The 72,089-nt window shown below is 45.8% G+C and overlaps 1 protein-coding gene across 1 annotated transcript; it reads right to left on the bottom strand.

The window, feature by feature from the left end:
- Positions 1-3,495: 3,495 nt before the first annotated feature.
- Positions 3,496-18,365, bottom strand: LOC126543792 (uncharacterized). The gene is made up of 6 exons (XM_050190915.3): positions 18,210-18,365; positions 15,786-15,921; positions 14,935-15,032; positions 13,435-13,560; positions 12,799-13,085; positions 3,496-3,854 (listed from the first exon to the last, which is right to left on the bottom strand). Exons 2-6 carry the CDS (start codon positions 15,916-15,918, stop codon positions 3,614-3,616), a joined length of 885 nt encoding a protein of 294 aa, XP_050046872.3. The 5' UTR covers positions 15,919-15,921; positions 18,210-18,365; the 3' UTR covers positions 3,496-3,613.
- Between the last annotated feature and the right edge of the window lie 53,724 nt (positions 18,366-72,089).

Below are 72,089 nucleotides of genomic sequence, written 5' to 3' on the forward strand. Positions count from 1 at the left end.
GAACGTTGACGCATGCGCAGCTTGGACAGCCACACTAGTCGGCGTAAGCTGTCGAACAGGGCAGTAGGAAAATCTTCTTTGCCGTTGATCAGCCGGGGGATGCGACTGCTACAAAACAGAAGGCATGTTAGCTTGCGAGCGCACACCCCGTCAGACTGCGACAGGATGGCTGTCCGCTGCCACTTTTGTATGCGGTCCAGTCCCTGATAGCGTACCTCGTGTCGCTGCCGGGCAGACCATAGAGTAACATAGTAAACGTAAAGAGCGGAAACTCCCATAGGCGCCTGCGGCCGACTTTGGCTTTCAGCGCATCTAGCGGAATCGGTGAAACGCACCAGCCTCCAAGATGGTCGCGCACGCTGCCGAATCTCGGAGGCTCCACTTTTAAAAAAAATCTTATATTACTAATTTACAGGGCAAGCAATTGGTGCTGAAGCCGAAATCCTATCCAGCATGTCTGTTAGCCACTGCAGCGATCGCCATGTTGAGCTAAGCCATTGGCCTCGTACTGGAGGCCCAGTTTAGAGCTAGAAACGTAGATATCAAAACTGCAAGAACAATATCGGTGGTTTACGCAGATATGCTTACGAGTTGCCCTTAGATATTTCATGGTTTTTAAGACAAACCCTTGCTTACGACTGGATTGAGTTGGCCGTACACGAGCACTGTTATATTTCCCCAATCCAGTCATACTTGATTGTCCGTTTGACCGACGAGATTGCTGGTTCGTCTGAATATGTTGCGGCACTTCCACATTTGTAACGGGCGACAACACAAACGATAGCCTGCTCAGCAACTTATGTCATGATTCATTGACCTCCTTATGTGGATGCAATCAGCCCTCGCTGCCATATGGTTTTCCCGCCCCCCTTTTCTGTTTAGTGGAGACAAGCTTTCGTAGTGAACGCAGCACCTAGATTGTGCTTCTGTCAAAGCCACATAACAGTTATTTTGGCACATAAAACCCCAGTTTCATTTTTTAGCATTCTGATAACGATATCATTGCAATTGTAAATGTTAAAGCTACAAAACTACGCATAACGAAAATATTTTGTTGATGCACGCTAAGAGAGCGGTTGTGACTATATACTTTCTGACCGATCACTTTGTGCCATGATCTCCCAAAAAGTATTAGTTGTAAAAGCGCCGTATTTATGTTCTTTTACTAGCGTGTTAAGCCCCCAACTCCTGAAATGCATGCATCCCAGTGCACTGTTTGATCGAGAATATGCTCTGGGATGACGTATTTTAACATAAATGAGGTTATTTGCATAACAGCTGCATTTCATTATTTTAGCATGTTTAAGCTGGAATGTCAAAAGTTGTTCTTCCTGGCTTCATTTTACAAATCACAAGTGTCACTAGCACAAAAGTGTGATTGTCAGTTGGTGTGATGATTTGAAAAAGTGGCCGCAATTGCAGATGTCACACATATTGCACTACCTGCTCACAAACAAGGCATGTATCTTGCGAGAAGTCCACGCGTTGAGGAGAACGCAGTCTTACACTACGCTAAAGGTGGGCGAGTAGGGAAAGTGCTGTTCCATTAAATTGATGACAGGCTTGTGCTCCTCAAATGTTGAGTACAGACGTCGCAATCAATTAAAACGTACCACGATGCATGGGAGCATTGCCAGCATAGTGAAGAAGTCTAGAACAGCGGATGTACGTGCATGGGTAGAAGTGGAACAGTGGGCAGTAATGTCGTTGCACTTCTTTAAAAATTGCACTTGGACGTATCAAAAGCCCCGATAGGAGAATGTTGCCGTGACAAATCAGCAACCTGGTACCGTGTAACAGAGATGAACCTTGAACCAGCCGCTCTGACAGATAAAAATTTCAAGGTACAGATGAGCACCACTGATAATTACACTCACAAGGCAATTCCCATGTTTGCCACAACTTCTGGGCTGTGATACTTACATCCAGGAGTTCTGCAGAAACTGTCCATTCCAAGAGATCGTCAGTGGTGCTGGTGAAAAACTTGTTTCGCATTTGCACGTATCGAAAAGTCATGAGAGAAGGCAGCAAACAAGTTTACTTATAGTACTATCAGTAAAACACAAGAATATGATGACTGCACGTGTTCAAGGTGTTTTGCTTCTTTTCTAGCGTTTAGAGCAAAAATGTTTAGGCAGGAAAAGAAGGAAGGTACGAGGCACACAAGTGCTCACGTTCAATAATGACATATTGGCCGTCGGATCACTGGTTCAAGTTTCAAAAACCATCATACAAGGCATGCACAATGTAAGACGTAGCGGGAAAATGACAGCAGTGTCTTCTTTGATGAAAAGAGCGCAAGCGACCCCTAACAAATTTCGGGCTAAGCTTATGGACGTGTACAGCTTGGACTAATAATCCAGTCGTTGCACCTTTGCACATATGCACAGCGAATGCATGCAACCACATTCGCTACAAGATTAGCCAGCCACTTTGCCCCCTTTAGTGCTGTAAGAGTGCTCTTAAGCCCATCAACCAGTTAATGCCCTGCCTGAACAATTTTAGACAATAAGATTTATAGCGATATAGTGTGAAATGGAAACAGAAAGGGGGATGGGACAAGGTTCTTGTCTTTTCCCTCTTTGTATTTCCATTTTGCGCTAAGTTGCCTAAATCATCTGGTCCGAAATTGTTCAGTATGAACTGAGAATCCCAAGAAGTAGTACTGTAGGCTGTCTTTGTTCCGTCTACTAAATTGAATTATGGGGTTTTACGTGCCAAAACCACTTTCTGGTTATGAGGCACGCCGTAGTGGAGGACTCCGGAAATTTTCACCACCTGGTGTTCTTTAACGGGCGGCTAAATCTAAGCAAACGGGTGTTTTCGCATTTCGCCCCCATCGAAATGCGGCCGCCGTGGCCGGGATGTGTTCTTCCGTCTACTGTTTGCGACACCAAAGTGACAAACAACATGGCAAACAACATGTTTGTTGCAAGCCACAAAGCTTGCTGTAGCCTTGCCTTATATGAGCAACTGGGTCGCTGATTTCGCATACGTTTCCGAAGTAGTTAGGGGACAAAGAAAAACACCTTAACATTTGCAAGTCCTGTTGGTGAAAGTCTTGTGCAGAGACTGCATAACCGCATGTTAAAGGAATTCAGGTGGTTCAAATACTCAGCTGTCCTCCATGGGGCGCCTCGTACCATGCATGTTGCTTTGGGACAAAACGTTGCGTATTTTAACTTGATAATTGATTGCATTGTGTGGCTCAGTCTGTTACCAACTTGGTAATTGTAAAAATAATTGTTTTAAGGAGCATCGCAACAACAATGAAAACATAAATTTACTCATATACATAGACCACAAGAGTTTGCTTATTTCTTATAATTCTGTCATGGTCGGGAAATGTCTGGGTGTTGCTTACATGCCAGAGCTTGAACGAAACCGGGGTAAACGAACAAGGACGAACGACCAATTTTGTAACTTCCTAACTACTGTTTCGAGTAACACTGCGCTTCACGTGTTTCGGCTGACTGCTGCCTTTAGTCATAGCAATTTTCGAATGAAAATCTATAGCAGCTACACCAGAGACATTTACACTTCTTTCTCCTAAAGCAATGGTTATGAGCCAAGCAAACTATATTCAACGCTTGACAGCAAGCTTTTTTAATTACTAAAGAGGCTTCCACAATTGAAGCAACAGTTCCACGACAAATACGGCCACGCTAAATGCAAGGGAGCATAGCAGAATCAGAAAGGCGGCTTGCACGTCCACCAGGTTCAACACCTCGTACCGCCCAGCAGCTGCTTCGCTACCGCTTCCTGCTAGTTGGTCGAGGAAGCAGGTGGCCGGCTTGCGAAATATCTCGTGGTGATGCATGAATGGCACCGCACCTTCCAGAAGCCAGCGGATCCTGCGCACGGTTGACAATGCACCACAGAACATCAGAGTGCCCCGCCTAGTATTTGTTGCTGATGTTTGTTGTCCTTGTGCCAGGATTATTATGTAATTCTCGCTCGGCTCGACACAGGCCTACAGCAGTCAAGTTTTCTTGAGCGATGTGGAATAAGATTATGTTTTCTAGGTGTTAATACATTCCCGGATGTACGCGAAAAGCAGTGAACAACGTGAAATGTATAGTGAGCCAAGTTTATACAGTAGCAAACGCACATGACCGCTTGGATTATATTTGACAACCGACAAAGATGCTCACCACTGTCTTTATGACTTGATGATTGCTTCTTTTTCTTATTTTTCGCTGCCACAACTACGTGGCAATAATAGTTGTAAAAGCTTCGTGTGTTATGCCTAAAATTATGTGTCGGCCGAAATAAACTAACGCGGTAGCAAGCTCTGCACGCATGAACAACCCAACGAATGCACCAGGCATACTCATTTTGATTTTTTTCATTTGCTAACAAATAGAATTTGGACAGAGCCGCATTTTACGTGGAAGCAATTCTGCGAATCCTCTTGCTATTTTTGATGCATTCTGCGTCTTTTACTCGTGTTTGAGTATACTAGCGCATAGCGCAATTCCATGCGCAAGACGTGCATTGGTGTAAAGCTGACACAATCAGATAGGGGAGCGACAATTTGCTAAAATGTTTCAGGAAAGTACCACGTGCACATCGCCACTTCTCTATAAGCCTTACTCGTCTGAGATCAGTTTGTTGTAGAAGCTTCGAGAATGCGTGCAGAAGGTGAATATTAAAATAGAACAATAATTCCCGTTGGAATTATTCAGTGTAGCGAAAAGAATAAAAAGAACGAGGAATAAATAGCCGACTTCTAACAATATTTAAATGTTGCAGTCAATAGACTTGATGGCCCATAGGTCTGGCTCAACTGGGAAGCTTTAGCAAATCTCGCTTTTTTTTATCAACAGCACAGAAACAAAGCACGCAAAGAACACAACCACAGCTGTCCCTTACTGATGCTCACAAAGTGATGTGCATGCAATAAGAACACCCCCCTCATTTTGCTCCCCCCTCTATGTATATACCCCCCCCCCCCTCAGGGCATAGAGTCTGGAGAACCTGTGGACTCTGGGGAAACTGTGACCAGCTTTTCATTTTACTATGCTCACGTTTCGTCGAAAGCAAGGATTTCGACATCCCCAACAAAGTTGGAGTTGTTAACGACCATAGCAATATTTAGGACAAACATATTTTCCCGACATTTCTCTGCCAGCTTAGTGGGAGTGCATTGCACGATTCGCGAAGCTTTTTCCAACAAAACAGTACTGTCGGCAACGTTTAAGGATACCTTCTTGTTTGTGCTGAAGCTTCTGCAGCGGTCGCGCATTAAATTACTCTTCGAATCCGTTGATTGATGGATTTCGGTTAACACCTAGATTGGCCTGATTCCCGCGCTTGTACCAGGAAACGAAGTATGCACGACAAGCTTGTGAATCATTTGTGACTGGGAATGTTTATTGGCCGGCTGACGTAGGACCTCGGTAAATATAAACTTCTAGATAACGTTACCACCTGAACGAAGCAAGTCTATAAATTGGTGGAATTTTAGTTTAGCCAACGAAAACAAAAACAAAGACTCGCGTTAATCGAAGCACATAACTTCGCACAACTCTCTACACAGCACGGCAGCCCCCCCCCCCCCCCCACACACACAAACGCACACACATTAAACAAGCTTCAAATTGTTCCACCTGAAAAAGAACGATGTTTTATACTTTTAGCGCAGCTGTTAGGCACGCGTTCCTGCTGCGAGCATTGGGGTCAGCGTAACCGAAAGAAGGAGCAAAACAAAGGGTGAAAGAGCGAACGCAGAGTGCAGCCACCCGTAAATGTCGGCGATAGAGAAGAGAGCATGAGCTATAAAGGGTAGCAGGAGGATGTAACGAAACCATGAGGCGGAAAGCGTAGTTGGAGGCTATGGCGAAAGTATGAGAAGTGTAGTGCCGCACAAGACGGGCTTTGCGGCGCCGATGGCTACGAGACGGCGCCAGAATAGCGCGCGTCGTCAGGGAGGTCTGCACGGTGGCTACATTGAATCAAGCCCAAGCGTCACAGATGCGCTGGCTCTCGTGATCTCTGGATTAGAGAGGCTGTTGCGCCAACTTAGCTATGTTTGCAGCGTGCCACACAAGATAGATTGTACGCGCCAGCCAATCTATCGCAAAATGAAAACACGTGTAACAAATTTCGCACTATGGAGTATAGTAATCGTCGAACTTTCACAGCGACGCTGTAATATGCCTAGGTGAAACCTAGGCGAAACTATTGCACATTCTAAATGTCTACTGCTCACCCAAGTTGCCGAATGCATCATTCTCCGACCTTTTTAACCCTGCGCTAAGAGTTGCGGGTCGGGACCCCCTCTTCAGTGTTGCCGATTTCAACGCCCCCAGCCGAGTCTGGGGGTACCGCCGTGAAGAGAAACGGGGACGCAAGTTGGCGGAGCTTGCGTCAAGGTTGGGCCTCACTCTTCACAAAGACCCCGTCCACCCAACCCGTATAGGCAATTCTGTGACTCAGGATACGCGTTCGGATTTGACTTTTAACCACAGCATTCAGTATGCAGACTCGGTCAACACCGAGGAAACCCTCGGTCGCGACCACTGCATCCTAAACCCTACAGTTCGGACCAAGTCATTAGCAAAACCCCCAACACAGGCCCGACTCCCAGATCGGTCCAAGTTTAGGCAAAATTACAACACAGTGACATCTATACTCAAGCAAGGCTACCAGTCATGGTCCCAACAATTGGTTTCTAGGCTTGGCTCCACCGAAACCAAAATTCAGCTTTCCGAGGCGGCATCGGACGTGGATAACCACCTCCTCCAACTCCGGGAAGCGTGGCATTGCCTCGTCCGCCGGTGGCTCCGACAAAAGCATAACCGCAAACTTAAGGCTCGGATTGCCGAGCTCACCCAGCAGGTGGCCGAGTATGCGGCCCAGCTCGCAGTCGCCAACTGGGTGGATTGTTGCAACACGGCGGCGCGGCAGGTCTCCAGCAGGAATACCTGGCGGCTCTTCCACGCCCTTCTCGACCCAACGCAGACGCGCACAGAAACTCATAAACAACTACAACGTGCCATATACAGTTTTCGCGACAACACAACTCAGCTAGCGCACAATTTACCGGACCAATGCTTCTGCACTACCCAGGACCCCCGCGGACCGGCGTACCATTATGCAGGTTCGGAGAACGCTGCGCTGGATCAGTCGTTCCAGCTCCACGATCTGCGGGCAGCCCTGGCGAAAATGATACGCGGCCCAGGCTGGAGTCGGGCCAAAATTACAGTCAAATTACTCAATAGCTTACCTGACCCGGCCTACATGTCCTTATTGGATTACATCACTTCAATCTGGCTTGGGGACGCGCCACTCCCGAACGATTGGAAAACCACTCTGGTCACTTTCATTCCCAAAGCTGGCAAGCCCATCAACACGGACAACGTTCGCCCCATCTCTCTCACCTCGTGTGTGGGCAAACTAATGGAGACGATGGTGCGTGACAGGCAGTCCGAGTTCATGGAAAATCAACAAATTTTCGCAGACTCCATGTTCGGATTTCGCCCTCACAGGTCCGCACAGGATGTTCTGCTACAACTCAATCGGGACATCTTTGACCCAGTCAAGTGCCCCTACAAAGATAAGATCGTATTTTCCTTAGACTTGAAAAGGGCCCTCGACAACGATACACATGAGGTAATACTCACTCATCTTTCACAAACCGGCTGCGGACGCAACGCGTTAAGATACATTTGGCATTTTTTGACAAATGGTGACCCCTATATTAAAATCTAGGACACTGAACACGACCCCTTCTGACTTGGAACCAGAGGAACACCACAGGGTGCAGTGCTGTCTCCTCTCCTATTCAATCGCGCTATGATGCACCTGCCGGCCCAATTAGGTGATGTCGCTTGTGTGCAGCATGCGCTGCATACCGACGACTTCACCATGTGGGCCACGCTCACTCGGAGATATTGAGGCCAACACCCAACAAGCGGCGACCATAGTGGACCGTTATGCTCGACACTGGGGCCTGCAATGCTCCCCTAAACGTCTGAATTTGTACCCATACGCCCCTCATCAAAGTGTACCGCCAAAATTGAGCTCTTTCTGGAGACAGAACCAATTCCTGAACAGACAGAATTCCGGGTACTAGGGCTTTTCATTGAACAACATAGACGTTCGAACACTAGCCTGGCCAAGCTCCGTAAGGTGGGGGACCAGGTGGGCCGCATGGTTTTCCGGGCTTCCAACACACGTGGGGGTTGCGGTGCAAAGACGCCTTACGGCTGGCGCATGCATTCGTGACCAGTCGAATCTTATATTACACTCTTTACCTCCGCGTTCGGAAGCAAGACGATGATGCACTCGAAGTTATCCACTGCAAAATTATTACGAGAGCCCTCGATCTCTCCGTGAACACCTCCAACCAGCGTCTCCTGGGTCTACGCATCGTGAACACGTTCCGGGAGCTGCGAGAGGCTCACTTAACTAACCAATACACACGCCTCTCTAAGACACTGTCTGGTCGCCGCCTCCTTGCCCGACTACACATCCAACACACAACCCTTATGGAAGAGCGAGTACAACTCCCTCTCGAGTGGAGATGCGCGCTCCACGTACACCCTCTTCCTAACAACATGACACGTGAGGACCATAATGGTCGGCGCCTGGCGCGGGCAGAAGCCTTGGGCCGCCATTATGGGTCAAAACCCGGTACGTCGACGCCTCCGGCCCCCACCATGGAGGATGGTAAAAGGCCGAAGTCGTCCACCTGTCCAAAACAGTTAACGGGCTTACATTTCGCGCCTGCCACATAGCTCATGCGGAGGAGGTCGCCATTTTACTGGCTGCTACCCACTCTGATTCCAAAACAATTATCTCCGACTCGCGAGGGGCCTGTCGAAACGTCGAGCAAGGCTCCATACTTAGCCTACCGAGAAGGCTCACAGACTGGCGCGCGCTCATCCCTTTACCGCGCTAGCCAGAGCCTCCGATAATCCTTATCCTCTCCTAGCTACCACACCTCAAGTAGCAGACCCAATGGCAGACAAGCATGCGACCAAACAACGACGTGCCGCCTACCTCGCAGCAGTGGGCAATCCACTCTCTATACCGTCACTTCCACCGAAGGTATTCACTCGGCGAGAGTCAGTCCTGCTTCGGAGAATCCAGACAAGCACCCTCCTTACTCCTCACTTGTTGAACCGTTTCCAGAAGGGTGGCACACCAGCACCCGTAAGTGGGTTCTGTTTCATGTGCACATGTCGTGCTGATCTAAACCACCTTTGTTGGGAGTGCCCCCTCTACATCCCACCAAGGCTTCGTGCCCTGGCCACCATACAGCGGGTACCCTGGCCTTCTTCTCTCCGGACTTGGGCTTGCCCGGATACCACGTCTCGGGACCATGCCATCGAGCTCTGGCGAGCACTGCTGCTGTTCCTTCAGGACCCTGCACCACAACCAGTCGGCGATCGGCTCCGCGACAGCCGCAAGCGTCATGTGGTCCCCACTTAGCTGCCTCCAGGACGTTCATTAATAAAACGGAGGCAGCCTTACCCTTCCCCTTTTGAAATAACACCCCTCCTCTTTCCACCGCAGCGTCTTCGGCGCATTTTAATGTGGAATAAACGTGGTTTCATTCATTCATTTAGCCTACCGAATACTTCAATGTTGCACTTACACCGGGGACCGCGCTCACCGGAACACAGTATGGGCTCCTGCTCATATGAGTCTCGAGGGGAATGAGGCAGCCGATGCCGCCACCCGCGCGCTTTCTCTCCGGGCTTCCTTTCTCGACCCCCTAGATCAGGATCTCGAATTCAACCCTGCGTATTCTTTTAAAGACATTGTGCTGCATTATCAATCTGGACACAGCCATTTCCCTCGCCTGAGTAAAGGAATATTTAAGACGCAGGAGCGGCTTCTACTCCGTCTCTGTACGAACACTCTGCTGTGCCCGGCAGCACTCAAACATTTTGATCGTTCTTTCACGGGCCTGCCAGAAGTCTCCAGATATCTAGCACATGGTGTGAGGCTGATAATCTAACCCAGCTATTGCCCCTCACCCCAACCCCTCTTGGGAGGACTGGGAGGCGACCTTGCTCGGCTCCTATGACCTGCAGGCCCAAAGGCCGAGCGCACCCGGGCAGCGGCCGACGCCACTGGGATCCAGTACTAGGGATTCCACCTAGTACCTTAAGGGCCGGGCCCTTAAGTACCGGCCCATGCGTACCTCCATGTGCTTTTCTTCTGAGAAAAATAAAAGTTTTCACCACCACCATTCCCATTATGGCGACAGAAGAGAAGTGAAATTCTGCTAAGGAAGGATGAACGGCAACGGTGCCAGCTGTGGAAGGAGACAACGACGATGAACGCGCGAGCAGCGGCACTAGCGCACTTGCGTGGCTGGCAGCGACAATTTTTACAGCGAAGCTGTAGATGCCTAGGTGAAACGCTCGCGGTCTGACCACAGAGACCCTCCGGAGGAAGGTGTGGCGCGCCACTGGCAACGCTGATAGTGTCGTCGTTTCTCTCTCGCAACAGGACACGCGCGCAGCAGTCTCTCTGCGACTTCGCAATGGAACGACCAGGCATCATCCGCTCTCCCGGGGAGCAGCTGGCCTACGAGCAACGGCGCCGAGAGCAGGAACGGGAGAGATCTCATCGGAGTCGCGCCCACGCCTACGAAGGTCAGGCCCGCGATGTGGAGAGAGAGAGAGAGAGAGAGAAACATTTATTTCGATGTGGAGAGCAACCGGCAAAGTCGGGCCGATCCGCCGACTCGTACGGCTGAGGGAGTTCGCGAAGCAAAGCTTAGACGGCAATATTACGTCGCCGAAGCCGCGGCTGAGCGAGATCGCCAGCGGCAACGTCGGGTCGAGGATCCAGTAGCTCGGACCCGCGAGGAAGAGCAGCGAATACTTCGACATAGACATAAACGCCGGGACCGCACATTTCAGCGTCGCTAGTTTACCAGCTGTACGTGGTGCCTGGGCGGTGTATTTTTTTGCGACACTTGCCTTCTGTGACGAAAACATTTTTCACAAAGCGACGGCACATACTCCAGGCAGAAAAAAATTGATGCCATAGTAATCGCAGCATGTACATCGTACAACCAATAATTTTGACAAGCAGGATTATTCGCACACATATGAGGCACCACCTCAGGACCTTCGGACTTAAAGGAGGGGTGCGACTCTGGCACCTTTCAGCCGCGGTTCAATAATTTCGACTCCACGTTCACGAGCGCCCGCCACCTCCGCCAACAACTCCTGCACAAAGAGCGATGCTTTTGCTTTTATGCATCACAGGCGCCTTCCAGAAATGCGATATAGAAAAGCCTTATCAATGCCGTAGTCAACGACCTTATCAAAAGCACACGACATACCAAGCCAACCAGTTAAGCTGTCAAAGCTAGAATTACGGTTTTTTAGTGTGCGTTCTTCGCATTCAACAGTTCCCTTTGACATGTTATATAGTGAAGCGGTCTTAGGTGATTTCTTTGACTCCTGTCACAAATAGTTTTCACGTAGAATCAAAAAGCTTTCAATAGTACTCACTTCACCCTGAGTGTTCCTTCAGGGGAAGGCGGGAATGACAATAGCTTGCGTATAAATTTCCTATCACTCGGCTATCGGTGTGTAGACGCCCTCGGTTATAGTCGATACGAAGCGAGGTTTAAAGTGTGTATTGAGCGAACATTTTTATTTACTAAACTGAGAAGCCACATGCAAGCACACTGACATGCACACATGCCGAATAAAGTTAATCACACTTTTCTTTGTTTACTTTTTCATGACTTCGAGAATGTTGTCACGTATTTTCTGCTGTATTATTTCAGTTTTCTTTTCGCCAGATGAACTTGTTAGTAGTCCTGCTTGATGTGAGCTGCCGGTCTACTGAGGCGCTCAGGTAATTTTTTGAATGCTAAGCCATGTATAAGTTCGCGTTTTTTTAATACTAGCCGGTAGCTTCACTTTTTATGAAAAAAATGCAGTGTTAAGAAGGTGTAACAACTATAAAACGGGAACCCTCTACATCCTTCTCAACATACAGAGCTCGTTTAACATTAAACATAATCTTCCGGTTGCTGTAGGTTTCATTTACAACATTTTACTGTGCGTGCTCGTCTACCTGCACAGAACTGCCTAGAAGGCTGGCGTATCCAAATTTTCCACGCACTCAAGCGCACAATAGGCGCACTAAAATTGCCACAATAAAAATAACCGCAGGGAGGATGGCAGGCCAGCTAGAAACATTATTTTAGAAAACAAAACGTTAACGGTTTGGGCCAGAGGGGTCGACTTCGCACAGCTCTCCTTTCGTCAGCTGCATTTTCCCTTGGTCGGCCAGCTTCTGAAAAGCCAAGACCCTGTGAGTCTTGGCTTTTCATTGGGAAAGTCCAATATATTTTCTGTACCTGGACAACTGCTGTTTCGAGATACCTGTACAATGTATCGGATTGTATCTGTATTTATGTTATTGATGTAAAAAAAGAACATTTGTTGATGTTTAAGTTTTACCGTGTTTCAAATTGCGGCTATTGTATCGTATACATTTTTGTTAATGATTAATGTGCTTCTGTGACCGCAGCTGCCAAGGGTGGCGAGGCCCAGTCTTGCATGTTCAGTGCGTTTTGTCGCGTCCCCCAAGGCATTTCTCTAAGAAATGTGTTGAATAAATGAATGAAGAAAGAAAGAAAGAAAGAAGGAAAGAAAGAAAGAAAGAAAGAAAGAAAGAAAGAAAGAAAGAAAGAAAGAAAGAAAGAAAAAATATGTGTCTCCAAGCCTCCTTGGCATCACATATTCCAACGACTTCTGACGTAACTACATTTTTTTTTGGATAGTGGCCGCTGTTCGTAAAGGCTCCTACCTGCGGTCCATAGCGGCTACCAGCTTGGGATCCAGGCGCTTGTTCATGTACCAGCGGAAGTCTGCGGTTTCGAGGCGTTGCGACGACATGTGGAAGTAGGCCGGCTGCAGCGCTTCGCAGTGAGGCGCCACGTACACCCGGTTGCCCGTGGCGTCCATGATAATGATTGCGTCACCAGCCACAACCTGACGCAGTGTGCGTCGAGAGTAGATGTCGGTGAGAGGTACCTCACTGCGCATGCGCATGATGCGGTCGTGTAGCGCACGGTAGGATTCCAAGCCCGAAAGCTGCAACCAGAACGCAGGAACACTTTAAAATGAAATGAGGAGGTCTTACGTGTCGAAACTACGATCTGATTATGAGGCACGCCGTAGTGAGGGATTCCGGGAGTTTCGACCACCTGGGGTTCTTTAACGTGAACTTAAATCCAAGTACACGGGTGTTTTCGCATTTCGCCCCCATCGAAATACGGACGCCGTGGTGAGGATTTGATCCCGCGACCTCTGCTTAGGAGCCCAACACCATAGCCACTAAGCGACCACGGCAGGTTGCAGAAAAACTGTTACGGCTGAACTATTTAGCCTTCAAGGACGACAAAGCAGTCACCGCATTTTGTGTTGACCGCGGATGCCCCACCTTCAGCATGTTCATGAGAGGAGTTGCTGTGAGAGTCACCGGCCGTATGGCTGGTCGCCTTTCCAACATCTGCTCAAGAGTGTCGATGCGGGGAGCTGGAGAACGGATTAGCAACGCCGCCTTAACCTGTGGTAAACGGAAGAAAAAAATAACATATTTTCTGATAAAGATTTCCCAGTGGAGGGTATCGCTTGTGAATTCACATGAGTACGAAGGCCTGTTAGAGCATTCGGAGCGGGATACATATCGACGTACACTACACCTCTGGCACAGCAAAACATTCGGGCACAATCCATGTCGCAGTGAATGTAGACCTTAGTGCGATTGGCATTGAAACAATGAACTGACACAGCATATGGCAAACGCCGAAACGTGTATTAAAAATTATGGGATTTTACGTGCCAAAACCACTTTCTGATTATGAGGCACGCCGAAGTGGAGGACTCCGGAAATTTCGACCACCTGGGGTTCTTTAACGTGCACCTAAATCTAGAAACGTGTATGCAGCCGGGAGCCTCTAGCGCTTCCTTGTGCACACGCTGTGCCTTCTAGAGGCCCCGCCGAAATGTTCACACGTGCCGCGGCTTCGATTGCACCGAGCACCGCCACAACTCAAAGGATATTTTGTATCCGAAGAGACAACACACTCGATTTGTCACACGCCCAGTACATAATCTGAACGACCTTCATTGAAAAGCGGAACACGCCTGGTGGTACATACCCAGTGTTACACAACCAGTCACTTAATTTGGGCCAACGATCGGTTTCAAACCCTGTTCTACCAGTGCCTCAGCCTGCTGCGCTATTTAATTGAACATGGACTACATACTCAATGACCCAAATAGGCTGAAAAAACGGTTAGGTACAGAGATACGCATACATGCAGAGAGATAGATAGATAGGCAGACAGACTCCCAGAAAGTTCGTGAAGAACCCTGAAAATACTAATCATACCTAAGCTATCAGATAATCCAGTTCAGGCGTGTTAAAGAGAGAGGCCCAAAACGCTGCCATAACGTGGGGTGACAGGCAGTGCAGATCTTTAGTGGAAGTAGGCGCAACAGTTGAATGCGTGATACGTGACATACAAAAAGCCGCATAGCTTTGCCAATACTTCGTGTCATTTATATACGTGTTATAGATCAGTGAAATTCAGTTTCGAAAAGGCGCTCAATATAACCATTGAATATAACTTAAAGCCAACTACAGTGACAAATCCTACGGCATGTACTCACTCTCGTCATCTATTTGTGACAAACGCCCCCATGCATTCTGTTTTCTTTTGCTTTCATTTCGTGCCACTTATGTGCTCTGTGCTATTTTGAATGTGCTCTTGCCGCCACTGTGCACAGAGAGCGAAGAACAAAACACACAGAAAGAAACGCGAAATCAGATAGCGCACTGTAAAGCAGTTATTTTTTTTCTTACTGCATGTTTTATTTCCCCCTAATTCAGAGTAGCTGTGCTTGGGCGCAATATTGTCACGCAGTTGCTGCTCACCTGACCAGTGAGGTACTGGCCGATGATGAATGTGCCAATCATCCAGGATGCGAACAGGATTCGAGAAGCAGTGGAGTTCAGGTGCCGGGTGCTTGTCGCTGGGCACGTGTACATGTTGGATAGAACGAAATACAAGGCGTGTTTGCAACAACGTCCAAGGCTGCTGAAATGACTGCATTCCAGGCGTGCGCAGCATTTTCGCATTCAAATCCCTATATTGTCACATGGTAGTGACGGTGAAAAAAGCGAACGGTGAATGGCGAGACTAGTATTTTATTGGGCGAGCTTGGGCCCACAAAAGCAAGTTACACACAAAGGAGAGCATTAGCGCGAACATGATCGGCGGTCGTCGAAATCTGCTCAGGGGGTCAAGAGCGTCGGCTTTTACATATCAGCCGTCGAATGTTCCGGAGTAATCGCTCGGACCCACAGGTCTTCCACAAAGTTCTACATTATTCGCACCGCGCATACATGCAATGAGATCACACAAGGTTCAGTCGCAGACAGCGGGTGGAACCATCGATAACATTCCAGAAACTTCCTATACATGCAGGCGCGTCCTGCGCTGGGCGATAACATTTGTTAGGCGGTGCAACGTGGTCGCCCGATAAAGATAAATAAGTACACGTGTCAATATAAAGATCACGCTGTGGGTTTCAAATATTATTGCCTGAATATCATAGTCTTAAGCATGCAGAGAAGCAGTGTCAAGTATTCGATACTGAATCGGGCTTCGGTCTTCATATTTGCAAAGGTCATATCATATGATATGGCAGTTTGATTTTACAATCCTTTTTTTTTTCATTTACAATACGCTCAAGGTGCGGGTGTTCATGATGCAGGAAACTCACATTTCAAGAACAGTGACTCAGCGTACATCCAGAAGAGCATGTACATTCTTGTCGTCCATTTAATCCGTGTAGTGCGCAGTGCCAAGGGTGACAGGATCACCAATACCAGCATACACGCGAACAGCAACGTCATCGTCTGCATTCATTTGTTATAAAGTACAACAAGAATAGTTAGTCAAAATGTATCTTGCAAAGTAGCACCAGCAAAGTTCAATACGAATAACGCATGTAGGTGATACTTAGGAATACCAAAGTAAAGATTGGTTACTGTTGTTTAGTACCATAGTACATTGTCGATGTAGACAGAAACCTTTTCGCCACTCATATTTGATAATGGCAACTTACCGCAAACACTGTGTCATCACTGTTGCTCGACAGCCACTTCTATTGCATCGGTCTGGTAATGCGTTAAAGGAAGGTTATTGCGCTTGTTCTACACTAGAACAATTCTTTCGGTTTTATGTGAGTCCTATACCGCATGCATGAACGGCACAATAGGTGTACTTAAACGCATCAGCCGACGGACCTTTGCGTATAGTTATCCGGCAGCAGGGAGGACGCACTGCTTCTTGTCATCTTCCCTTGTTAGACCTACGTCATGTTCGCCATGCCAGGCAAACTGCTTTGGAAGAAAATAAAAACGAAAGAAGAAATAATTAGCGAATTGGTATGCCGCCCAGATACCCATCACAGCAACCGGAAATTTCGCCGCATCGCTAACAGAACTGACTTGCGATCGTTTTGTATATTTCTTATATTATAACCACTGATTCCTGCTTGTCTGGGTTCGGGTGCCCAATATTTGCTGAATAGAGCTTTATAAGACAGTTATTTTATGCATATAATCTACATTCTAGTCAAACATTTCATATCTAACCTATTCGATACAAACACCCATTGCAGGCTTTGTCAGAAAAGCAAGCCCTCAGTCGCCTTGCCACTTATTGCCATGAAGGTGAGCTACAATACGTATATTCCCCATTCCGTTGGCGCAGTGCTCCAGCTGTACAGCATTCATTACTGTAAGCAGACTGAACAATATGAAAGTAGGAGTGTGTATACACCGACATGGTGTATAAACAGTATACCCATGACGCCTGCTGCAGAAATGATGGTCCCCACCTCCCTCATCTCCTCCCCCCCTTACCCAGTGCCTAGGTGGAGAAGAGTTGCACTCCTGTGCTTCAATTATAGGTTGTGTAAAGCGTAAAGTTTTGAATCACATTTTTTAATTCGACATCGCCATAATTGCTAAATGATGTAGCATAGACGCATTTCCACTAATCACCTGAGCAGATCGGTAGCGGGACGTCATACATTATTGGTATATTTGCGAGAAGCACACGTTGTCACATCATCGTAACGACGGGCACCGAATAGAATTCCTTTTGCTTGTTCTGAAAGCGCGCGTTTAACGTGATGGTATAATCTGCCGCAGCTGTTGCAGCAGCGATGGCGACTAGAATCTGTGCGGTCTGCACCGATTCCCGCTCACGACAGCTTACACACGCAGAATAAGCAGCGACGCGAATGGAGCATGCATTTCGGTTTTCATCGTCCTTATTCCCGATGCATCTTAAAGTGTAGAACGCAAAAACCAACGAAATACGACAGACTCACTTCCATAAATAGACTGCGTGATAGGTCGAATGTTACTGTAAAAGAAGTTGAAGCGAGAAATCGGACGTTAATTTGAGCCAAAGCAAAAAAAAAAGTTCTAAATTCGTACAGTGGTAAGGAACATCGTTTAGACATTTACCTGCGGAAGCTGCTTCACTGTGTTAACACCACTAACCCACGAAGTTACTATAGCTAATACCGTAGCCATGGCAACAGGCAATAGGTATGCACAAACAAGTTGCCGAAGCTCGATTCGAGAATGCGCGCCTGTGCTACAGATGCCACCGGTGGTCTTTTCTAGTTTTTCTTCTTTCATTTCGCCAGCATTCTATGAAACATGGTTAACTGAAACATTCAATCACATTTGTTAATGGTGTCCTCCAAATTTAATGATAGACAGCGAAGATCGTACTTAATTGAGGTTCCCGGGATGAGCCCTGACGGGTCTCATCACCCTCTGCAAGAGCAGCGAGAGGTGCGTTGCCCTTGCTGAATCATTTGATAGCCCTGGTTGTAGGCCTGGTGCTGCCTTTAACCGAAAAGTGTACAGTATGTGGCGCTCAACTGGGTGGTGTCATGACTTCAAATTCAGCTCACAATGATAGTCTTTCTGTTGGCACAGACAGGACAAAGAATGCAAAGCGTTCTTTCGACTAATATGTCATCTCCTACCACTCAGGAGGGCAGAGTTAATCCAATTAATTCCACCTGTAGGACGCTGCTTCATTGCATTCGACTGTGTCCGAGCTAAGTACAGCCTTGCTCTTTTGAGACTTCTTTACGTGTGGTTAACTGAACACTCACTTTAGGCTCAAAGGAGTCAGTGGATGAAAATGCGCCTGGCAGATAAGGTCTACTCAGTCCTGATAAGATGGGCACATCCACATAGACGTGCGCTTCAGCGGCGTACAAATAGCGCAGGTAGTCCACCTTGAGTGAGAATGGCCCCACAGCGACGTCGGCCTCCTGCGTGAAAAGAGCCTGAAGGTTAAACTAAAATATCCTGTAGATTGCACGCCATGGCGTTACAGGGGAGTGTTTAGGGTTTCGTTTTGCGACATAATTATTATCACACAGTCACCTCACGATTACTTACCAGTCTTAGTGGTATACTGTACTTTGATGTGATGTTTCTTTATTCGTAATATATTGCAATAATTATTTTTCCTTGTTGCCCACTTTAACATCGTTTTGCTTTGAGCTGAAGTATTTCATCTTGAGTTGAGGTTATTCATGCTTGTAACAGGTTATTGGATGATTCTGTGAAGGGCTTTTCACTGTTACACGTGTATATTTCCAAACTTAGTTCAAGCTTTTAGTATGCAGCAGGACCTTTCTTTTAGTGTAGGCTGATAGCCATAATATTTAGTGGTTTCTTATTAGTTTCTAGCCACAATTTTGGTATAGTGGCGTCTTCGATAGTGAGACTTTTTGTTCTGTTACACTTAACAAGCAAAAGCAAAGACATCGAGTGTGGAGATGCCGTATAGTTACGTTACTGCGAATGAACCTTCAGAACTGCGTGCTTGTGCTGCGAGTACGTAAAGCTGGTGACAGACGAATTAGACAAATAGACTCGCATCGTTAATATCCGGAGAAAATTTGGCACATCAGGCAGCGAGAATCAATGGATTTATTCGCCTTCTTGATTCAGTGGCTATGTTATCATGACGCTGATCACGGTGTTCCGAGTTTAATGCACTGCTGCAGAGAGTGTGCGCACACCGTCAGCAAACCTGCGCGGTATGCTTCGTATTTGCTGCGTTTAACAGCATGCATTAAAATAATTCTGCAGCCCTGCACTGTAGCCAGCCGCTGATCCTCCGTGTACGTAGCTCTTTCGCAGCGAACTACATCGATTGGTTGACAGCCTAAAGAATTGAGCCACGTACACGGACTGTCTAAAATATCGTGGCATCTTTTCTTTTTTCCAACGAAGTCGTCTTTTATGGAAAATAAACACATATGCCGTAATATTTGTAGTGTTTTCTCTCTTTGTAGCAGATCTGCGTATTTTTCTCGGGGCCAGTCGAGAGCTGCTCGCAGTGCCATCAGCGGAATGGTGCACAGAATCTGTAAGATCTGGGCTGTTAAGTGTCCTTCCTTATTTGATGCTAACAAAAAAAATATTTAGGCACAGCTTACGTTGCGTTGCAACATTCCAAGGGCACCAGTAAAATTGCCGTCATCCATTAAGTTTCCCCAGTAGGCATCCACGGTGTCCAGAAGTTCGTAGCTGCATAGTTGAACATCAAGAACAAGAATATCTTATTCGGGAACTAGCCAGTGGACGATAATGACTAGCTCAGCAGCATGTTTTGTCGAGGATGCTACTCTGTGATTCGCACATTGCCAGAAAACACACGGCTAGCAGCACATACAGCATAAAACAAAAATGACAAGACTTTCATTCCCATCTCGCGGAATTTCATGGAATAGCGCGCGCTCTGCCTTGCTCAGTTAAAAAAAATAGCGATTGGCTGCGCATGCTCTTCTCAGATGTTCAGGTGAGTGAGATCAACAACCAACCATAGATAATGAGAGCACCACTGTGAGTTACGTACGCCTTTTTTGTGGTTCTAGAGCAATTTTGTCGGCCACAGAAAATTGATGCATAGCAAGGCTCTAGAATATTGGTGACATAGCGCGAGAACATTTCTGTAATCCTTTTGTGACGCCACCACAGGGCATATTGTGACAATATCTAAGCGTGGTACTCAACGCAAAAAATCTATTCGGCTATTTCCAGAAGAACAATATTGTAAGCTCGTGATGTCACCTCCCCTAAGCAATTACCACCGACGCCATTGAATCCTGTTTTTACGTTCGATGATTTGTTACAGAATCACGTGATATCAGTATTAGTTTGTTCTTATGCTGCAGCAATCTACGGTACGTTATTAAATACGAATTTGTGCCTTCTTCTGCCAAAAACGTGATCATACGAGAGCATAACCAGATTAAGATGCATATAAGTTAAATAATTAAAATGTAATAGAAACATAGATAGACATACAAAGAAAGATGGAATCAAGGCCTGCGTCATATATGCAGTTTACTATTCATTCAATCATTCTTATTCTTTGTTGTTATGTATTCTGTTAATTCATACTTTTGCTAAAAATCTTTTTATTTCATTGCTGATGTTTCAGACACAGTTGGTCCTTAGGAAGCCTTTAGGTAAAGCTATTTTCTAAACTATTTTTCTAAACCCTGTTATTCGTATAGCACGCAAATATACAAAATTAACGTTCAGAAGTGCACTGATTGTGCCCTTCCCCAAATCCATACTGAGAGGAAACTAGCCTCTAAAAGGTTGATTCATTATGGATACCATACCTGATGTTCAGCGACGCCGTAATATTTCCGAAGAGGGAGCCTGTAATCCCGTACACTTGTCTCGTTCCATCTCGCACTACTGTCATAGTGTAGGGAAAATACTCGAACTGCAATTGCAAAAAAAAAAAAAAGCACGCGAAAGCATAAGCAACGTATAAGCGCCATTTAGGCGTTCAATACTGGCGTAGGCTAAATAACATACTTTCGTAGCTTTTTCCAGTAGAAAACACAGGGTTGGGCAGGACGCCTTGAGAGTAAGTTGGTTTCATCATGTTTTCTTGGCTCACATAGGCGGCACGCGACTGGATATCAGCCACTCTTCTGAGTTTCGCGACACCTTTAGCACACATCAAGTCTTAAGTCTTACTGCTCAAACTTGGGATGCTATACCGCAATGGTATTCTAAAATTTTCTATTATAATTAGCGCTCTACAATTCGTCAAAAAATATTTTGCGCCACCCCCACTTCTCCTATCGACACCAAGAAAAGCGCAGTAGCTCCCTGTCTGATATGACGTGTACACACTGATTATGCACGAATAGACCGACCTAAACAAAAATAATTACTGCTGGTTCGGCAAAACTTTCGCCATTAGGCCTTTCTTATTGGTCAAAAGCTTTTGGTCCGCGTCCACTTCGCCTGCCTGTCGGGCAAAGTCACAAAATGACGAAAACTCGCAGCGTCAAAGTGACGTGTACGCATTATAGATGCAATAAAATGCAAAAAAAAAACTGAAGTTTTTTTTCTGAAAAACCGTAGATTCACCCGTCGCGAAGGAATAGAAGATGCCCGCCGAACGCTCAGGCACTGCCAACTTCCACGTACAAGAAAGTATGGATTTATTTGCGCATAATTAGGCTTTTTGTGTGGCAGTATAACGTTATCAATCCTTTTCTGCACGTATACGACATCGCTCTGCCAACTCTTCTTCATTGAGGATTCGTTTCAGCGGCATTCATAACCTTACGTTCCACGGCAGCGCAGTTTTAGAACAGCCACCAAAGCTAAGTAAGGAGAAGTGGACCAAATACAGATGTCTGCACCGCTTTCCCAATCCGCTTATCTAGTTTCACTGCTCTGGCTTGACCCAATCAAAACTGTTTCCACATGAGCGCGCTCCTCCCCTCTTGTCAGCCAATTAGACAAGAAAACCGCTCAACTTAGACAATCTTATTCGCTTTGAAATCAAACAAAAGTTACCTGCTATAAACGTACAGTGCGTTTAATGGGGTTGTTCAGACAACACTGTGTGTCACCGCCTGATGCTTGCGTCGTAGGTTACGTAAATTTGACGTTAGAATATTGGAATAAAAACAGATTGAAACAGTTTTATGTCACAGGGCCCTTGATTGCTTCACTGAGCCCGCAATGAAGTACACTAAGTGAACGTGTACCAAGAACGTCCATGCATTATCGCATAGGATATCATAGCATTAGCTCAAAGGTTTCCCTGAAAACGCCTAGAGTAGCGACAATTCGTCACTGTGGAAAAAGTAATTTTTCATCTGTTCTCTGGATTTCAACGAAACATGATGCATCTATTATTACGTAGGTTTTAGTGCACGTGCAATTCATCTGCCATTTGTTTTACACAAATTATTGAAAATATGAAGCTTTAAGGAAACGAATGAAATAAAAAAGACTGACGCTTAGAAATCCGTCACAGCAGAAACAAGGCGTACAACCGAAATGAATAGACGGTAAAATAATTTGGAACATTGCTCTAAAATTATTCCGTCATCTGACGATATATTTTTCTATAAGTTATCCACAAAAGTAATTATTGTACACACACATGTGACACCCCTAAAAAATACAATAAACACAGACAGCTACTATACAAAGAAAGAACTGAATTGTATACTAGGAATTGTTCTATATCAATGTATGCGAGTCTCACGACTTTCGTGCTTGAAAAGGTAAGAAGTCACAGCTGGCTTTAAGGAGAATGGAATACTTCGATAGTAATTATCGAGAGGTAACCATAATGAGTTGTTTGGTTATTACGTTTTCTTGGAAAACTCACTTCCCTATTTACAAGTAATTTTTAGTCGAAATATTGCAGTGGTTAACTAATAAAATGCTTCTGATATTTTGCAGGATTTCTAACAGAGAAAATGAAGTTACCATGGATCCAACGCATCCTTGTATGATGAACGAATGGCAACATAGATTGTAAACCTGTTGCTTTTTCGCTCTTAAACCAGCATATTGCTACTGCTCTCAATAGTTCAACACTTTTTTTCTGAGAATATTGGCACTACTATGAACCACTCTAGTTCTTATGGACCTTTTCCCGCACTATCAATTTTGCTGTAGGGATAGATTACCGAGTAAAGAATGCAAGCTTATTAGGATTGCTGCGGTGGGAAAGGTCATTCGACTTTGTGTAGGGCCATGCTCCCGATTCCATTAGATGATACAATTATTTCACTCAAAATACTACTCCTGTTCTTAGAGCTACAAACTGGAAACCTGTCGTGTCACACATCGCGCGAAAAAAAGAAACGTGAGAATTGCTGGTCTGAACAACAAAACTTGTTCGAAATTTTGGGCACTTGCAGGTGGCTGAGATTTGAATAGTCGTTGGTGAACCCAGTAACCAATGTCAAGCTTCAATTTTTTTTTTGGAAATCCGCGCAGCACGCGCTGCTAACGCAAGTGTGCTGAAACCTGTACGTCGGGTAGGCATGGCAAGCACCCTTCAATGCAACGGTCATTGAATATAACTTGCAAGACAGATCTGTCGTAAGTGCAGTAGAAATGCGGCAATCACGTGTTAGTAAAATTGCTATGGCTGATTATTAGACGAATATTTTATACTTACCACCATTATCAAGGGTACAATCAAGTTTGTCAATCACTATGGCGGAGTTTGGCTTCATTCGGCGGGTGGGCATGAAGTGCCATAGCGCCACCTCAGCACCTGTCTCACAGGAGTGCCGAGGGTAAGCTCCCTGTGGCATTTTCTTTTCACCTGAACCACATCCCACATGCTGGCACAGTATACGTATATATCAGGCCCGTCTTCGGGGTCTCGGGCCGTTGCTAAAAAGCTAGGGTTACAAAGAAATGAAAGAGTGAAGAGCACCATCGATATGCTGCTTTACAAATGTTAGCAGCAAAATTATATACAAACTTCTTTAGTATGAGGCACCACCCCCCATTCTTGTCTATATAGCCGGTGCAGACCTATTTTGCCTCAATGGTTACGTCATGAAAGTAAAACTGTGATAGGAAGCGGACAGTTTAGTATGAATCACGCTGAATACTTACTGGGCCTTTGACAACTTTGAGGACAACGTTTCCAAAGCCACCCCTTGTCATCGCGCCTTCAGACGATCCGGACAGACCGCAAAGAACTTAGACTCGCTACCCTTTGAGGGCAAATGGCTGTGTCGGAGCGGGCTTTGTTTCGAACACGAGTGCGCGCCAAGGCCGAGACTGATCTTCCCCTTGTCGAACTGAAACATTTTTATGTCCTTGACCGCTACGTCACACTGAGCAAGCAATTAATTGTACCAGCATCATGTTAAGTTATCGTTTACTTAAAAGATATCTGATCAAAACACTTTAGTTTTCCGCACAGAAGTATTGGTGGTTGAAGAACAATCTAATCAGAGAAAGCAATAAAGCCGGCAAAGAACTCCAAGAACTTCGACAGGAATCAAAATATGCGCCTTGACAACACTTTGCAAACAAGCGTTAGAAGTTCACATCGCCATCAAACAGTAGAATCGCGCAGATGCGGCACATGCGGCATATAAAAATGTGAAGAGCAAACATCTTTAAGTGATTGGTTTGTTAGAAGACGGAGCACGACGTTTCATTTTTCTAGACCCCAAGTCTTACCGGCCACCCCCGCCAGGCATCAGCGTTCTTCCGTGAAACGATCGTTATGAGCTAACCTGCTTTGCCCTTGGAGAAACTTCGCATGTCAAACAAATATAAGCGAGCATTGATGGGTCGCGTGAACTTGTGATGGTCCTCGTTGTCGGTGGTGGCATCATTTGCTTCGCATAGAGTTGAATACTTGCTCAGAATGTTTTCGTCATTAGCATTCGACCGTCAAAGAAGACATTGCGACCGTTGGCGAAGCGCAACGCAAGAACCCTTCACAAAAGAGTCGACAGCGCAGAGATTCATTTGCGCCATTCAGTGGACGATAGAATGAGACCCGAATATTTGCATTCACTAATGATCCTGGTACTGCAGGCCCCAATGAAGTTCAATAGGACGCTCGACAATGCGATTGCACTCGGTGTATAATTCAGTTAATTGTAGCACAGCTAAGGCCGTGTGTCAGCAAAAAAAAATCGTTATTCCGAAAAAGACAGCCAAATAGGGGAAACAGTTAGAGCGGACAGTGAAAGAGCATTATCCTATACATTCCGCTTTGTCCTGTAGTTCTTTTGTTTTTATTCTCACGCAAAAATTCTTCCACGACGCTCTACCACCAAGCTTTAGACCAGGCACCGACAAACACATTTCCGGAAATTGTACTTGTGAGCACTGCATAGGCCGCGATTTTAAAGCGAAGCTTAATATGGCTAAGCGAAAGAAAAACGAGTCTGTCCGCGCGTCTGTGCAAGAAACCATCACCATCTGGAATGCCTCGTCTTCTTCCACAGCTAGCCCATTGGCGCCTGTCGGCTCAAATGCGCGAATGCGCTCGTACCACTGCCCCCTGCATTCTTCGCCGTCTTCTTTCGCAGCTGGCTCGTTGCCACTCATCATTCCAATGTAGAATTTTAATTCTGTCATCGTAATGCGGAGGCCGCGTTATCGGGAATATGAGCCATTGTTTAAGAGAGTATGAGTCATTCATTTTAATAGACGACGGCCAGATTTAATTTTGAAGCAATGTAATTTTGAAGAATCGCAAGCGTCAATGGCGTGCGGATGCTGCTAACCACGGCGCTGAGCAAACGTCGGCTTTTTTTGACGAACGTCAGTTGCCTCCGTAGATTTTCTTTCGTTAACCATGATGCCCATTTTCAAGGGGTTCGTTTTAGGGAACCTGCGCAATCCCCTGGAGCGCTTCGGGAACGGCCGCTGCGACGCCGAGACAGGTAGTCCATTCTGGGAGGAAGACAGCGAGCTTGTGCAGTGATCTGTCGCCTTACTCCGTGCATGAGCAACTTGATAAGCTGCATACATGTATTCTTCATGCAAGTGCTCCAAAACTACTGTCGGCGACAGCGCATTCACGTGTTTCTCGCGGCTGATTGAAGAAAGCCGCATCAGGTCAAGTACGACGCGATATACCACTGCGGCGGACTTCAAACCGGTGACAACTAGGAATATTCAAGGCCATTAGTGCTCGTGTTGCTTGTGCGTTCGATTTCTGGATGCGGATTGCACGAGCGGTGGCAGTCGCGACGTCTGCGCGTTATGTACTCGGGTAGATCGTCACTGACTACGTTAATCCGAGGATGGCGAAGAACACCGCAGCAACGCCAGCTTCTCTATAAATAAGCAGGGGCGCTCACTTTAATTTTTGCCAAATTTTTTTTTAATTTCATGCAGCACGTTACGCCAGGAAAAACAAAAGATGATCTACTGTAGCTATGCGTGCAATTTTCGCGATTTTATTTAATTCGATGCAGCTAGTTGCACTAAGAAAAAGAAAAAGTGTACGGCAACTTTTCGTTCAATTTTCGCGATTTTCTTTAATTTTATGCAGCTACTTCCACTAGGCAAAGCATAACATTTACGGCAATTTTGCATAGAACGTGTCCAGCTGGTGGAAGTTAGTCATAAGCAATAATTACGTCGGCCCTGAATCAAAATATTGAGGTTAATTACATGACTATGTCTATGAACTTCTGAGCCCAACAAGGAAGTGACCAACCATGAAACGTCATTCAAAATTATATCTGCATGTGTACACAGGTGAATGGAACGTTTTATTGAATACAAAACACAGGAATAACAATACGACAGAATATACTTTTTGTACATCAAGTATTTTTTATTGTAATAAAAAGAAGGCTGGAACATTGCAGTGACAGCTCCTAAGATAGACATTGCTAGCAAGTGGTAGCAGACGTGTCTAACATATCATTGTTGCGAATATTTTCATGTCTTGAGGTACTTAGAAGGATGCTGGAAGTTACGAATTAAACATTCTAGTTTAAGTGCAGAATACTTTATATATTCCTGAGCTAGATTAAGGAAAGAAGTAAAAAAAAGTAGGTTACGTGCAGGAGATGCGGTATATAGGAGTCGTGCTATAGATCGTTCCGCACCAACCAAAGTACACCTGTGTGTACACTTTGAAAACGACGCGCAGCTTTACGCACACCAAGTAAACATTGCATTACACCAACATTTGTAAGAGTAGATTCTTTTTCTCTGCGTCTTTAGGCACGAAAACCAAAAGCATGATTATGAGGCAGGCCGTAGTTGGGACTTCGGAATAGTTTTCGAGCTTGCTGAATAGACAGGGGTATGACCATGTTAGTAAATGTCGTCAGCGGTAACGCTGCCTATGATCGCGGCGAATGCCAGGCTTCACTTTTTCCCAGCGCGAAAGCCTTGTGGAAGAACAATTCGAGAAGGAATACTGCAGTGGCAAATGCCAGTGAGCAGAGCAAAATTAGGAAGGCACGCTCGACATCTTCAAGATGCAGCACTTCGTACTGTATCGCCGCCGCTTCCCTCCCGCTTCTTTCACGCTCGTCGAGGAAGCAGGTGGCCGGCTTCCGGAATATCTCGTGGTGATGCATGAACGGCACGGCTGCTTCCACCAGCCAACGGATCCTGTGAAGGTTGATATGTGTCTTAGTTTAAGTTTTACTCCTTTTAATATTTTGCTTGGTGATTACGTGAGGATATATGAAGTCTGCGTTCAGCACCACCTGCCAACAGATACTTTGCATCGGCAGATAATAACAGAAAAGCAAATGGTGCAAGCGTAGGCAGCGAAAAGTACAAAAGAGTATTTCATACGTTGTTCGTTATGTGCGAAACGCTATGTTCCCGCATTTCTTCCTGTCGAGCTAAGAATTTTGGGGTGTGTCATATCCGAATTTCTAGGGCAGCGAAAGTGCGCGAGCGAGAGCCGGCAACATCGCTGCGATTGCGTGACGCCACGCGAGCACTCCACCACTGATACTTCAATCTATCCGGCTCCACGTGTAGTTACTTAGCTATGACACGCACTGTGACGGCCATCCATGGGTATTCGGGTGCAGGCTGCCAGTGCGCCTCCTAGCGAAGACTCGTTAGTAACATTACGTAAATATTGTTATGGATTAAGCATGTTTACTTACAGATGATTGATGAGAGTCTAGGCAAAAAAGTACAGCACCGGTTTCGTTCTGTGTTCCGCACCAAAAGGATCCGTCATCCTCTTACTTTCACCTCATAGAAGGCGTTACATTCCCCGTTTCGCAGACGAAGCCCACTATGGGAGTTAGGGCTGAGTGATGTGTGATATCGCTTGAGGCCGGTGACATGCGCGAGTTCAGTATTGCTAGAGCGGCGTCCTGGTGACCTCACACGGGCGACAACATACGTTAAATCACTAATGCGGTCAATGACTGTAAAGGGACAGGTATACTGAGCCAAGAACTTTTTCCATAACCCGCATCGGCGCGGAGGGGTGCACAGCCGTACTAAGTCACCTTTATCGAATAAAACTGAGTCGTGGCGGTGGTCATACCGCTCCTTGGAGCGATCTAGTGATGCCAGTGTACACAGACGAGCAATTTGTCGGGCTTTTTCAGCATGGCACAAAGTTTCGGCAACTGAGTCACCTGTACGGAATGTAAAGCACAAAATGGTATCAAGACCACTACGCGGTGCTAGAGCGTAGAGCAGGTAGATAGGTGTAAAATTCGTGGTTTCGTTCTTAGCTGTATTGTACGCATAGGTAATAAACGGTAAGATGTCATCAAAGCTATTGTGATTGGATGATAGATACATAGCGGTTGGTAGGTTCGACAAAGCAGTTCGTCTGGGGATGATATGGTGCTGAGTGGTGGAACTGCGAAGTGCAGAGTCTAAGCGATTCTTTCACGGGGTGGGTGACGAATTGTCGACCACGTTCACTGATAATTATGCGAGGCAGGCTGTGGCGAAGAATTACGTAGTGCAACAAGAAGGCAGGGATGCAAGCGACTGTGGACGAAGATATCGCAGCGGTTTCCTCGTATCTGGTAAGGTGATCGACACAGACAATGGCTCAGCGATTATTCCTTTAAGATCATCAAAACAGTCCTGGCAGGTTGATACCAACTTACTCGAAAGGTGTAGTAGGCGGCGCTACAACAGAAGACCTTGCGCAGCGCTTGTAGATCACCTGTGACGCTGGCACTTGTCGCAGCTCCACATGTATTGTTTAGTAGAATGTCGCATCTTAGGCCAGTAAAACCACTCCTGTACCCGATATGAGGTGCGAATGAATCCAAGATGGCTTGACGTCGGATCATCATGCATGATATGGAGAACGTCACATTGCAGGCTTTCGGGAACAACTGTTAAATACCGTGCGCCACTTGTTGAGTAATTTGTCTTGTATAACAGTCCTTCGCGAAGACAAAAGCGACCATTGGCATTGGGACTAGAGACGTCGGCAATCAGGGGGCCCAAACGTAAGTTATTGGGCTGTTCCTGCTGGAAAACGGTGGAGTCAGGAAACATGTGAGACACAGCAGGAAAGCAGGTGTCGAGACTGTCCGCGTTATCCTCCATTGGGGACAGAAGAAGGCGAGAAAGGCAATCAGCGTCAACATGACGTCTTTCACTTTTCTAGGATACAATGAACTGAAATCCTCGGAATCGTACAGCCCTACGTGCTAAACGATTCGAGGGTTCACGGAGGATAAGAAGCCAACGTAAGGAATGATGGTCGGCTACAATGCTGAAGGGCACCCGTAGAGGTAGCCACAAAACTTCCGAATAGCAAATACTGCTGCTAAGCATTTTCGCTCTGTCCCAGTGCAGTTTCATTCATTCTTGCTGACAGACTGGCTCACATAGGCAACCACATACTCTTCATTAATGTTGCGCTGCACAATAACTCCTCCGATGCCGATTACGTGGGCGTCCCTGTGCACTTCATTAGGAGCAGACGCATTGAAGTGACGAAGAATGGGTTCTGATGTCAGCAGAAACATGGAGTTCAGACAGTGCCGTGTCACATTCAGGAGCCCACTCTTATGGACTGTCTTTTCGCGAGAGACTGTTCAATGAATAAACAATGTCCGCGAATCTTGGCAAGGCCGTCGAAAGTAGGAGCATAGTTCCAGAAAGCTGCGGAGTTTCTTTAGTGACTGATGTGGCTTAAAGGCACTGATTTTTCTATTTTCTAGGTGTCTGGCATGACACCCCCTTTGTCAACCAGGTGACCATGGACTAATGCTTGTAGTTAACCAAACCTGGACATTTAGAATTGAAAACTAAGCCGCTTTTTTCGACACAATATTAAACCAGACTTAAACGTGCATTCCTTTTTTGGAATGTAGGTCCGAAAATGGAAGCGTCATCTAGATAGCACAAAGAGACCTCCCATTTCAGACCCAGAAGAATCCAATCCATAAATCTTTCGGAAGGAGCGGGACCATTGCAAAGCTCAAGCGGCATAAGACCAGATAGTACAGTCCATCACGCGAAATATAAGAGGGGTGTATTGTCTAGTTTACCGAGGATTCCAGAAAAACGAAGTGCCAACCTTCGGAACACTTCTGTTTAAACTAGGCTTATGATAGTTTCATCCCATGCTGCAGGTAACATTCCCGCTAATCTGGCTGAATTTTGCCGAGGCTAGCGTTTCCTGCGGTTGTATTAGGACTACGTCAAATGTACCTAGTAGAGTAAGCATAGCACTCTGGTAGCGTTGAATAAGTAACTTTCTAGAAAGGCCTTAATTATTATTTAATTAATAATTAATTTGTAGAGATAATACGTTTATCGTGCGTCCCCGGAAAGCTTTCCTACTTGAACGAAATATAATAATCATGCCTCACATAGTTCGAAAGCAGATCGTAGAGCCGCAACTACACGCAGTATATAAAGCAGAAACAATGGGAGAAGGCGAGCATTCCGTAAATATAGTGGCACAACTAATAAAGAAAAAGGGAAATCTATATATTTACAAGTTATGTACAATATATAGGCAGAGCAGGCAAGTCACTAACGTCGTCGACTCCAGCACCAACTCGTGCTTTTCTTCTTTCACCTCGCTTTGAGCTCTGTAACAATACTTTAAGCGCACATAGTGTGTAGGCTGACAATTTTCGGTACATGTAACCTACAGGGCAACGCCCTATTCGTAAAAATACGAAAGCTCTGCGTTTGTAGTGTGCCCACAGAAGAGAGAATATGTCTCAAACATTTCATATAATGCTTGCACGTTGGCCCAAAACGAGGGTTTGACAATCTTTATTAAGGCGAAAGCGTTAGACGGCTCAAAAGCCGAATGCTTGATCATCCGATGATATGGGACCAAAATTCAAGCGCATGCGCCATATTTTTTATTTTTTAATATAAAAAGAGCTTGATTATTTGTGCTCACGTCATCCTTGTCAGCATGGTGCATGGGGATTTGCCAATGTTCTGACCGTCGACATAGCGAAAAAAAAATAGGAATCCGAATGCAGGCAGTCGATGGCAGAATGTATCCGAGGCAATAGATATACCGTTTTTGGTGAGGGTGTTTAATCGTCTATAGTCAACCCAGAACCTCTAAGAGTTGTCTTATTTCTTAACAAAAATTACAGGCGCTGCCCAAGGGCTGCACGATTTTTCAATAATTCCCTTCTGCAGCACATCCTGAATTTGTTCTGCAATAAGATTCAGCTCTGATGATTACACTCGGTAAGGTTTTTGCCCGATGGGATGGGTAGAGCTTGTATCAATCCTGTGCACAACTTGAAAACAGCGTAAAGATGGTGGCTTCTCCTTTTCACACAAGTCAAACACAGAGGTTTACTGCTCCAATTGCTCGACCAGACTATGTCGCTCCTATGCCCATAGATTCTTACTAATCACGCTGAAAATCTACGACTTGTAGGAGCAACTGCATTCGCAAACGGTCAAGCGTTCTTGACCTTCTTCGTGGTCAACGATAGCGATTGAATTTCTGGCGCCATCGTCAAATACGGCTAGCTTCATACCTGAAGGAAGTATAACGGGCTCTGGCAAACAGATAAGTGCGCACAAAAACGTGGCTCGGTCGTTAATCGACACAATGGAGCGAAGCACTAAGATGTTTTTCTTAGCACACTGACCGGCGCGAGGTTGAGCGACAGCATTAAAGGGAGCTACAGCAGAGGTGGACGCGAGCACGACAACTTACCGGACGGACCATGGTGGCACTGTTGTTCGTCGGAAACAACCAGTGTGTCTTCCGTGGGCGGCAGCTTGTCACAGAGGGCAGGAAGAACTTCCCTGCTGACTGAAAGTTCACCGGTGCCACTATGCTGATTGTAGATCTAGTGAAGAAAATTAGGAAGCCGACTGCAGGCAGTTGATGACACAATCTATGTGAGGCAATACATATCCTTTTTTTGGTGAGGGTGTCTAATCGTCTATAGTCAACACAAAACCTCGACGACAGTCGACGAAAGCACAGCACTCTTGGACAAAGTCGATATCGAGAATAACTTCGTGTGTACACTGCTGCAGAAGCACGAACTCAGTTGAGAACTCCTTTCCGCCCAACAAGACCTTAAGGACTAATACTCCGATAGGATGAATTATTTCCCCGCTGACGCCACGAAATCTTGTAGATTAGTGCCAAGAAAGCATAACTTTGTGGCCAATGCGATTTTTGAACGTATGACATATAACAGATATGGTTGCACCAGTGTCCCCTAAAGCAGTTGCACATACTCCATCTATTAACACGTGTATTTTGTTCTTAAGCATCGCAACTGGCGGATGCATCTGAGTTAAATCATTTTATGCGACCTCACCTCCATCGGTCACGCCGGCTAATTTCCCGGCGGTGTCGTTGGTGACAGCCGCCGTCGTGGTGAAGCCGAGCAGCGCAATAGGGTGGATGGAGGTGTGAAGCTACAGTCAGAAGCTGGAGAACTATTGCGCCGATTCGCTTGTCGTGAGGTGCTCCTGGAATAGGCGGACCAGGGATCGTCGTTGTGACCATTGCCGGCGCGAGAAAACGTTGCTGGCGGATCTATCTGGATGTTTATATGCTCTGAAGACATATCCGAGCTATGGGCCCGGTAGCACCATAACAATAACATACAGGAGGTTGGCGATATGCACTGCACACTTGAGAAGCATTTTCGCGAGGTTGTGGGGCAAACGCGTCATTACGCAGCTCGCGGTGTGTAACGGCCTGCTGACGGGGATAGCTGAAGCGGTGTTTGTACCTCGGCTCTGGGTAGTGATTGCATTGTGGCCTCCTAGATGACAGCGAGAACTGTAATTATAGACCTCGACATCAGTGGAAGCGACAGAAACATGATGAGAGGGGCCCGGGATTGGCGCAGCATCATATGGTGTGCAGTGCGCGTGTCGGGTGGGCTCTCCCCGTAAAATCTCGCGTATTGTAGGCACGAGATCAAAGAACGTGTAGTCGTCAGCACATCCAACAGTAGTCAGATTCGGTAACCGATCAAAGTTTGGCGTGATACGCCGCATCTTCGGGGTCTCGAATGTGCGACAATGCCATATGGCTTCAGCTACTGTACCAAAGGTTATCTTTGCCGATGGGGAAGTGACATACATCCTCGGCAATTCCTTTGAAGAGGTGGTCGACTTTATCTTCCTCTGACATGCGAGGGTTGACGGTCTTGCAGAGCTTCAACATAGCCTCAATATACGTCACGGACGTGTCGCCTGGGACTTGGGTTCTTTGAAGCAGCGTTTGTTCAACATGCATCCTCTTCGCGACTGAGTGCCCAAAGCACGGCGTTATTTCGGACACAAACTGGTCCCGCATTCTGAGGGTGTCCTCATGGTTGTCAAACTACACATGCGCCATGTCCGTTATGAAAAAGACGACGTTGGAGAGCCGAGTTACCGCATCCCAATGATAACAGTTGCCCACCCGTCTGTAGTGTGTCAGCCACTTAACGTCGTCTTCGTGAGATTTGCCTCCGAATGTGGGTTGTTCTATCAGGTACTGACGCTCCCAGGAACCATCCGCGGCTGAGCCAGGTAACGGGCCTGCCGTAACCACTGCAGAGGCTGCAGGCGCAGGAACTCGGACATTCCGGGTTCCGTCTTCACCGCGAGACATCTCGATCACCAGCGGCAATGGGGGCACGCCAGCAAAGCGGCGCCTTCACCGTAGATCAGGTGGTTGCAAAACCGTGTTTTGAGTCCCCAGCACTTTTACCACAATACTCTTAGTGATAAGGCGTGTTTATTTGCACGCGATTGATGATAGTCTAGGAAAACAGTCCAACACCGGTTTCGTTCTACGCTCGGCGCCACATAGATCTGTTTTCTTCCTCAAGCGTTGCTAGCGCCTCTAAGGCGTAACAATATTAACAATGATGGAAGTCGTTATCAAATATACCCTTTCAAAGCAGCATATTCTATGTGTCAGTTGAGTTTCATTGTTGCCGTAATTGTGTTCCAAATTACCGTAGCGAATATTTTCTATTTACTTAAAGAAATGTAATGTGTATCGAATTATCGACTGTCACCTGTACCTTCACAATGATTTATATCACTGTTTTATTTTCTTTCATGTTTTTGACACAAATGAAGCCTGAAGGCATGACGTATAAAGCTTCTCCATCACAATATATCTGTCACCGTTTATCAGAATCACTGTATTTTATCTTTCCTTGCCGCATTACCCATGTGCGAATCTTTCTGACATCTGTTGAGATCATCCTTCTTTGCACGTTGAACTATTGTGACCTCCTTCTTACTCTGTATATTAGGGGTCATGTGGTTTTTTGTTTGCTGTGCACTTCGGTATAAAATTGCTCTGTAGATTTGAATATATGTAATTTGAATGCATAACACTCTTGGCCGGCTTTTCTTTGAGTGAGTATTTTGGCGCTTATTTCATGATTCGCCGTGTTTTTAGGTTTCTAATCATTCTAATTTTGTAATTTTTAATGCCTTCTATTTGAGTCATGTCCTCTTTTCCATTTGAAAGTTCAGCGGATTCGGTGTGACCCTTGTCGATAGCTACTTCATGACCTCTCAGTCTGTTCTGTGTCAGTCTGTTCTCTGTAAGGTATCTGAGTTTCAGATACCTTGCCTCTGGCCTTTAATATGAATTGGGATACTCTCATTTATTTAAAGAGATTGAATTATTACCGAATTTCTAAAAGAATTCTCCATTGCTAATGCTTTACGTATGTTCTGAAGCACTAGCCTAAATTTTTCGCTTGAGAGGCGTTTCATGTTTGTGGCAGTGGTAGTCAGTGTGAAAGACTTGCACCCTAAAGGCTATATTACAAGCAGACCTATATAAATTGATGCACATGTAGATGCACGTACATACTGAAGAAAATGGACGAAAGAAAATATCTTATTCTAGTTTATTTGGCACTTGGCCAAACTACATGATGCAGAAGCCGTAGGTCCAGCTTACCTACTCAAATGTATTGTTCAAAAGTAAAATTGTCATGCACCCGAATGTACCACGAAGCTATATTCCGCTGGAATGACTACTGCACTATACATGCATACCTCCTCCACCTTGCGGCATTGATCTGATTTGCCATATTCTTTGTTAAATATAATGTTGTGCATATAAAAAAACTGTTCGCTTCCCTTCTATACATTTTTTCCTCAATCATGAAATAAAGGGTACATTCAAATACTTCACCAATGTTTCTGACATGTACTGCTCGAGATTATCGCACTAAAATATATGCATTGCCCGCTTTCTGCTGCTTGCTGGGCCTGTTATGCTTATATGAGACAGTCTGAACGGTAATATCTTGTCCAGGTCCCACCTGCGATCCATTGCAGCGACCAGTCGTGGATCCAGACGCTTGTTCATGTACCACACGAAGTCGGCCGTCTCGATGCGCTGTCGCGACACGTGGAAGTAAGCAGGTTGCAGGGAGTCGCAGTAGGGCGCTACGAAAACGCGGTTTCCCGTGGCGTCCATGATGATGACTGTCTCGCCGGCGACCACCTGACGTAGCGTGCGAAGCGAGTACACCTCGCTTTGCGACAGCTCGCCGCGCATGCGCACGATGCGTCCGTGCAGTGCTCGATACGAGTCCAGGCCGGATAGCTGCATCAGCCAAGTCACACAAACGGGGTGCTTAAGATAGGCGGAGGACTAAGGTACGATTCAAAAGCACGAGAAGAGACGAATGGCTCTACATCCTTTATGATACTGCAGACATTGTGCACCAGTACACTGCGGACTACTCGTAAACGAAACGCGTGAGTGGAAGACACGTTCCAATGCTTCGGTATGTCCAGTGCAAAGTCGTCGACTTTGCATTCTATTAGATAGCACATTTCTACGCACCTCTGCAGTGCGCAGTACGTGACATTAGGAGCTGCATAAGTTGTCTATTCGGTGAGAAAGGATACTCTAATGCATACACTAAATCCTAAGGGGTTAGCTAAATAATTCTGTGCTTGCATAAACATAAACATCAGTGGATATAGCCAGAGACAAATGTGGTAACCTTAAGCTTATAGTTACCTCTACATGAAAAATCCATATTCTGTGAATTCTATGAATACTAACGAATATTCCGCGATATCCATGAGGCGGCAGAAAACGCTAACGCCAAAGGAACGAGTGATCCAAAGAAAAAAACCTGCAAGGGGACTACAACATAAGTTGATTACCCACGCTTCAATACAATATCTGAAAAAGACATGAAAGAGTTACATTTTCTTATACTAGTAAAAATGAAAGGATTTATTATTTGACATTAGAGCTGGCTTTTTCATAGACAAGTTATAGATGTACAACTGTGGCAAACCAGACAAACGATTGAAGAGGCCTATTAAATCGCAGTTCTTGTCTCTTGGTTGAGGCAATAAATAAGACACCTTCCAAGCAGAAATATATATTACAACAGTGGCCAAACGAACGTCCAGCACGAACCAGGTGACTACGTTTGGGTGTGTACACCAATCCATTATCAGTGGCTCTCATAAAAATTACTGCGCAGACATTTTGGCCCGTGCAAGCCCTTCAAGCGACTGACCAACGTGAACTACGTGGTCGTTCCTCAGGGTACTACTATGAGCTGGAGCCGACGACAGCCACGAGCAGGTACTGTCCACGTAGTATAGATCAAGCCGTACCACGCCCGCAAAGAAGTGTCCCTCTGATATACTTTCTCCGGCGCCCTCAGTCGCCTCTCACTCCCTCCGACCTGTGACCAGGACGGTCGTTTTTATGTTGGCAGTAATAACGCGAAGTAAGGGGCTGACTACGCGACCCGATCGCCAGAAGTCAGCTGCCCTCGACAGACACCAATCGCCAGAGAGAAGACGACGAGGGGCGCAGTTACGCGCCGGGGTCTTTTGGCTGCCGGCTGTCATGAAACAAGGCTCTGCTGTTTCTGCGAGCCCGTCTTAGTTATCTTCGTGACAATATTTAGAGCTGACATGGGGAGCTTAAGCGGCAGAAGGTGCAGAAAAATAATAGGTCTGGAATATCGACTCAGGAGGGCAACAAAAACATTTCAAGCGCATGAAAAATACACATAAAATAAACTTCATTTATTGCTAACCGATTCTGTCCCATCGATTCTGTCAACGAACCATCTGTCTGTCTGTCTGTCTGTCTGTCTGTCTGTCTGTCTGTCTGTCTGTCTGTCTGTCTGTCTGTCTGTCTGTCTGTCTGTCTGTCTGTCTGTCTGTCTGTCTGTCTGTCTGTCTGTCTGTCTGTCTGTCTGTCTGTCTGTCTGTCTGTCTGTCTGTCTGTCTGTCTGTCTGTCTGTCTGTCTGTCTGTCTGTCTGTCTGTCTGTCTGTCTGTCTGTCTGTCTGTCTGTCTGTCTGTCTGTCTGTCTGTCTGTCTGTCTGTCTGTCTGTCTGTCTGTCTGTCTGTCTGTCTGTCTGTCTGTCTGTCTGTCTGTCTGTCTGTCTGTCTGTCTGTCTGTCTGTCTGTCTGTCTGTCTGTCTGTCTGTCTGTCTGTCTGTCTGTCTGTCTGTCTGTCTGTCTGTCTGTCTGTCTGTCTGTCTGTCTGTCTGTCTGTCTGTCTGTCTGTCTGTCTGTCTGTCTGTCTGTCTGTCTGTCTGTCTGTCTGTCTGTCTGTCTGTCTGTCTGTCTGTCTGTCTGTCTGTCTGTCTGTCTGTCTGTCTGTCTGTCTGTCTGTCTGTCTGTCTGTCTGTCTGTCTGTCTGTCTGTCTGTCTGTCTGTCTGTCTGTCTGTCTGTCTGTCTGTCTGTCTGTCTGTCTGTCTGTCTGTCTGTCTGTCTGTCTGTCTGTCTGTCTGTCTGTCTGTCTGTCTGTCTGTCTGTCTGTCTGTCTGTCTGTCTGTCTGTCTGTCTGTCTGTCTGTCTGTCTGTCTGTCTGTCTGTCTGTCTGTCTGTCTGTCTGTCTGTCTGTCTGTCTGTCTGTCTGTCTGTCTGTCTGTCTGTCTGTCTGTCTGTCTGTCTGTCTGTCTGTCTGTCTGTCTGTCTGTCTGTCTGTCTGTCTGTCTGTCTGTCTGTCTGTCTGTCTGTCTGTCTGTCTGTCTGTCTGTCTGTCTGTCTGTCTGTCTGTCTGTCTGTCTGTCTGTCTGTCTGTCTGTCTGTCTGTCTGTCTGTCTGTCTGTCTGTCTGTCTGTCTGTCTGTCTGTCTGTCTGTCTGTCTGTCTGTCTGTCTGTCTGTCTGTCTGTCTGTCTGTCTGTCTGTCTGTCTGTCTGTCTGTCTGTCTGTCTGTCTGTCTGTCTGTCTGTCTGTCTGTCTGTCTGTCTGTCTGTCTGTCTGTCTGTCTGTCTGTCTGTCTGTCTGTCTGTCTGTCTGTCTGTCTGTCTGTCTGTCTGTCTGTCTGTCTGTCTGTCTGTCTGTCTGTCTGTCTGTCTGTCTGTCTGTCTGTCTGTCTGTCTGTCTGTCTGTCTGTCTGTCTGTCTGTCTGTCTGTCTGTCTGTCTGTCTGTCTGTCTGTCTGTCTGTCTGTCTGTCTGTCTGTCTGTCTGTCTGTCTGTCTATTTTGTGTGTTTCCTTGGAGGATAAGCAGTACGCATAAATAACAGCTATCTCTGTGACTATACTGAAATGTGCTGGTAAAATTCCAATTTTTTTTCTGCGGGGCTTAAAGGTGTTTGACCGCTTGCGTTCAAGTACATTGGTCGTACCTGGAGCATGTTCATGAGAGGAGTGGCTTTGAGCGTCACTGGACGTATGGCTGGTCGCCGCGCGAGCATTTCGTTGAGAGTGTCGATGCGGGGAGCTGGAGAGCGGATGAGCAGCGCTGCCTTGACCTGCGTCCAATAGAGAGCAGCACAGTAGCGAACAATACGTATAATACTGTTCTATTAGCTCAATAAACTTTTACATTTAGAGTGCAGCTATTAGGCGCCCGCGACGAGCATTGGCGTCGGCGGCGTAACTAAGAAACGACACAGCGAAATATGACAGAGGGAACACGCAGCGGGAGATGAAAGACGTGAGTCACAAACGGCAGAGACCAAGGAGACCGGCCTACTAAGTGACATCCGGGCGGGAAAATGGTGTCGCGAGGAACGGCACGACTGCTCGATGCGTAGTCGTATTTAGTCTCAGCCAGACCATTCGTTTCGTATTTTCTTCTGCTACGGTTAGCTCTCGCTCGCGCTTGTTTTGTTTCCTTGGTTTGGACTCATTCGCGCTGGTTTCCACTGTTATCGTTTGCGACTTTTTTTCAATGATGGGTCAAACCGAAACGTCCTGATGAGAAGTTTTTCGGAGAGAGCGTGCCATATCCAGTTCTGTACGATGAGGCGCACACTGAACACAAGGATGCGGAGGCGACGCTCATTCACTCATCTTTCACTCTGGAACGCGGCGACTCCGCAATAGAAGTGATCACACCAACTTGATTATGATCAGCGGGCACGCCGTAGTCACTTCATAAGGCATGACTGTCGTTAAGAATGAAGGACGGAGAACGTAAACACAGCGCCGACCTGTCGGCAGACGAAAGGAAAAGCACGCGACACCTCGCACCTACGGCTTTTCATGGTGTTACTTCACTGCCGCAGCGGCTCTCTGCCAGTTGGTGTGGTCGCTCCGCTGCAGCTGCGCTTTAACGGCGGTGTCGCGCCGCGCGCGTTGTACGGCTAGTGTGCATTGGTGTTTCTGTGGGAATGATCGCTTGCACTAGCGCGAGTCGTCTGTTCACCGATGACGCCACCGATAAGGCATGCGGCGAGCCCCTGAACACAAAGCATTGGATGAGCGGATGTCGGTATGCGGCGGCTGCTCAGAATCGCGCCCAATATTCACCCGCGAGCTGCGTTACGTTATCAGTCCATTAACGATTCAATCGCGCTACATGTCGCTCCGTTTGCAACCTGTCACAAGAGATAGGTTGTCCGTGCCAGCCTGTCTATTGCGAAATGAAAACTCGCGTAGAGCTGCGCTTAGATTCAGCATTAGGGAGTATCGTAATCGTAAGTAAATTTTTTCCCTGTCATCCTAACGCCCTGAGGCTGCATGTCAAAACACTTTTATTCGGTGTCACATCGACATTGCTCGTCGGTGGGAAATTATTCGCTCGAAGTGCTTATGAGAGCCCATTTTTGAGTGTCGCCACCGCCCGGCCACCTCCTCAGATGGTTTTCTGATACCATAAGCAACAACATACCACGAATACGTAAAGCGCACGCAGCCTCCTAAAAAAAGAAATATAATTGTAACAAAGGCACAACAATTGTGGCGAATCCCTCGTATTTTTGTGAATCGGTGACAAGCGAAGAGCTCTTTCGAATTTATTGAAATGGTTTCACTTTACCCATTTTACTGCGATAGCAATTGCATGAACACTCCAGGTTCATTTTCGCCTCCGTCGTCGCCGCCGTCGGCGTCACCGGGGTGTCCCGTATAAAATACAAAGCCGATAACACAGTTCTCGCGTGCTGTGCGTGCGAGAGGCGGCGCCGCTCGCGGCTAAATCTCGCACGCTTGAGGGAGGATAGCGGGGAGGAAGCGCGCCGTCTTCCGCTGCGCGCGAGGATCGGCGGGAAGGGAGGAAGAGGGTCGGCTTTGTACTCTGGTAGTAACTGCGTATGCACGGCCGACCGTGGACTCACGGGTCGTATCTCGAAAGCGTTCTGTGTTGGGCACAGTGAATGTGCACTGATGCCTCGTACATTGTTAGATGCCTCATACAGGCTGCATTAAGGTGACTTCGCTCACTGCTGCTGTCGCACGTCTTCACGCCAGCGTTTTGACAGCGAGTGCCAGCGGTCACCGAGTGTACCGTGTTCATGTTTGCCTGCACGCGCTGACACCATGCTGTGAAATTTGGGTCATAAGCGAATGTTCACAAGTTGATACGAACGATAAAACCACCATTCTTACTTTGCATAGCTGCCTACTAATTTGCTATCGCAAAGCATGCTTCGCCTTTCGAACAAAACTGAGAGGACGGCGCTCCTTGCTCAATACCTGCACTAACTGCACTTTTTGTTCTTCATTCTTTATAGTAAGAGGAATCATAGCTCGGGTGCTCTTATCTAAATACATAGGAAAGGAGAAGTCGTTTTTCTCGGCAACCACTGAACCAAATTTGATGAAGTTTGTTGCATTTGAGTTATGTTTTATTCACATCGTCAATTTAAATTTAAAAACTGGTAAAATGGAAAATTCTGAAAAAGAGGACTAGACTATCATTTTTACAGCTCTCTAAGTTCCATATAAAATGTCATATCACAATTATGTAAATTGCATCTAATAGCACATCTAAGGTGGAAAAAGTTGATAGATTACATATAGCTCTCCAAAAACAAGTAATATCTGAATACAATTTTCACAGAACCCTTGTAATCAATGTAAGAAATTCACATAATTGACTTTATCCGCTTTAGATTATCTGATGGATGCAATTTACAAAAACGCAAAATCTCTTCTTCGTGCCGAGCTACCAATTTGTATACTTCGTGCCTTACGAATCAATGAAAATTTCTTTTAACGCATTACCCGCCGTGGTTGCTCAGTGGCTATGGTGTTGGGCTGCTGAGCACGAGGTCGCGGGATCAAATCCCGGCCACGGCGGCCGCATTTCGATGTGGACGAAAACACCCGTGTACTTAGATTTAGGTGCACGTTAAATAATTCCATGTGGTCGAAACTTGCGGAGTCCTCCACTACGGCGTGCTTCACAATCACAATGTGGTTTTGGCACGTAAAACCCCATCATTTATTATGTTTTCTTTTAACGCATTCATACCCCAAATCACAATTCCGCTCCATACAGTCGCTAAGATTAAACATTCCCTCTCAAATTCAATAACTTTCTTGTCGATCGGTCCAGGCATTATCTGAGAAAAGTGTCTCTGCATATTATATACGCGGTATTACACTGGCGTATTTCCACAGGCGGTATCGGAATCAAGGCACGAGCTAAAGCTTTTTCTTAATGCAATAGCGTGAAGGGTCTTGTGTCGCTTAATATTGCTCTGGCCGTAAATAGTGTTGTCCGTGAGAACAAGATCATCCCGGACTATGCATCTCGAACTACGCAACCCTTCTGCGGCGCATAGGCGTTAATGAGGTAATTGCAGTACTCAAAGTAAAATGCACCAGAGCATTCGCTAAGCACGACTTGCAGACAACGTAGAGACATAACAGCCTTTTATTGTAATTTCAATATACGAGAAAGCATAATTCAGTTACGCGGAAGCTCAAACACACACACACATACACTTTCCAGCAGGCGTTGGAGGTTTGTCGTGGCTGTGCACTACCTGCGGGATCGGTACACGCAAGAGGCCGCCTTTTAACCAGTACGGTCGCTTTCGTGCTTAGCGTTCACATCCAGCGTGTCCCGGTAAATTTTGCGGTTACATAAGCTGAAGTTGCCGGGAAGTGTGAGAAGCAGTCAGGGGTTTTAGAATGCTATCGCGTTTCACTCTTAAACGCGAAGCTCAAGTATCCTCCACTTTTCGACTGCCTTTATTGGCAACTTCACTTCCTGCCTTTTGTTCTGTTTGCCCATTCGGACACCTGCGCAGTGGAACATGCCCATTCTGCGTGATTGGCCACAGTCTTTCGATTAATTTCGGTGTGAAAGTGACGGCTCGTGGAATGCCGCCTTTCCGTTTCCTGCAGCCATGTAGCACTCGCCGCACTCGTCGCGTTTGTGGTCGTCGTCACCAGGTAGACACGGCAAAACTGCTTTGGCACGTACTCTTGTTTGTGTGCTTGTACAGCAGCCTCAAGCATTGCCTTGAGCTTCCTACCTATGTACTGTGTACTTCGTAGATGTCGCAGAGCTTGTATGGTTTAGTACTTGGAAAGCAAGCAAAGCGGCCTGTGCGAACCTCTAAGGAGCGAAATCTCCCTCGAAAGCCGAACTCCTAGACGAAGGGGCCGCTCACAATCGCCAATGCGTACCTGGCGATAGGGACCAAACTACACAGCCGCTGAGGAGTAATGCGAGAGTAGGTCGCCGTGTCAGGCTATACACCTTCAGTGTATTAAATTTTTATTGAATCTGTTAGGTATACGGCACCAATATTTAGGTTGTTTGCCCATTCACATTTCTTGATTTTGGCATTCAGTCCTTATATAAAGAAGCAACTGATCACAGGACAACCGTAAAAAAGTCGCAGTTTCACCATAAAGGCGAAGCATCGATTCCGATAGCGAATTAGTGGGCGGCAATATGAAGTACGGATAGTAGTTTTATCGGCCGTTTGAACTTGTTAACGTAGGCATAGTAACTAAATCAACAAGCATGGTGTCACGCGCGCTCAAGCGAACATGAACACATCTCACTCGATTACCTCGGAAACTGGCTGTCAGAATGCTGGAGTGAGAAAGTGGGGCAGCAGCAGCTGGCGAATTTACCTTCGCGACTGGTCTCGCATCAACGCGAACTAAGCTGCGAAAACAATGTGCGTGGCGGGCTCTGTTCCCGTCGCAGATGGCTTTCGACCAACAGCGGCCCGGGCGGGCGCGCGTGGCCGCCAGGAGTACAAGGCACCCCTCTCCCACCGCTCCCTCGGAGCATTGCGCGCGACGGAAGACGGCGTGCTTTCTCCCCGCTTGTCTTTCTTGCGTGCGCGAGATTTAGCGGCGATCGCTGGCTCACAATCGCATGCTTTCATTCGCACATACAGCATACGGCGCGTGGCGACGATTTTATTGCCCTTGTACTTCATACGGAACGCCAAGCCACTGCGTCGGCAGAAATGCGCCTGTACTGTCAATATAATTGCTAGCACAATAAAAGCCGCTCTTCGAGTGACTTGACGAAGGTAGACTAGCCTATTTTCATTGCCTTCTTTCTCTTTCTTCTCCCGTCGCGCTGGTCCTCATGTGGTGAAAGCACAAGAACTACCTTAACTCTCAATCTTGATGCTTCATGGAGGCTCGTGCTCCGTTACGGTGGAGCGAAGGTGACGTAATTTCTTGCAGTTAAGAACACATCCTTTTAATGCATTCATAAATATTCAATGTGTCTTCTGGATCATACAAAAATTATGGCCTTTCCCCGCATACGTGGCGAAAATTACTAAGAAGGCTGAACTGTTTGCGCACCATTGTGCTCTATCCTTGCCGAAATTTAGTTCTTCATAACGATTATCCGTTACAGATTGACGGTTGCTGGGATGGATGCACTCGTGTCTCACCTGACCCGTCAGGTACTGGCCAATGATGAAAGTGCCAATCATCCACGATGCTAAGAAGATCTGAGAAGCCGTCGACTGCAGGTGTCTGGTGCTTGTCGCTGTTGGCCGATTAACGTGCAAAATAAAAAAAAACATTGTTATCATTTGCGAGAAAATGTCCCTGTGATATACATACGCGAAAAGCAATAAATTTCTTTATGGTGCACTAATTATCTTTCTTATAATCACATTTGATGTGCTTTTCTAAAAATGCACTAATATTAGGATAAGTAATCGGGAAAGGATGATTTATTCATGCTGAATTTTTTTCGTGCTGAGTTCAAGGCTGAGAGCTATATTCCTTGCGCTAACCTGTAGTGAGAACCTGTGCGCCCGACAAGCATGGGTTGTTTAGCCCCTGCATAGCTCTAGGGGCTGCTTGCGCAACGTTGGAGCTGTTCGCATTCTTCGCACTTGTCAAAGCAAACGTCCAAGTGAGATCGACGCAAAGCTATTCTGTGCATATTCATTGCGTGGAACATTTTTAACGAAGCTTACACAGCATGTTTTTAGAAGGGTTGAGGCTTGAGAGTGCTTGCTGCAATAAGTGTTCTTTCCAAAAATATCACGTCACATTTACCATGTGAATGTCTTTCCTTTGAAAATCAATGACTTTGTTTCTGCACAACTTTCAACCAGTTAGGTAGAATATTTTGGCTGTAGAGCAATATCCTTCTACCATGCTCTCGCACATCACTGTCTGGGAACTCACAACAAAACTGTTGCGTTTCCTGATAGTCTAACCGAGTGGGTAAGCCTCTCGGAGATAGCGCCGAACATTCCATCTCATCTGCGTACATTATATACCCTACTTTATCTTGACTTTCCCGCTTTATATTTTAGTATCTTCCTACATCTCTGCCGCAATGAAAATTGAGAACCAGACGGTGTCATTGTTAGATTTCATGCGTTCTCATTATCAATCAGCCCTCGCACCTACTACCTATGCTATGAGAGGTTTATAAGCTCGTTAGTGGCAACGTCGTTTCCATATCAGAGAGACTGTTTTAAGAACTGGTGGGACCATTGCCCGATTTCATTCGACGTTTAGCCATCCCAGAAAGCTATTTCCAATTTTCTGGTATTCCTTAATGCCCCTCTTTTACCGTTTACTTTTCCCACGGCTACTTTTCCGGCTATTCTAAAGGCAGCCGACATCGTGAGCCTCGAATCTTTTCTTTCGGTTACTGCGAATAATATTAGTAATCATTATAACATCCACATATGAGATCACATACATTTTAGTAATAGTAACGCAGCGTAGACCCAGAAGAGCGACTGCACAGTGGTTGCCCAGTTGCTTCTTGCTGTACGTAGTGACCAGGCAGACAGAAGCACAAGAGCCAGCATTGAAGAGAACAGTAGCGCCATCGTCTGAGTGGAAATTGAAATCGCAAAACACAAGAACATCAGACAAGACTAAACTATGACGACCAACCAAGTATGCCAATAGCCAGAACGCATCATGTGTAAGGCGCGCATTGTGGCCGCACTTCTTTCTCGCGATTCCCTCGGGACACGCTCAACGACCTTGCGGTGAGCCAGTGAATTCCGTATGTGGCTTCCGAGAAGCGTGGCGTGCTGGTAGGTGAAAACACTGACCACCATCTCTGTTCTATAGCGAAAAGGAGGTGAATCAAAACGTCAAATCAAATCAAAACAGTTTAACAATGCACCACTGCAAGGAATTTCGCCACACACTATAGTAAAATATTATATTGAATTCCAACATACACGAGTGAGCGCAAAAGTAATATTGTGCGTGTTTCCTCTTTGTAAGAAGTGCATTTATTTCTTTGTAACCAAAGAAAAGAATGTGCAATACAGAAAATTTATTCTGGTGTTCAGCGTGCCAGAACTACAATATTATCGTAAGAAACGCCGGAGCGGGGAACTTTGCCTATTTTGTTTTTTGTTTTTTTTAGAATCTGCGTTCCATAACGTAGACCTAAACTATGTAAACGAGCCTTTTCGAATTTCACCCCACATAGGAATTCGCCAACTGTGGCCGCAATCAAGCACGCAACTTCGTGTTTGCAGCGCAATACTACAGCTACTAAAATACCGCGGCGGATATCCTCTGTAAGAGAAGACAAGACAGGACGAATGTACCAACTGACGTAGTAACAGAGCTCATAAGTAATATCGTTTACTAATTTCTTGAGGCTTTTGTTAACTAAAGACTGCACTAGGAGTGAGCACTCTTGTAAGCTTATTGATGTAAGCGAAACTTTAGTGGACCAGACAATTTCACCAACTTCACGTATCAAAATTGTTCGTAAGGATGCGAGTGTTTGTAGAACAACCGGTATACAAGATAAATTCATTTTAACTTCCGCATTCCAACAACAATCCGTCCCACCTTTCCGGAGCTTTACTGAAGGACGTGTGACTGACGCATTTCGACCATTCAGTTAACAGAGAGCCTGCTCTAGCCTAAATTCAAGATACTCCTCACTTTTTCTACGTCCCGCATTCTATGATACTTAAAACTTTCTTCTGGGTTTACGTTATAACACCCAAGACAGCACCTCAACCACACTTCCATTTATCAACGACGCTTACCCCTTAATACAAGTACTGCTGATTAATTGAAATTTAAATATGCTATAGTAGAATAGGATCACCAAAATTGTAAAGGATGTCTGAAGAGACGAGACTGAGCATCGTTCATTCTCAGCGCTCGTTTTAGTCTTCTACCGCTTCGTCTCCCATTCACTGTTCATTCATGTGTAAGCGCGCTCCCTCTTCCTTACACTCGACCACACTGTGAATACACAGAAGAAAGCGCAGCATGGTAACTTGCTTTGTGTAGCGACACGTACACAATGAAACTGGTAGTTCTGTTCTCATCTAGGCCTAATGAACGAGGATGCACACTCGCCACGTCTTCTCCGTGAGGCGGTCGGTTACGGAAAAAGTCCTCTCGAAGTTGTCACGAAGCGTTAGGTCATTGAGCACGTCGCTATAACTGTGCTCCCTTGTTCCCGCCCGTGGAGGCCGAAATTACCGGTGATCACATTGTGTACGACCTCTATTTTTATTCCACGTTTCAGCGTTCCGTAAGCCACGAGACGGTATCTTAGAATCCGAAACTAGGCTCAGGTTGTCTGAGAGTAGTTCTAAGTGGTAGCTCTCAGTAGGAAGCTGTACAAAGTATTGGCGCTATCCCGGCCTGTCCCTGGGAAGTCGCAAGTGCAGATCGTGCACTCACGAATTCGGCCGAGGAGCCAAGGCCAACGTCTGCCAGCCGGAAAATAGTGTCCCTCTGGTAATCCATGACCACTGTAGCGGGCACTAGTTGGATCCAGGGAATCATGTTGTGGTTCCTGAAATCCAGGCTGTCGAGTAGGAAGACGCTTTCGAAGCTTGGTGCTTAAGGCTTGTTCGCCTTACGGCTTGTTCGCCTTAAGCCTGACTGTTCGCCGACTGCGCCGCTATCATACAAAAAACAAGATTAAGCACAGTTCCCTATAAGAACTTGTTTTACTCTTGTTCCTCATTGTCCATTCATTGTTCAATCATTTCTGAGCACGCTTCCTCTTCCTTGCCAGACAAACACCATTACAGTGCAGCAACGCGATCACGTGGCCACACTCACAGGTGCAAATTTTGAGGGAGGTGATGTGTTCGCACATTATTATGAACGCATCTTATATGGGTCCTAATTATAGCTGAGCACACTGCGAGTTCCTGTTCGTCAAAAGTGTGTTTCACAAATACAGCACTGTTCCCCACTCCTTCAGACATATGAGTTGAAATTTCACCATTGGATCGAAGGAATCCGTGGAGGAGAAGGCGCCAGGCAAAAAGGGTCTCTTCAATCCACTCAGCATCGGTACGTCCTCGTAAATGTGTGCTTGGGCCGCGTATACATAGCGCAGGTAGTCCACTTTTAGGGAGAACGGTCCCACAGCGACGTCTGCTTCCTGCGAAAAGCAATTATTCTCCGTATTAGTTGAAGAAGTATGGGAGAGGCCTTTGTCCTGCAGTGGGCGTAACCAAGCTGATGATGATGATAAATCACTTAGACGACCGGGGACGAAATTTAATATAAATCAGTAAGAAATAGAAGAATTCTACGGTACAAAATTCATGGGTTTTATTATAGATGTGATATCACAGCATAAGTTTAGTTACAAGATGATTTACTGAAGTGTCTGGAATAATTACATATAATTAGAACTCACTGATCACCGCATACCAAACCACAAAGAAGCACAAAATGCCTCTTAGTTTGGTTTGTGCGTTGCGTTCGACTAAAGTCAACCTAAAGAACACCAACGTCGAGGTGTGAGTGCCACCATCAGAAACCTAAGTGAAAGATTAAGGTCGCCGACTAATTTTTTCTGTACCAAGTTGCAATGTGCGATGCATTGCTACCATCACCGTCGAGAATATACAAAACTAATATTCCGAACTTGTACCGCCAGATTCTGCTTTGGGAAAAGAATGGCGCCCCTACTATAATTATTGCAATTATTATGATTATTATTATTTTTATTATTAAGTGGTGTGCCAAAGCTCTCTCATCAAACCACCCTAGCACGCGTCACTGGTCACCTGAAGCCTTTTAATGTCAACGTTCTGTATTGCCGGTCAAAACTAAGCACGACTCATATTGCCGTTTCCATGTGGTTGTTGACGACGTGGCTTTCAAATTCCTCGCCAACCCATCATTCTAGCTGATGGTTTGCCTTTTCAAGAGGTTCCACAGAGAGAAAATTGACGATATGCTCAATGCTACTGAAGTGACTAGATCTGGGCGAAGTATGCCATTTCTGTATCTATTATCAGAACGCTCAGGGGTATTCGTACCAAGGCGCCTGAACAATTTGCTAACCTTGTCGCCTCTTACTTCTAGAACTGCGATAAATGAAAACCGGTTGAATGGCAATGTGTTATTTCTGACCTCTTCACGCCTAACTAATATTTATATCGCAGTGACATAGTCTTGTCTTGACCGAACCAAAAAAAAGGAAAGGCTGGCTGAACCCTACTCACGGTGAACGTCAACAACAATGCGATTAGCATTGAAGCAATGTGTCTACACACCGTACTGCAACCGCCGAAATACGTAATGTAGGAAGCGCGTAAGCGGCTGGTCTGCTCCCTCGCGCGTCCCTCCAGACACGCTGCACCACATAGCGCTGCCGCAGCGAAGTGCCCACGCGGCGCTTGTGTGAATATATTTTCCGTTCTTGGGCAGGGCAAACAACGACATGAAAGAACAATAACGATTCAGACAAACTTGTCTGATTTTTTTTACTTGTGTTCGACTCCTTCCAGCGCAAGATAAATTTGTATTATTTTTAATTAATTGGTAATCGGCACATAATCAATGGCTCACACCAAGTGACGCAAGCTGGCCTCCAATGCGCTCACTCAAGAGCGGCACATAGCCAACGACACAAACCTGGCTGCCTAAGTTGAAATGAGTGAGTGAGTGAGCGAGAAAACATTATTGCGCATCAGAATGATTCGCGTCCCACGAGTTAGTGAGCTGGGGAACCCACCGAGGTTACGGCCAAGATTTCTAATGGAACAAGTTTATTGATGAGTGACGCATGCCATTTGGCCCTTACATTGTGGCACATACACAGTGATGCATACCTGGTAATCCAAGTTGGCACTTAATAGGTTCGTTGAAGAGCACCCCATACCCACTTGCCAATACCCAGTGAACAGAATTGACATCAAAGCAATTCATTCAAGTGCGGCACATAAGTACTGGCCCATACCAAGTTAAACGAAATTGTGAGATGGTTTAAGTAATGAGCCTCGCCTATGCAGTCTCACATATCGGTGACCCAAGCTGCCCGACGATTGCTTTTCAACTCGGTTTAACCATCAAATCAGGCTGAAGCTCTAGCCATTAGAATATGAGCTATACGGTCAGCCAAGTGGGCGGGTAAACGGTTAGACAGAAACATAGATGGATGGACTGGCAAATAGCCCCTCGGTAGTTAGTTAGGTATCCTCTGGATACAAATCGCTTTAAGGCGACACCAACTATTCTTCAATGTAATTTTTCTTGTTAAAAAGCCAGCTCAAATTTCCCTTCAGTATGATACAGAAGCAAACCTGGGTTACTGGGTATGTACTCTTGGCTTTGTGCAGTTGTTTAATGGCTACAAATTTGAAAATGTATCCTATGCTAGGCAGTATTGAACTTCCATCTATTCATGTTCACATAGTGTACCCGTAGTTTGAATATATATATTCAGACACACGTCTACTAGAGATTATGTGGCGGCATCAGCAGAGGGGGCAGTGTGCCCCGAGGGAAGCGCAGCGATCAACCCTGCTGCAGTAGGCGCCTTGAAAACGATGCCTTTCAGTGGTTGCACTCCTGTGTTCTTCCTACGTGGATTCGCTACTAACTGCATTACCGTCCACAGTCATCCTGAGATGATTTCCACCGGAATTTCTTCGGAAGCACAGAAAATATTTGTTGCGGAATTACCTGGCCCTGCATTCAGAGAAACATATGCTGCATTAAGGCGTCTTCCCGTCGGCCATTTTCTGAGCACCTGTGACTGGAAAAATACGCTTGTCGATAGTGTACCTGATCGACCTTGTCAATCGAAAAAAAAGGTCACTGATGATTACAGCACTTCATATTGCGAAATGTGAGCGCAGGTCTTTACGTATTTTCATTTTGTGATATACTGGCTGGCGCAAACAATCTCTCCAGTACGGCACGTTCCAAACGGAGTGCATTGCGGCTCGACTATCTCGCTGATCGTGAGATCGAGAAAGGCAGGGCAGCTGGTTAATATGCCTTCTTCCTAGTACACGGTTGTAGGGATTTACATAGGCTGAATAGGTAATTGACTGCTACGTCCGTTATTTTTCCACACGCCTTCAACTTCGTGTACACATTACCTATTACGTGCCTATATCTTTAAAGAACCTTCAGCCAGGTGCTTCTCGGGGCTCATCGGCGACACCAAGGAAGCCTACTACACAGATTCTACACATGAAGAAATAAAAAAAAGCAGGGTTCGGCAATTATTTTCAACGCTTCTATTAGCACCAAGAACATTAAAAGGTTGTCACGTAAAGCGATGAACATGAACCCCTTTCCAGCACACAGAAATGCGGTGTAAAATATAGTACTCTTGATGCATAGATAAGCACGGCTGGTAACAGGAGTATGACACTTGCAAAGAATTGCTTAAACTTTTTGCAAATGTTGCAATTTTTGTACAACATCTGTCATGCATACAGATTCGCCATAGCCTGTCCCCTAGTACCGCTAAATTTAGTTTGGTGGCATATTTCATTTTGCTCTAAAATTGAGAGGAAATTGGCGCACTCGTAAAGCACTTGTAAAGCACTCATAACGCTTGCATAACGAATTTATTGGATAAGAAGCAATGGACCCATTCACATTATTCAGCGTTACATAACCCTTATGGTCACCAAACAAAAACAGAGTTCCTCGTTTCGTGCACGTAAAACACCAAGATAGGCAGAGCAGGCAAGTCCCTAATATGTTGTGGCCTGTGATGCGTGTGGCTAATATCGTCGTCTTCAGCGCCAAGCTCGTGCTCTTCTTCTTTCGCCTTGCTTTCAGCGCTGTAACAATATTTTATGCGCACATAGCCTGTACGCTTAATATTTTCCGTAAATGTAACCCATAGGGTCATAGCCGGTACGCTTAATATTTTCGGTAAATATAACCCGTAGGGCAATACCCACTTCGTAAAAATACGAAAGCTCTGCCGTTTATAGTCTGCCTACAGACGAGATAAATTGTCTTAAACATTTCATATAATGCTGGTACAGGGACCCAAAAAGAGGGTTTAACAATCTACATTAAGGGGAAATCGTTATATGGCTCAAGAGCCGAATACTCGGCCATCCAATGTGTTGTGGCACCAAAATTCAAGTGCACGCGCCATTTTTTTATTTATCAATAAAAGGAGAGCTTGATAATATCTGCTCGCGTTGAAAGGACACCCTTCTAAATAATAACTATGGCCGCAAAAGGGTCTAGGTGTGGTTCTTTCTGTTTTTTTTTTTTTTCAAGCAGTGTGCATGTCTGTCACTACATTTTGAGGACTATGACTACGCCTGCCACAGCTGCAAATAAATCTGTTGTTGAAACCTAGCGCTGTGTGTTTGTCGAATTCCCCGTTCCTTGTCCCTCTTATTCTTCCTGCGCTATCGGAATTAAAAGGCACAGAATATACAAGCCCATGCAGTTACCCTCATGGACATTGCAGAATTCATAAAACATAATAATAATTCAGTCAACCTGCACAAGTGTGTTCATGGTTTCCATTACTTGCCGTCAATTCATTTTTCATTTACTTAAACTTGGGATACGCATGTAAGCTATCTATGTAAAAGAAACTATCCTTTGTGACAGGAGTACTATGCCGTTGTCACAGCATGCTGCCAGCCTCCACCAAACTACAGATATATTATGCCCTTTTCAATTCACTCCTAAACTACTGTGCATTGGTCTGGTGCATGACAACTAAAGCCAATATAAACAGACTTTTGATATTGCAGAAAAAAATTATTCGTCACATCAGTAACCTAGAACCTCTGTCTACGACTAGAGATGCATATAAGCTGTTTAATATTGTTAGAGTAGATCACCTTTACAAATACTGATTCTTATACGTGATGCAATTTTCTGAAACATTAGTAAAGAACTTCATTGAACGTCTAGCATGCTTAGGACACCGTCAGCCTAGGGTAAACACAAGAAAATATGACAAAATGAATTATTCCACATTTCCGTACATACTGCTACAAACACCAATCGCTAGCCTGCAACTTACCGTTTATTCTCAACAAATATGTAGATATTGGAAGTTACAATAGGAAGCAACTCAGACAATATTTTGTTCAATTATGATATCTTGTTTCAGTGATAACACTGTACACTGTACTTTGTACATGTTGTAAATAAACTTGACTTGACTTGACATTCCGTTTACATTGTCTTTTTTTTTTCTCCTGCATATATGCATTTCGCTGTCATTATTACGGTGCACTATGACATAGGTATCTATAGTGCAGTCATGATTATTATGTTTTTTGCCTCACATATATGTATATGTCTACTAGAGTGTTTGATCGTCTGCCAAAGTGATGTTGCCATGTAAGGTTTTTTGGGCCCCGTCAAGCTACTATCGTAGCTTTTAGCCCAAAATGACCATTCAGTTTCTGTTTCTTTTACTGGAAAATAAAGATTGATTTGATTTGATCCTTCTAACGTGCCATTAACCACGCAGAACCAGTGGCAATGTCTAGGCAATCGAAAAATAGAACAAGACATAAAGAAGTAAAGAGAAAACATGTAATAGGAAGTAACAACGCATTGGAATGACAATGTGAAAGTAATCTAATAAATGTCTCGTAAACAAGCAGGCCTTCGCATTTGTCCTCTTTGGCGTATGTTAAAGTGACTCTCCGCTTTTTCGACCCTATCTTGACGAAAACATCTCAAAATACAGTTCGCGATATTTCCTGAAAATATGCATTTCGTGATTGTGTTGGATTTTGTTTTTCACGAAACCGCGAAAACAGACGTATACAGTTTTGAATAGTTCTGGTTCCATTCGTTGGTGTGCAGACACCAACTTCACCGTCAAAGTAGGCAACGACTATCGTTCGGTCAACGATACCGTGTTTGTTCGTGCGTTATTGTTTGTTTTTGAATTGGTGAAGAGTTGTCGTTTAAGTAGGTCTTCAACTGCTTCACTTTACCACCTGACATAACAAGCCTAACAGCGCTGCTTTGAGCTGTGCCAAGCGCCTCCTTTTCGACGCAATACCCAATAGCGTGCGTGTGCTCTGTGCCGCCCATTGAGCCCAGATTCGCACTGCGTCATAACAGCGGCTCACAGCAAGACATGTACTCCAAAAAACAGGCACCCTTCTCTCAACATCACCCCCTTACACGGCTCCGCTCCACTCCTTACCGTCCTCCCCATAGTACTGTTATCTACATTAATCATCTGCAGAGTACAACTACCACAGCGTAAAAACCTATCCGAAACAAATTAAAATTGGCGGCGCATTCATCTGTTGTAGCTCATTGGGGACATTAATGCGATTAGTAATATCTCTTTTGTTTGTTGCTGTCATTCACATGCCCAATGATACCATAAAGCGATATACCTTGCTGAGATCACTGCACTCCTGCTAAAACATCGTAGCAACCCCCACTATGCCTAGTAACCTAGCTGCAATTCCGTTGCAGTAGCTACCCTTGAGGTGGCCGCTTTTGATTAGGAGCTGTCTTGCGGATGAGGTGCTGTCGCTTCATAATAGTAAAGGTACATACCCGTTGTTCCGAACTCACACATCATTCCCGAGGATTAGCCAAAAATGAGCTGAGAGCGATATCACGTGCTATTGCGCAATTGTCTGTTCGGGCACCTGCAAAATGAATTATGTTTGCTGCTAGCAAAATAGCTTCCGGCAGATACAGTGGCCCCAGCCAGTAGACCACTTGGGTCACTGGGTATGTGGAAGCGGCTAAACGCAAATCATAAAATGTGTGAAATGTGAAAGTTTCGCTTTCGAATGAACCACTAAGCACGTACATTCCTTTGCAACATTCCAAGCGGGCCAGTGAAATTTCCATCGTCGAGAAGATTTCCCCAGTACTCGTCCACGCTGTCCAAGAGGTCGTAGCTGCATTTATTTGAAACTGGAATTTAACCAACAGCATCGCGAAAACACGGGAAATGTAAGCGTTGTTTTCAGCACTAGGAATATGCCCGTTCGCACTGATAGGTTATTGTGGCTCCGAGGAATGTACCGGGCAGCGTGTTAGAAATGATAACGCAGCTGCTCATTGCAATATCAACATACCAGTCTTGCTTTACGCCTTAACAATTTGGCCTGACCACTAGCAACATTTAGTTAGTGCCTACTCACAGCACCTCTCGTCAAAACCTTCCATATTACAATGTATATCAATCCGTATTAAATGAAGTTCTGAGTAAACTAGAACAGATTATTGGGACGTAATACTCGTCTTCGCCACTCCACCAACAAATACCACATGCGCGTTAAATCTCAAATTCGACGTCGGTGAGCTCACTCCGGCTAATTGTTCCGGCTAATTTTCCGAATGCTACCATAAATATTACTCGCTCTCTTCGTCCTCTCTAAAATATACGTATTATTTTGTGTAGGTTGACCATCTATCCGCTTTATTGATTTTGTACCCATTAGTAAATACCGTCTTTGGGAGCACACCATTTTTGTCTATGGCGGATTAGTCATAAGCAATGATCTGCACGCCCCTGAGGCTGTCTAGAGAAATAACATTGGAAATTATATAAGGTTTATTTTGGTACAATTTCGTACGAATGTCTCAATGAAAAAAATCTATACTAGAAAGCAGGTGTAGATGGCTATCAATATTAATGCAACAGTAGTTGAATGAGAACCTGCCATTGCGGACGTCATAAATATTCAGATCCCAAACATCGTCACCAGAATTATTATAATAGACGTCATAAAATACGCGATCACGTTATGTCGTTGCTCTGACACAAGGAATTGCTTTCATCAGACGCCATCAGATGTCAGACGCTTCTGGCGGCAGTGGGAATGACAGCTTGACATAGAGGCCAGAAACTCAGGGTCGATAAAATAGTAGCCAAGGGTAAAAAAAATCCGCTCACCGTTTACTACACATCCGCGGGCGCCAGTTGATAGCAACATGCCGCAGTCAAAGAATACATGTAGGTTGTTTAGGGCATGTTCAGTACAATCTTATCACTAAAAATTGCACTTGATATAACACGTATATTTACGCTGTCATGTAACTTTGGTATGGAATTATCACAGGAAAACAGTGCTCAGATTTTCAACGCTGCCTCAACATCCGGCACATATTTGTTCTTATCACTTTTGTAGCGTTGTCACAATTGACGTACCGCTCGAACACCATATTTTAGTAAAAGGACACTGTAATATTATCTATTGAGAGTGGTGCGTTCTGTTTATCTTGCATTCACGAAAAAAAAAATCTTCGGACACAGGTTTATTGACAGCTATTACATACCATTCTCAAAAATATTTCAATACAGCACCACATTTGGCTACAACAAATTTGGCTTGTCGCGACAGCAAGTCAGGCTTACAAAATAATATTTCACTATGATCCAGTTCCGTTGTTTGACAACAGAACTAATGACCACGCTACAGAAATATGTCATGACAAGAAACGTATGACCAGATATAGACAACAAATTTTGTTCTTCAGATAACATTTTCAATTCGGTTTCTCTATCGCCGAGAAATACGGAATATATTTTAATGTATTCACGGGCAAACACGCTTACCTTATGTTGAGAGAGGCAGTGATGTTTCCAAAGAGAGAACCTGTCACACCGTACACTTGTCTCTTACCGTGTTTCATAATACCCATGGTGTATGGAAAGTAGTCGAACTGAAAAAATCATAGCATAAAACGAAACGAAATGCGCTGTTTATAAGAGCCTGGTTTATTGCTGTAAAAACAGTTACAAATGAATGCAATCTCCGCGTGTGAATTATTCAAAAGAACACGGCCTATGAAGCTTATTTCGCCTTGAAGGCTCCACTTTAGTTCTGCTTCCAAGACTTAAATAACGACAAAATGTAAACCCATGTCATATTGCAGCTCGCCATAATTTTCACCCTCTTATTGGTAAAGATGGTCTCGTTCCCTCCTTACCGATAGGTATAACAAAGCGATGACTTCATTAATCCATTGCGACTTTCAATTTCGGCATAGGAAATTGGAAGGCGTTTAGTTTAAAGTAGCAACAATTAGAAAGAAAGATATGAAATGATGATGACTGTTGGGTTTTCATGGCTTAAGGAAAATTGTGTTGTCTTTCCTTGTCGCGTTGTTGAACGCTCCTACAAATAAAATTCAGTCCATTTGTATAGAAACAGACTTCGAGGTCTGGCTGCAAATAACATTATTTAAGCTTTTTTAACGTCTTACCATTACTGGTGGTGGCTGTCACGTGCAAATGTGCGGCGATTACGGGGCTCGCGATATCTGCCATTGCCTTCCGGCAAATTGATCTATACGGCTTCCACTGAATACTATAATTCTAAGGAGAGGGTAGGCAAGCGCATAACAGAGAATAAACCACCCAGACAGTTAGGCAATGTTTGCGCTCATTTGCACTATACTGTATAGTCGCAACCACATTGTTTCTGTTTTGAACATTTCACTGAATTCCTGACGATGTAGTCAGCAGTGGGCACTTTGCGTGCCCCATGTTCTAAGTGTGCTCCAGTAATGCAAGTAGTAGCATGTATTCCGAGGTGGCTGAACATCACGAAGTGGTTTAGTACTAAAATACTATGTTTTAAATGAGCTCACAAAGTAGGTTTGTGTTATTTCGCTTTTTTGTTTCCTTCGCCCATTGAACGAAACCTAGGAAGACTTACTGATCTTGCTGCTAATAGGTTGCACTTTCGGAAACTTGTGGCGAAATTAGAGGAAATATTGACTTTAGTAGCTTGTAAGAATTTTGACAGTTTGTAGTTAAACCTCTTGAGGAACACGTAAAAAAAGGAGTCATTACAGACAACAAATTGACACAGTATGAAAAAGGACCCTGTTGCTTGTCCACAAAAGAAAAAAGAAACTTGCTCATAAATGGCGTAACAATTGAGAGTGAACGACTACGTACTTACCGGGCCCTTGACGACTTTGAGAACTAGGTTTCCAAATTCCTCTTTAGCCATTGAAGAACACAATGGCTGCTTCGAGCGATCCTCACTATTGCAAATATGGCTAGAAAGCCGGCCGATCGGCTTACTCAGCGACCCTTCCGGGACTAACCGAGAATCTGAACTTCGAGCTCATTTCAAGTGGTATATAAACCCCCACGAGGTGGATACGCATTGATCCGTCAGCCGCTCAGCATTCAAAATGCCTGCAGGTAATTTATCTCCATATTCTATTCTGAATGAATACACCAAGCGTACTGACTGCGACAATATTCAGACAAAATGTTTTGAAAGTACAAACATGAAGCAGAAACAATTAGGAATAATGCCCCCTAATCATTATGCTAGTGTAATCTGCATGACCTTTGGAGCCATGCAAGACAAGAAAAATAAAAACATTATCATCAGTCGTACAGCCCCCACCCATTGGCTGTAAGTTCGCATTGACGTAAACACAACCAAAAAATGTGCTGATGGGATCGCATCCAATTTTGCACTTTTCGCAAGTCTCAGACATGAACGAAACCGCCTAGAAGAATTAGGGGTTCGGCAAGTCAAGGCAAGATACCCACTATTTTCGAAAAGTCCCTGTAACACTTGTGGTGAACTCACTGGAGTGTCACAAGCAAATGATCACTGCCTGTCAAAGTGCTTTGCGCTCAGTAAGCAGAGACAGATGGCCTGAGATTTATGTAAGATAGCCGTGTTTGGTATTCGTATGACATTTGAGACATTTATGTGATTCCTATCGAATGAGTCCGACTTAATCAAGGCAGATTTTATCGTCAGCATTGCGGCTCGTACCTAGACTTGAAAAAAGCATCTCAGGGCATTGCCGATGCGATTATTTAGGTATCGAGTTGGCTGTAAATACTAAAAAATGCTAGTCATATCTCTATAATTACCATGCGTGGCTCGCCAAGCCGCTGTATCATTACCGTTCTATCGCAAATTGATGGTTGATTTTCAGAAACGTGCCTGAAATTCCGATATCGTTCATATATTGCCAAGAGGTTAAAACCCGAATTGGTGTGTAGAAAAAAGCCCTAAACGTGTTCTCGTGTCCCTATTTTATCTCGTGTAAAGGTGAATAACTCTCCTTGAAACTTTCGTCAGTATACTAAGCTTTCATTGGGGTCTAGCAAATATATTATGAGATAAAATCCTAAAGTGGGCTTTTTTTAAGCTTGTCACGTATACTTCGAGCATTTTTTCAAGTAGGAACACATGTTTGCTCAAGCACTGAACGGCACACTTATATTGGTGCGTTCAGCGTCAAATATAGATGTTCTTTCGGGACAGTCGTCTAATACAATATTAAATGTTCAATAGAACTATACATCGAGAAAACTATCGAAAAAGATTTTTTCGAGTTTCCAGAAATAAAGTCGAATATGTACTTGTTCAGATAACGTTGCCGATGACTTGCAGATTAATCCACAGTTTTTCGGTGCAGCGAAAGCAAGCAACAGGCCCCCATAAATCGTAGGCTGCGGATATACATAGCAATAAAACAAAGGAACTGGCTGCAGACACCTAGACTTGCATTACGTGAGATGGCTCGAGTTTTATGGCAACGTCATCATCTCTCACAAATAATGTGGCACACGATCTCTTTTGTTTTGAAACCGCTGGCATTTAAAAAATTTGCACACTGCTACAAAAAAACAGGCGTAAAAAATTCGCTGGCACCTCAGCGTAAAACACCTCTACCTAAGTAACAGTACGTTATCGTACAAAAAATTGCTTATAGTGTCACCCAGCTATGACAACTAAAACAGTTTAGCACCGACAGATTAAGAAAAAACGTCTGCCTGTAGCGATGGCTGGTCCTCGGAGAGCCCGCGCGCAACCACGAACTTCGTGGTTCTCGCCTTAAGGGTCCCGTTTCAACACGTGCAAAGCTATTTCGCGTCATTGCTCCCCTCTCAAAAGCGACCGGCCCGGTCGCTTCAAGGGCAGCGGGCGCGCACTATGGGCAAGAGTGCCAACATGAAAAGACAAAAAAAAACATAGAGGCATGTACACAATGCTGAAGCAGTTTGTGAGGGTTGCTTAGCCCTGGCGTGCGTAGTACGGCTTCATCCGTACTACGTGGACGACTTCAGCACGGGGACAGCGTCGGTTCGAGCCAGGATCAGAGGTTTGAGGCACCACCTCGTAGTTCACATCACTGAGGCGGCGTACAACTTCGTAGGGGCCGAAGTAGCGGCGCAACAATTTCTCGGAGAGCCCGCGGTGTCGGATAGGTGTCCACACCCACACGCGGTCGCCTGGTAGGTACTGGACATTCCGTCGGGTCCGGTTGTAACGGTAGGCGTCGGTATTCTGCTGGGTGCGGATGCGATTCCGAGTAAGCTGGCGAGCTTCCTCGGCTTTCTCGACGAAATCTTCAGTGTTGTCATTCCTTGTGGTTCCGTGGTCTACCGGGAGCATGGCGTCTAAGGGAGTTGTAACGCGACGTCCGTAAACAAGCTCGAATGGTGTAAACTCGGTGGTCTCCTGCACAGCGGTATTGTAAGCAAACGTGACGTATGGCAAAATTTCATCCCATGTTTTGTGTTCCACATCAATGTACATGGAGAGCATGTCGGCTAATGTTCTGTTTAGGCGCTCTGTTAAGCCATTAGTTTGGGGATGATAGGCTGTGGTCTTTCGGTGGTCGGTGTGCTTCAGTGTGACGACGTGTTGCAATAACTCCGCTGTAAACGCCGCACCGCGGTCAGTAATGAGTACAGCGGGTGCACCGTGGCGAAGCACGATGTTGTGGACGAAGAAGCTGGCGACTTCAGCAGCAGTTCCCCGCGGCACAGCTTTCGTCTCCGCATAGCGAGTTAATTAGTCAGTTGCCACGATTATCCACTTATTTTGCAAGGAGGACGTGGGGAACGGCCCAAGAAGGTCCATTCCCACTTGCTGGAACGGCGCCGGAGGCGGATCCAAAGGCTGAAGGAGGCCGGCAGGCTTGACGGGTGGAACTTTACGCCTCTGACAGTCACGGCATGTTCGCACATAGCGCTGAACCGACGAAAATAGGTGTGGCCAATAGTATTTTTGCCGTATGCGCGCTAATGTCCTCGCGAAGCCTAAGTGGCCGGCACAGGGATCGTCATGACACGCCTGTAAAACTTCCTCGCGCAGTGCCGCCGGAACGACGAGAAGCAACGTTTCCTGGCTGTTCTCGAAATTTTTCTTATACAGGACATCGTTTCGCAGGCAGTACGACGTCAATCCTCGTGAAAGTGGGCGTGGGACAACAACGTCAGCTCCCTCGAGATATCGGATGACTGGAAGCAGCTCAGAGTCTGCACGTTGATAGTCAGCCATGCGCACCACGTCGACGACACCAAGAAACGGCAAATCTAGCTCCAAGTCGGAGGATGTCAAAGGAATAGGAGAACGTGACAAGCCGTCAGCGTCGCTATGCTTATGGCCGGATCTGTAGACAACAGTTATGTCGTATTCCTGGAGGCGGAGGCTCCAACGAGCGAGGCGACCTGACGGGTCTCGTAGATTGGCAAGCCAGCAGAGCGAGTGGTGATCACTGATCGCTCGAAATGGCCGGCCGTATAAGTAGGGTCGGAACTTGCTGATAGCCCACACGACTGCTAAGCATTCTTTTTCGGTCGTTGAATAATTAGCTTCTGCTTTTGTGAGACTACGACTGGCATACGCAATTACACGTTCTGCGCCATCTTGCCATTGAACCAGAATGGCCCCGAGTCCTACGTTGCTGGCGTCGGTGTGTATTTCAGTTGCCGCGGTGTCATCAAAATGCGCCAGCACTGGAGCGGATTGAAGGCGTTTACGCAATTCGGCGAAGGCCTGCTCCTGTTCTTTCGTCCACGCAAAGGGCACATCTTGTCGCGTCAGTCTCGTGAGCGGTTCAGCAATCCTTGAGAAGCCTTCAACGAAACGACGGTAGTAAGCGCAGAGGCCCAGGAACCGCTGAATAGACTTTTTGTCTTTAGGACGAGGAAACTCGGCAACGGCAGCGAGTTTTTCTGGGTCTGGTCGTACTCCTTGGGAGCTGACCACGTGGCCTAGAAACTTGAGTTCCTGGAAGCCAAAGTAACATTTTTCAGGCTTGATGGTGAGGTTGGCCTTGCGTATTGCGGTAAGAACACTTCGTAGCCGGGTGAGATGTTCATCGAACGTGCTGGAAAACACAACAACGTCGTCTAGGTACACTAGACACGTCTGCCACTTTAGTCCAACGAGTACAGTGTCCATCATTCGTTGGAACGTAGCAGGAGCGGAACAGAGACCGAAAGGCAGCACTTTAAATTCGTACAGCCCATCGGGAGTCACGAAGGCGGTTTTTTCACGGTCACGCTCGTCCACTTCGATTTGCCAGTAGCCTGACTTTAGGTCTAACGAAGTAAAGAACTGAGCATGACGCAGACGGTCCAAAGCGTCATCGATCCGCGGCAGGGGATAAACGTCGCGTTTCGTGACTCGGTTAAGCCGTCTGTAGTCAACGCAGAAGCGGAGTGTGTTGTCTTTCTTTTTTACTAGGACGACAGGCGATGCCCACGGACTTGTCGACGGCTGGATGACGTCATCCTTTAGCATTTCTTGAACTTGACGCTTAATCGCCTCCCGCTCCATAGGTGACACGCGATACGGATGCTGACGAACAGGCCGCGCCGGCTCCTCTGTAACTATTCGGTGTTGCGTAACGGAAGTGCGCTGGACTTTGGATTCCGTGGAAAAACAGCCGGAGAATTCTGTCAGTAGGCCCAGTAGCTGATCCTTCTGGACATCTGCTAAGTCAGCATTAATGTGGACGCGGGTATTCAGGCTGGCGTGAGTTGTTGAGTCCGGTGAAGTCACTTGTAACGTGCTGATATCGGAGAAGTCAGCAATTTCGTTTAGGAATGCCACAGCTGTACCTTGAGGGACGTGCTGATACTCATGGCTGAAGTTTGTCAACAAAACTTGTGAGCACTTATGCTGTATTCGAACAAGGCCCCGGGCGATGCAGATGTGTTTTTCAAGCAGCAGCGGGATATTTGCCTCGGCAATACCCTCATAGCCGTCGAATGCGTCGCAGGTGACGAGGGTCAATACGCTGCTCCTTGGTGGCACCGTGATGTTCTCGTCAACAATCCTCAAGGCGTTGAGATACGTGTCGTCAGTGCTGCTCCCTGCTAAGGCCTGCGCCGTCGAAAACGTTACCCGCGACTTTTGTAAGTTGATCACAGCTCCATTAGCCTGCAGAAAGTCCATTCCCAGAATTAGGTCCCTCGAGCAGCTTGGGAGGATAACAAAATCTCCGAGGTACGTAAACCCACGAATGCTCACTCGCGCTGTGCATCTCCCTACCGGGGTTAGCAGATGGCCTCCTGCAGTTCGAATCTGCGACCCTGTCCACTCGGTAGAAACTTTCTTCAGCTTGCAGGCAAGGTCCATGCCCATAACTGAGGTGTCCGCTCCAGTGTCGATTAACGCCGTTATTTCTTCGTCGTCTATGGTGACGGGAATGTTCGATGTTACAACCTCTCGCAAGGTGTTCGACTCCGTCTGTACGTCTGCGTCGTTCTGTTTTCGTCGTTGTCGTCGTAGTGGAGGATATTGCGTACGGTCGTCGTCAGCGGCCTCACCTCCGGAGGTCGCTGAACTCAGTTTTCCCGACCCGCCGGGCTAGGCGAGCGGCGTCTCAGAGCGCCGCGAGTAAAAGCTTGGCTTGGTGATGGTGACCTGTAACGAGCAGGAGGCGACGAACGGTGCTCCGGCCATCGCTGATCATCATTGCGACGATTTGTGACGAAACTCTCTATTTCCGGCGGCCGCTCACCAGGTCGTGGACGAGGTGCATTCGGCGAGAATCCACGAAGCCCCAGATGACGATAAGGACACATTCTGTAGATGTGCCCGGCTTCGCCACAATGAAAACAAAGGGGTTTGTAGTCTGTGGTGCGCCAGACGTCGCTCTTCCTAGTCCTTGCTTCGGCGATGTGCGGTGGGCTGCGAGACGGCCTGAAGCTTACGTCCATTTGTTGAGTGGGGTGTACCATGCTGCTCGCACTTGAGGGTGGCGGACGGCGTACTGCTTCAGCGTAACTCATTTCGGCGTGCGGTACCTGCTGTGGTGCCTCGTACTGTCCAGGAACATGGACGGCCTGTCGGACCTCGGCGCGCACCATTTCCGCAATGGAAAGTTGTCCCACAGGGGCAGTGGTCGTCTGCATCTTCTGCAGTTCCTCCTTGACGACAGCCCTGATGAGTTCTCGCAAGGCGCCAACGTCGTTACCGAGGGTAACGGCAGAGAGCTCCATTGAAATGACACGGTCGCGGTTGTTTTGCCTGGCCCGCTGTTGAAGGGCCTTTTCCATAGTACTGGCTTCGTCATGGAACTCTGCAAGTGTCGTCGGCGGATTTCGAATTAGGCCAGCAAAGATTTCCTCTTTGACGCCGCGCATGAGATGGCGCACCTTCTTTGTTTCAGTCATCAAAGGGTCCGCACGTCTGAAAAGCCGATTCATGTCTTCTACGTACGCAGTCACTCGCTCATTCGGGCCTTGAATTCTTGCCTCCAACGCTAACTCCGCTCTCTCCTTCCTGTCCGCCCTGGCGAAGGCATTGAGGAGCTGCCTACGAAATTCTTCCCATGACGTCAGTGTCGCCTCGTGGTTCTCAAACCATGTTTTCGCGGAATCTTCAAGAGCGAAGTACACGTAACGTAGCTTACGCTCGTGGTTCCAGTCGTTGAGGTTGGCAACCCGGTCAAAATGGTCAAGCCAGTCATCGGCGTCCTCTGAAGCACTTCCGTGGAACGGATTCGGCGTCCGGATGTGATTGATGACAACGTGCGATGCTGCAGGAGTGGCAGGAGGTGGTTGGGTCGTCATTCTAGTTCGTTCAGGTAGCAGACCGTGCTGTGGCTGGAGTCCCTGGAGGCGTCGGCTGGCACGTACGTGCACAGGGGTAAGCTCGGTTGAACTACTCGCCGGGCTGAGGTCTGGGGTATGCTCCGGAGATCTTAACATCGACCGTACCCAGCACCTCCACCAGAAATGTCACCCAGCTATGACAACTAAAACAGTTTAGCACCGACAGATTAAGAAAAAACGTCTGCCTGTAGCGATGGCTGGTCCTCGGAGAGCCCGCGCGCAACCACGAACTTCGTCGTTCTCGCCTTAAGGGTCCCGTTTCAACACGTGCAAACCTATTTCGCGTCAATATTGAAAAGACGCACTCTAAGAAGGGCACTTTAAAAAAGGTACCTTTTTACGAAGCAATAGGAAGAATATGGAAGATGCGGGAAGACAGGGACAGCTGTGGGAGTGGTACAGTTCAAATTATATAGCAACCCTTGCGAGACGCAGTGAAGAAACATGTCGCGAATAGCTACACCGTACACACTGTTCTTGTGCTATTGCATTACCACCTAGTCCTGGAGAAGCGTGCGTGTACAATTTTTCTCTTGACTGCAGAAACTATGTTTTGTTATCATCTTGAATCCTAAACAGTAGGACGGATGTATTGATGAACAAAGCTGCTTCAAAACATATTTTTCTGGAGTACAATCTTCAGCTGCGATCTTAAGCTTAATCAATTACACTTCCGTGCCAAATAAAATTTCTCTGTGTCCAGTGTCCTGGGGAGGAATAGAACAATCTGACGGCGGTAGGAATCGCATACTTGCCCATACCATCCCTAAGTACACTGCATGTGTTGGTTAACGTATAATAGTTTGAATAACACCCTGCCACTCGCGATTTATCCCTGGACATTGATAATTTTCTCCTAAATAATTTAAGGAACATAATTAAACTACTGGATTTTACGTGCCAGAACCACGATTTTATTATGAGGCACGCCGTAGTGGGGGAGTCCGGAATCATTTGTACCATCAGGCGTTCTTTAGCGCGAACCTAAATCTAAGTACACGGGTGTTTTCGCATTTCGCCCGAATCGAAAAGCGGCCACCGTGGCAGGGTTTTGATCCTCCGACCACCTACTTAGCATCCCAACACCTTAGCTACTAAGCAACCACGGCGCGTGTACGAACATAATTAAACGTGGAAGCAGGTATACTATGGTATCAGAAAATTTGGTGAAAATATCACACGAAATTCGCAAAAAGGGAGCCTAAGCACTAACGAGAAAACTAGCACATCGAGTTAGCAGTGTATTAATTTGACCTCGAAAGAAGCTGAACTGCAGTAGGGCCTAAAGCCTTAATGACGAACAGAAAAGCGTCCCAGCAGCCGACTTCCAAGAGGCCCCAGTGGAAGATACAGACATCAGTTCTTGTAAGACGGTGCTTGAAAGCTTTTTCGGAGAAATATCGGATACAGTTTTTTAAGGACAAGGGTGAGGGCAATTCTGATATGAACATAGTTGTGAATGTGAGGAAAGGAAATGTAGAAACATGAACATTCCTATGGACATTCATGGACAAGACATCGCGCAAGAACTTCCAAAGTGACAAGTGGCAAGCGCTATCCTATGAATAGGGTCGTTTTGTGTCTTCATTGTTGGCCTGTGCACCTAAAAGACTTAATGGACAAACTCAAGTGCCCCATCGAACATGGGCCATTCCATCAGCGTTATGTCCGACTCGATCATCCTAATAAGAAAGGTGGAGTGGGACATATTTCGTTGGTGCTAAATTAATTTTGGCAAAGCTTTCAGATTGTCGCACAAAAATGTTCGCAGATTTTTGTAACAAAATGTTTATTATAAATATACAGCAGGTCAGCTTCTATCTGTCACAAAAAAGCAAGCAATTCAAAGTTCAGAACTGCCCCATTCCTGGTGCTTCTTCTGTAGGTGTTGCAATGTGTTTGGCAAAGAGATGTAAGTTCTTAGTGCGATAAGAAGCACTCAAAAACTTTATAAGCATCTTTTTTATGGCGTCCAAGAAGAAATAAATGATGCGCGAGATGTTTAGGAATAGGTAAAGAGTGTCGTGTTTAGTGTTACGTTTGAGAAAAAGATTAAATTGTATGTGCTGTTTTGTCTTTTATTGAAGCTAGGAAATCAATCATAATTTTTCCCTGCTTACGCATGTAACATGAAACACTGGAAAGTTTTAGCTGTGCCATGACAGAAGCAAAGGCTGCAGCCACTTTACAACTTAGGCATGATAGGCTGACAATTTATGAGTGATGCGTGCCCAAATTATATAATAGGCAGCATAATGAGGACATACAAATATCTGTAATAAACAATGACCTTCTTTGTTTTCAAGGCAGCGACCTTCCTTTAGAGGAAGCGCTAATTTTGTTTCGCTGGCGACCCATGAGATCCAAACGTTGTACCTAGATTTAATGTTCAAGGGACTCATAGCACATTACAGGTGATTTTAAATTCAGGTTTTTTTTTCTGATGTCTAATTCTGAATGAAATCTAATCACAATCCCTGTAGAATATACACATGCGTACAAGAGTCCTAGCGTTGTGTTTTGCAAGATTTGTAAAAAAATTGATTGGTATCCTGAATGGAATGACTATGGTAGAGAGTTTAAATTTAAAGAGAGCCGGGGGAGGGCTGGGCACAGAGATATTTAAATTGCACGATGATACAGACATGATATTACAGGCTAAAATGTATCCTGCACGTATTGTTTTGGTATTTAGACATTATATCAATTATACGTGTACAGGTGAAACGTGCGAATTGTGGTGAATGGGCAGCTTTAAAAACAAATGGCATTCCCTTTTACATGATGATGATGATGTGTGGTGTTTTGTGGCGCAAGGGCCAGGTTTGGCCAAAGAGCGCCATGACAAGTGCTAATGTTGAAGATGTATTATGGGAGATGTGACTTGGCTGTAAAGTGGCCTAAAAATAGTCGCAGTAAAGTGCGTAAAATCTACGTGCTATAAAATTATGGCGGTGACTAATGAATACTATGAACATTAAAATCCATCGTAAAAGAATGATGCATTGTTTAAAATATGCGAGATGTTAAATTGCTTACAGCACTACTGCCTCGCCAGAGCCCTTGAACCACAAGGGCCTAGAGGCATGTGCTATTCAAAATAATTATTGCAGCGGCATCCTCTGAAGAGAGGAAGCGCTACGAACGTGTGGGGCTAATAACATGCAACACAACATCTTTCAAAAAACCTAGGATGGCGTTGGTGTCAAAGAGTGGTTCTGGACCAAGTAACATAACAGGGTGAAGGGGGATGTGCTGCTGGTAAGCTAAGAGAAAATGTTTTTTTCTTTCAGATTCGGCTTCCCGACACTCCAGTAGGACGTGGAGGACGGTCAGCCTCTCCCCGCATCTACCACAGGTTGGAGGCTCGTTTCCCGTGAGTAAAAAGTTATGTGTGCCAAAAGTGTGTCCTATTCTTAGCCGGCAGAGTAGGACATCTGTCCGGCGTGATTTTGTTGCAGAAGGCCAGAACCCTAATTGTGGCTCTATTACGTGCAGTTTATTATTTGTTTCCATGTCCCACGAGCGTTGCCAGTAGTTCCGCAGTTTTCTGCGCAAGTAGGGTCTCAGATCTGTGACAGGGACTGCTGCGGTAGGATTTACAGAATACCATGCAATTGATGTGGCCATCTGGTCCGCCAGAGCATTGCCTTCGATGCCCCTATGACCCGGCACCCAGCATATGATGACATGCTGGTTACATATATACGTTTTACATAGGACGGAATAGAGTTCATTGATTACTGGGTTTTTGTGCTTAGAAAATGACATTAGGGCCTTCACAGCACTTAGTGAGTCCGTATATATAACTGATTTCTCGAGTTTTGATTTCTTTATATACTTTACAGCCGACAACAGTGCGTAGGCCTCAGCCGTAAAGATGCTTGTTTCTGGATGCAGTACATCGGATTCCGAGAAGGATGGGCCGACGGCTGCATAGGACACCCCCTCCTGTGACTTCGATGCGTCTGTGTAGAACTCCGTGCAGGAGTGTTTGTATTGGAGTTCCCGGAAATGCATTTGTATTTCAATCGCTGGAGTGTGTTTTGTAACTTGCATGAAAGATATATCGCATTCTATGTGCTGCCACTCCCAAGGAGGTAGCAGCTTGGCTGGCTGCATTAGGCGGAGCTCGAGGAGTGGGACGTGCATTTCATCACTAAGCTCCCTCACACGCATCGAAAAAGGCCGTCTTACGGAAGGACGATTATGAAAGAGCGTAGCATATGTCATATCGTTAATGGTATTAAAACATGGATGCTGAGGATTAGAGTGGACTTTCAGGAAATATGTTTGGCTGATGTATGTTCTCTGCAGATGTAGTGACCACTCATTTGATTCTGCATATAAACTTTCTATGGGACTTGTTCTGAAAGCTCCAGTGGCCAGTCGGATTCCTAGATGGTGGACCGGATCTAGCATCTTTAGCGTGCTCGGGGCTGCAGAATGATAGATCACGGCACCGTAGTCCAACCGCGATCGGATGAGGCTCTTGTAAAGATTCATTAAACATTTCCTCTCGCTACCCCATGCTGTGTGGGATAACACTTTAAGTAAGTTCATTGTTCTTAAGCATTTGACCTTGAGGTACTTTATGTGTGGAATGAAAGTTAATTTCGAATCAAGTATGATGCCTAAGAACTTGTGTTCTTTGTTCACAGGAATTCGCTGACCATACATTTCGATACTGGGTTCTGTAAAGAGTCCTCTCTTTCTTGTGAAAAGCACACAAGAACTTTTGTTGGGGTTGACTTTAAATCCATTTTCTTCTGCCCATTTGGACACTTTGTTCAAGCCCTGTTGAACTTGCCTCTCACATACTGTAAGGTTGCAGGATTTGAATCCTATCTGTATGTCGTCTACGTAAACAGAATAAAAAATGGCTGGCGGTAACGAGGCACGAAGGGTGTTCATTTTCACGATGAAGAGCGTGCAGCTAAGTACACCTCCTTGAGGTACACCAGTTTCCTGTATAAAAGGTCGCGACAATACATTGCCGACTTTCACGAGAAATGTACGGTTGGACAAATAGCTTTCTATTAGGACGAGCATATTGCCACGGATGCCAATTCCCGACAAGTCTCTCAATATTCCATAGCGCCACGTAGTGTCGTACGCCTTCTCCATATCGAGGAATACGGATAGGAAATATTGTTTATGTAGAAAGGCGTCGCGAATGTTTCCCTCAATGCGCACAAGGTGATCGGTTGTGGACCGCCCTTCTCTGAAGCCACACTGAAAGGGATCGAGGATATTGTTGAGTTCAAGGTGATGTACAAGTCTGCGGTTAACCATTTTTTCAAAAAGCTTACAAAGACAATTTGTAAGAGCTATCGGACGGTAACTTGCCGCCAAGGAAGGGTCCTTGCCCTGTTTAAGAACAGGGACCACAATCGCTTCTTTCCATGTGGATGGGAGGTTTCCCGCAGCCCAAATAGCATTGAAAAGCGTGAGTAGTGTAAGTTTGGTGTCAGCGTGTAAGTTTCTGATCATTTCGTACATGACCCTATCAGGTCCCGGCGCAGAGCCCCTGCATGTGGTCAAGGCAGCTCTCAACTCAGCAATATTGAAAGGCCGGTTATAAGGTTCATTCTGCCTGGATTTTCGTATTATGGGCTTACATTCTTCTATTTGTTTGTATTTCAAAAATGATTGCGAATAATGGTTTGAACTCGACACGCTCTCGAAGTGTTCCCCAAGTGAATCTGCCTGATCTTTTAGTGTTTCACCTTGTGTGTTTACCAAAGGAAGTGAATATGCTTGTCGCCCTTTTATCCTATTAACCCGGTTCCAGACTTTGGCCTCATCTGTATACGAGTTGATACCGGATAAAAACGTCTGCCAACTCTCTCTTCTAGCCTGTCGGCGTGCTCGCCTGCCTTGCGATTTCACTTTCTTAAAGTTAAACAAATTCTCCGCAGTGGGAGAGGCGCGTAGCAACCCCCACGCTTTGTTCTGTTTCTTACGAGCGATCCTACAGTCCTCGTTCCACCACGGGACACGCCGTTTGCATACCAAGCTATTTACTTGTGATATACATTTAGTTGCGGCATCTATTATGAAGGCTGTAAAGTATTCCACGGCAGCATCAATTCCTAACGAGGACATCTCATCCCATGAAATATTACTGAGAGTTCGGAATTTCTCCCAGTCAGCTGTATCAAACGTCCACTTGGGAGCCTGTGGTGGATATTCGTTTTCTTTAGGTGTTCTTAATAGTATGGGGAAGTGGTCGCTTCCGTAAGGATTGTTTCTAACTTCCCATGCGAGTTCAGGAAAAATAGAACGAGAAACTATGCTGAGATCAATTGAAGAAAAGGTTTTGTTGGCAAGACAGTAATATGTGGGTGCCTTCTTATTAAGCAGACACGCACCGGAAGAAAAAAGGAGCTGTTCAACGAGACGACCTCGCGCATCGATACGAGAGTCGCCCCATAGGGAGTTGTGCGCATTGAAATCGCCATGAACAACATAAGGTTCTGGCAATTGATCTATAAAGGATTGGAATTCATGTTTTGTTAATTTGTAATGTGGGGGTATGTAAAGAGAGCTAATGGTGATGAGTTTGTTTAGGAGAACAGCTCGAACCGCCACTGCTTCGAGAGGCGTTTGTAGCTGTAAAAGTTGACACGCAATGCTCTTATGGATAACAATGGCGACACAGCCCGATAATGCCACAGCATCATCGCGATCTTTGCGAAAAGTTATGTACTGTCGGAGAAAGTTTGTGTGTTTGGACTTTAAATATGTTTCCTGTACACACAGCACTTTTGGATTGTGTTGGTGGATCAGTTCTTGTACATCATCAAGGTTTCTAAGGAGACCTCTGACGTTCCATTGTATGATTTGTGTGTCCATATTTAATGTAAATTAGTGCTGTGTGTACGGAAACGGAAAGATGCCTTAGATTACAGAGCCCTTTCGAGGCCCTGTAATAGGTGTTTTGTCCTTTTTGAAGCGTTCGAGCGATTCTCGACGCTCCCTAGGCGTTTGGTGCGCCTTGGGG

Source organism: Dermacentor andersoni, chromosome 10 (genome assembly GCF_023375885.2).
Source record: "Dermacentor andersoni chromosome 10, qqDerAnde1_hic_scaffold, whole genome shotgun sequence".
Lineage (NCBI taxonomy): Eukaryota > Metazoa > Arthropoda > Arachnida > Ixodida > Ixodidae > Dermacentor > Dermacentor andersoni.

Coding starts and splice junctions, on each gene's coding strand:
- LOC126543792 (XM_050190915.3), bottom strand. CDS start 15,918: ATGACGTTGCTGTTCGCGTGTATGCTGGTATTGGTGATCCTGTCACCC. Junction 15,033..15,785: donor TGAGTCACTGTTCTTGAAAT/GTGAGTTTCCTG, acceptor ACACGTGCCCAG/CGACAAGCACCCGGCACCTG. Junction 13,086..13,434: donor CTCTCATGAACATGCTGAAG/GTGGGGCATCCG, acceptor TTCTGGTTGCAG/CTTTCGGGCTTGGAATCCTA.